The 72089-nt window shown below is 36.3% G+C and overlaps 1 protein-coding gene across 1 annotated transcript; it reads left to right on the top strand.

The window, feature by feature from the left end:
- The first annotated feature begins 26826 nt into the window (after positions 1-26826).
- On the top strand, positions 26827-63346 carry CRISPLD1 (cysteine rich secretory protein LCCL domain containing 1). Its single transcript, XM_026037405.1, has 15 exons — positions 26827-26845; positions 27795-28108; positions 44691-44809; positions 44938-45070; positions 45972-46087; positions 46671-46771; positions 47926-48105; positions 48202-48262; positions 48397-48463; positions 49174-49304; positions 51928-51971; positions 52057-52129; positions 54268-54343; positions 61619-61749; positions 63295-63346. Exons 2-15 carry the CDS (start codon positions 27851-27853, stop codon positions 63344-63346), a joined length of 1542 nt encoding a protein of 513 aa, XP_025893190.1. The 5' UTR covers positions 26827-26845; positions 27795-27850.
- Positions 63347-72089: the final 8743 nt, after the last annotated feature.

Here is a 72089-nt window from a genome sequence, read left to right as displayed (position 1 = left end):
TCATATTCTTTATCTCTGTTATACTACAGAAAAATTACAGAGAATATATATCAGTTTTCAGCAAGGCATTCTGAAACTCTGCATATTCTGGTTGTTCCAAGAAGCACTTCTCAGATATTTTAGAGTTAGATGCTGGACATCATTTAGGAATACCTTATACTGACTTCTCATGCAAATGTGTGATGTGCAATAATTTCTTCTCTAGAGACTCTTAAGTATTCTCTGTTCTACCCTTTTCTCTTCAGAGTTCTTTCTTGTTAACCTGTTAGGTGTAGCTTTCTCTTGCCATCTTTCCCTCCTCCTTTAATTCATTCTATCTTGAGAAAAATACGCAGGTTTTCACTTATCTTTGAATCCTTTAGTCTGACCACCTTCTGACCGCATACAACAAAACTGACCGAAGTACCTGGTCTGTAATAAAGAGTGACTTGTTTGTTTAAGATCATGTGGAAAAACTCCTCCTCTAATGTTAGCTGTTGCATGTTGCAGCTGTTAACTGTTGCACCTTCATAGCTTGTTCTCTTAGCTCAATTGGGTTGCAAACTTTTAAAGATTTTTTCCTGTTGTATGCAGGAGAGAGACTTTCCTAAGTCCAGATGCTGGTATATAGATAGGAAATCCATATTCTTATCTGAATCTAAATTTTATTCTTATCTGAATCTGAATTTCCAAGTCTTATTCACAATAGATGCTACATCCCCAAGAATTTTTGGTTGCTTTCTTTTCCTTGTTATTCCTTTTCACACTCTGTCTCTTGGTTTCTCCTTTCTAAATCTAACTTGTAGCCCTAAGGGATGTATAGCTGTGTACTAGAAATGGCTGAATTTAACTATATAATTGGATTGAGGGAGGAGACTGGCAACGTGTCAGATCTAGTTTTCTCGACTCAAGCTTTCCTTCTGTCTTGGACCCTCTGAGACTTCCTCACTTCCAATCTCTGAAGAAAAGGAGASTTTCTATTTTTATACAGCATTACTAACAGTTATGAAAATATTTGTAGGAATCTTTTCCATTATTAAAACAAAATGCCTATTGATTGGAGTCTGTTTAAGGTTGAAGGCTTTGCTGGGGAGCATCCAATCTGGTGGTAGTGAGTCATGCAATTATTGTAGGAAATGCTGTCATATTTTCTAACAAACCATGAAGCATTTCCTCCATGATAACAACAGTAACACTATTAGCACAGATATTGCCCATCTCTTGTGGAAAAGGAGTCAAAGTCCTGGGGGTTGGGGAGGACTCTAACCAGACAGAGGTGGCCTAAGTTTCAGCCATTCTCTTTTACTTAGAAGAATTAAGCTGTCACATGAGCTGGAATTACCAGCATTGAATTAAAGGCAGGAACTGTCTCTTCAGGATCTATTTACTTGTTAAGATAAATAAACTAAGTCTCTCTCTCTCTCTCTCTCTCTCTTTTTTTTTTTTTCCCTGCAAGTAATTTCTGCCATTAAAATTAACAGAAATTTCCCTGTGCCCTTTGTTCATTAGTGATTTTATGATAATACTTTCTGTCTGGACATGTTCATCTCAAGCTACGGAGGGCAGGGCTGGAGAGCCAGTCAAGCTTGAATACCTATGTGATGTGCCGAGGCACTGTGCAAAGGTAAGGGCTCAGCCCTGGAAAACAGCAGAGCCTCTTTGCTGTGGTGAGCTCCGTCACAGCTGCAGRAGTTTGGGATCATCACTGGGATGATCCAGGTCTCCATTATCATATTTTGAAAWTGGAAGATGCATTTTGAGATGTTTCTGTCTGTCTCTGTCCCCTTCCTGTATGGTCACTGGACTCTTCTCACAGTGACAGGGATCAGGCTTGACAATGAAGGTCTGTAACCCGTTCCTGAATTCACTGTTCTCAAAATAGCCTCTCTGAAGCACACTCTCTAGCTAAGCAGAAGGTGAGCAGTGCTTTTTCTTTCTGTGTTGACATCTGTATCTTTGAGTGGCAGACATGTTCTGTGTTTAGCTAACTCTAAAAAAATGGTTTTATTGACCCACTCATAACACTCATTTTCCAATCTTTGTCCTAATCTTGAAACTTTATGAATTACAATAAGATCTTTTTATCTGCAAAGAACAGAACATCTCTAGCTCACATAGTTCTAAAGAGGCAAACTGAAATCATGACTCTGACATAATTTATTGTCATTTCTTGGTTGACATTATTAAATATTCACAGCTGGCCCAAAAATAGCTACTGCAATAGCTTCGAGCAATAGTCACACCCAGGTTTTGGACAAACAAACAAAATAAATCCTGTGCAAATGAACCCTTCAAAAATAGATATTAACTTAAAAATTAATCAAACTTTTGGAATTTTTGTTTTGCAGCTTTTGAGCTCTTAGAGTCTTTATTTCTGATATTTATTCCAGAAACTACTAAAATATCTCAAAATGAAGATTTAGGTTCTTAAGGAACCTAACACTTGCTTCCATAAGCTTTGATTTTAGGAAATACATAACAAAACAAAGCAAAACAAAACAAGCAATAAATTCTTCGATCTTTGTAATAAACTTTTTCAGCTCTGACAACATTGCTAACTGTCTGTATCCATTTTGTGACTGATGTGCTGGCATTACTGACAAGGAGACTCACAAAAGTACAGATTTTGACTACTTTTTAGTCATAGTTAAGGCTGAGACAAGCCTCAAACTCAGCTGGGCACAGGACACAGAAAACTTTCAGGCCCAAAGATGTCCTTGGCTTACCTGAGACTATAAAATAGAATACATCATAGAAAAAAATAGAGTCCTGCAGAAAAGATGCTGCAATATATGCAGACTCGGGATAAGCTCCATATCTTCCTTTCTGTGCAGTTATGGTAATGTTTTTATATAGCTGCTTCACAACCTTCTTAACAAAGAATGGAAGGTTCAGAAGGAGCCAAATCTTGAAAAAAACACAGTTATTTCACTAGATCTATTTCTTATGAGTGTGTAGAGATGTTCATTTTATATGGAGATGTTTTCATTTTATTACAGCCTGTATAGTRCATTCCTACAAAATATACTCCTTTCTGAAATATTTATGGTCATTTTTTAATAAAAAGTGATCTAATAAATAATAGTTGATAGTTCAAGGCATTATTAATACACYTCAATTTTGTTAAATTAAAAAATAGTCTTGCAACATTCAGATTTGCCATAAGAGGGAGCAATCTACCTACAGACTCGCATTGTTTCAGCCGTTTAAGCAGTTTAAGCAGTTCAGTCTTGCTTACATTTGAGGAAAAAATCCAAATTCAAACAACTGTGGAAAGAAGGGAGAATTCTGCTTTTCCTGTTAGAAACCTACATTTGTCACAATTTCTAAATTGTGACAAATTTCTTTATTTCTAAAAACAGCAAAATAGAGTGGAGAGCAAGGTGGAATGTTTAAGTGAATAAGGAGTTCCTAAAGTAACCTTTAATTTTAAATATATTCTGAAAAAAATCTTTCAATATCTCAAGTCTTGGAAGATGGGATACCTGTAAATGAAAGTTGAAATTAGTGGAAGCAGAGTCTCATGTTTCCTTTTAGGGAATCTCTAGCATCTTATATTCCAGATTATAAAGCTATTMTGAATTTACCAAAAGAGTAACTTTTGATGATGTGTTTCTTGCCTTTATCATTAAGTTATTATCCATGTGAGTAGAAAAAAAAAAATGGCTTCATGTGAATGCAGGCAGTACGATGTTAAAAATTAATAGCATGAAGCATGGACTTTTTTTTTTTTTTGCATTTGGGTGTGTTTAACACATCTGGATATTAAAGAAAAAGCATTTTAAATGTCTGTACTGTGTCATACTGACTGTGTTCTCCTAAAATCAATGTCACTCTTCAGTCAAAAAAGAACATGCTTAAAAATAATAATGTAAAAATAATTCATTAGTTTTCTTGGGGATTTATTTTTTCTTTAATTGCAGTTCCTCATATTGTATATATTTGTATTTTATTTTAGCATTTATATATATATAAATATATATATATATATAAGCATTTCTCCTTTATATAAAGAGTGTCTCAAAATGCACGCATGTTGCCTTGACTGACCCCTCCCCCCATCAGGCTAATATGCACAACTTTTCCACTTGTTTCAAGTAAAATTATTCCAACACTAGTCTGAAGGGTTTCATTAAGCACATTTATTGGCAGCTTAAATAATTAGTAGCCTTTAAAAACACTTCTGCTTTACAGCATTAAGAATATGTCTATGTATTTATATTTTCCTTTTTTTTTATTATTATTGATGGCTTTCCTAATGATGAACGGACTGCGATTCTTCTTGTRTGATTTGCAATCTGGAAAGTTTGCTGTAAAATGGCATAATTCATAGAAGTAAATGCTGCCTTTTAGAACCCTAAATGCTTTACTAATGTTCCAGTCTTGGCAAACTTTACCCAGGAAAATAGTCATTACTTAGCAGAGGGAGTATTTTGAAAAGTAAGAGTGTTTAGATTTTATCCTCAATGGATCTTAATTAATCTTAGTCAGTGCTCAGGTGACAGCTGATACTTTCATAAAATAAGACCTCTGAGGCGTTGAGCAATGCTCTCYCATCACCGGAAGCTGAAGGAGCTCAGAACTGCTCATTATTAGTGTCCAGTTTGGAAGCAGTTAGTTAAATGTGACAGAGTCCTCCTGAGGACTGAAAGCAGACTGTCTTGCTGCCCTAGAGAACCATCTCCATACAGAGAACAGACTATGACTATGATAGCAATAACCCTTCAGTCTGCTTATCTCCTGATGTGGCTGTTACCACCACAGCTAATGGATTTATGTCCTGCCAGAGGGGTGGGCTGGTGCTGAGTGCCTAGTGGGTGCTGATGCCTCCTGCAGCCAGAGAGGAGCTTCCTGGCTGGCAGGGAAACCACTATCTGACAACAGCAACAGATGGATATAGGAGAGGAAAAGTTAGGAACTGGAAAGTGGAGAGTAAAGATACCACTGGTGACGGGTGACTCAAAAAGGAAAAAAAAACCCTAAGTCTTGAATGGGAGACTACACTTGCATAATAGGTGTGGTGTTTGTAAAACACARAAGTTGTAGAATACAAAGGCTGTACAAAATAAAGGACAAAATACAAAATCAACAGTTATTTAATCAACTGGAGAGTGTTACACATGTTGCAGGAGAAAGCATCTGGAAAACAAAGGTACTACAAAAGGATAAGTAATATTTTTCCTTACAGAGATATGTGTTCAAAGAGGATTATCTTTGCYTCCAGTTCGTCTCCTCCCAGGTATCTGACAGCATCTAGAAAAACATACTTTGCATTGACCCTTCTTTTTTAATGTATTTGTTTTAAATACCTAATTGTGGAAGTTTTAACTGGAATAGCTTATTGCTATCTGCAGCCCATTATTTGGGTGCCAGATATTCCCGAATATCAGCTATCCTTTTAAAAGCAGTGTTTCTGGCTGGGCTAGACACTCCTGCTTAGGATGTATCTCTGCCAGCTACTTACAATAAAGATCATAAAAAACTTGTCATAGGCTTGGGGACCAAAAAGAAATAAAGCAAATCAAAGGAATTAACAATGCCAGAAGATAAAGAACCTGCAAGGTCCTTTGATCTTGTATAGGGCAAGTTTGGGCAGACACGAGTTGAACAGCCCTCCTTGGCAAGAATTACTTGCACAGACACTTTGGCTCTGATTCAGGTAGATACCTGCCCATGGGTTGGACTCAAGAAGCTCCACTGAAGTCACTTGAGCCACTTGTGTAGAATCAGAAGATGCTTAAATACTTTGACAAGTCAGCACTTTTGAGAATGTAAGGAATTACAGTAAAAGTCTGGATGTTATTCTGCGYAACCAAGCCAAATACAACAACATTCAGATATGAGAGCAGAAGCCAAGTTAAAATGAAGCTGTAACTGTATTCATCTGTAGGTAAGGTGCCTTATTTATCAGAGTAACCCGAGTGGAAAAAAAAAAAAAAAAAAGAATTCACCAAGGCAGTGAACTGGCACTTGTATTTTTACAATATAAAAGACAAAATAGAGATTTTCTAGTTCCAATTAAAAAAAAAAACAGAGATTTTGAAATCACACATAATAGTGATATACTAAAAGTACTTAAATAAATGTATCTGAATTGGTTTTCTGGTAAGAGAAGAAAAATAAACACATTGGTTACATGTGTTTTCCTATCTTTAGTCTTTTGAATAATATAATGCTGGTGCATCAGCAGAACATGGCTTCGATGTCTGGGATCAAAGGCAGAGTTCGTATTTAAACTGTTCAGACTGCTCAAGCTGGGGAGAGGTGGACTGTTTGGGGTGCATGGGAATAAATGTGTGTATGCATGCATGTGACTGTGCAAAAGTCTATCAACTATTATCTGTCCATGGTTTGGAAGTGCAATTTTATTAGGATGTGCCCTTTAGTGTTTACTATGGCTCTGGGCACTGGCAAATAGAAGGCCAAAATATTTTGTTAGATAAACAGACACATGGGTGAAGCAAACCCTCACTCTAATTTTGGGTAAAAACAAACAAACAAATAAAAACAAACATCACTCTCTCCCCTATCCTTTGCTGGAACTGAGAACTCTGTACCACAACTTGCTAAATGAACTATTTCAATTGCTAATGCATATCCCTTAGGGGAACTAGTCCAACGCCCCAACACTATACTATTTTGTTCTAAAAAGAGTAAAGAAGCTCAGAAGGCAATGTGTACTTTGAGAAACTTACCATAATTAATCCTTATTTTGATGTCAATGCTATTATCTTCAGCCTCACACTAATTGGTCAAGAAAAAATAATCAAAAGTTGTGGAATATATATAGACATATATATTTCTGTTTACACAGAACTTCTCTGATGACAGGGATTAGCTGTTAGCTTTCACAGAAGGTAACATGGGTTGGTGATATTCTTGTCCTTTGAGGAGATAGTGGGTATTTTATCTAAAAAAGGTTGAAAGGGATCTTCAGGCTGACATATTCCAAATCCCCAGAATAATATGAAATCATATAATCCMTTTTATAAACTGTTGAAACTTTTTCTTAAAATACTTAGACTTCTTTTTCCCTCCAGGTCTTTTACCAAAAATCCACTTGACAGTCTCATTTTTGTGGTTAAAAGCCTTCTGATCAACAACCACAACAAAGATAATTTATGGCTTTGTCTTTGTTCACTATTGTCTTTTAGCTTAAATAGCTCTGTTATCTTTTTGATATTGAAAGGAAAAACAGCCTCAATACATTTTTACAGAGAATATCTCAACTTTTGATTTATCAAAAAAACACAATCTAGTTACTGTTACTTTTCACATAAAAGGCATGCACTTCTGTGATGGTCCTAGCAGACCTGCTTTGTCTTTGCCTGCTTCTGCATCCATTTTCCCTGRGCATGAGCAACTATTATACTACGGATTTTGTCTATGATTCATACAATGGCACTATTATTTCATTCTCTCCTAGTGGATATATCCTTGCCTTTTTCACTGACACATCACATAGCTTTCATGTGATTGATCAGCACATCCAAGTTTTTTCCACCTCTGTCATTTTCAACAGATGAGCTCCCAAGTTTATAGCACAGATACTTGTTATTAGTCCCTTATGCTTTGCACTCTTGAATTTCATTCCATTTCTATTACTTAGGTGCTCAAGGTCATTCAACTTTTGTACTAATCTCCTCTTTATCCCGCTCAAATACTAATTTCCCACATGGCACTTAATTAAATTCTTTAGTTGATGTTCAGCTAGAAGAAATGTACTATTTTTTCCTTTATCTACATCATTATCTTATCAAAAAAAAAAAAAAAAAAAAAAAGGGGGGGTCTGAATTGAGTTAGTCTAGCATTATTAAACTTTGGTAAATACATGCTTTATCCCACTTTCTGTTTTTTTTCACAATATATTCTTAAGGTTCAGACTTTACTGAAGTATAATAAATGGACCTTTGTTGATTCTGACACTTAAGAATAAGTACTAGATGCCTCAATGTCCAGTTCTTTGGCTCACCATTCAATGGTATGTATTTTAAAAAACTTTTTATATCAGACCTGATTTTTCATATGTGGATTATTATGGAGTATTTTACAGTTATGATTATCCTTACACTCACATCTGGCTGGAACACAGTGAACTGGTCCCAAATATGATCATATATTGAAGTCTTATTCTTCTCCATGATCTTATTTACTGCTAGCCATCCTGTCAGTATAAGCACTCTTACTAAGAAGTAAGGTCTGAGCCTATATTTTGATCTTCAAATTCCACTCAATCATTGCTGCATGGCATATTTATTCTGTGATCTCTTTTCCCATACAGATTTGTATATGACAAATCTTTTTCTATTGCTTTTAACATTTTTTTTTAAATATASAGTTTAGTTTGGCTTTTGGAACTTCTCAGTTTGTCTAAGTATATCTTGACCTTTTAGACAGAGCTTGGAGACCCATCCTCAACTTTCTGCTTACCTACAAGCTCCAGAGAGCTTTTATAATGTCAAGCACAAGACTTTGAGAGCTTTTCATAATCTATTTCCTTTCAGTTCTTAGTTTAGCAGACTGTCACACCCTGACTACTACTTTTACAGTGGTCTTATTCCTAGTAATGACAGTCCAGGATGTTAAGACGTGCTTATATGCATGAAGATACCTTTGTGGGGTCTCAAGATGTCCTACATCAACTCTAACAGTAAATTTTATATTTTAGGAACATGTAGAACAGAAGAAGGGAGAGACAGAGAAAAGGAAATAAGCAAAGGAAGGCTCTCCTAGTGGCTTACTGTGAAAAGAAGCAATAAGATGTCCCAGTTAAAAGACCTCTCATGCAGTGCAGGTGGTACTCAATCACACTTTTGTCATGATAACTATATAGTAGTCATCACAACCTGTTCAAACTTTTGTCATAACTATATAGTAGTCATCATGACCTGTTCAAACTTTCCCTTCCTCCCTCTTTGTGCAGGCATTACTGAGCTATACTACTTATTGTGTATTTAACTGACTTACCTGCTTTGGTATGGACTATCTATTGTTTTCCCCTAGTGTAAACTAAAAGACACCAAAAAAGACACCAAACGTAAACTAAAAGTGACACCAAAGTGGTAGAAAAGGGACAGGAGGGAAGAAGGAGTGATTATCACTTTTATTACTCAGTCTCTTTCAGTGTAATCCTGCCACAGCAACACTTCTGGGGATTGCAGATATAAGCCTGCAAGATGAACAGCACAAGGGAAAGGGAATAAAACTGCCATAGAAGCTCTGAAAAACATTGCTTGAGTGAAAGGTTGCAGAGCTGCAAGTATGAGGCAAGCTGCAGAACTGCAGAAGGAAAGCCCTTAGCATTACAAAGGATAAGACAATGAAGGCAGCAAGGAAGGCAGATGTTTGCTACTGGTATTGTATCCCCTTTCATATCCTGTATGAGTACTTCACCAGTACTCATTTCATAGTCTAGGCTGCTGCATTTCTTTGCATTTCTGCATTAAAAAAAAAAAAAAAAAGGTGTTTTTTTTTTCCTTACCTCATTTATATCCAGCTAGGTAGGACACAACTTTGTATATGAATTGCTCCAATTCTCATCGATATTAGGATATTCTTCTATCCTGCTGTCTGTTCTCTTAGTATTTATTATTCCTTTATCTATTGCTACATCTATCTTCCTCTAGCTGTCTGTTAAATCTACTTGTGAATTTATATGATTTTCTTACAAGTGTATGCTACTCCCTTTTAAAACTCTCCTTTCTATCAACAGTTCTATTCTTGTTACTAGGAGGCCCATTCTCCTGATCCTTGCTCTATGAATACATCCCATTTGTTCAACATTCCAACAACTTGCTTGATTACYAGCTAAAATATAAAATTTTCATTTTTTCCTATAAATTATTTTCAAAATATTTTCAGAATTTTATATGCCTTTGTTCCTCTCACTTTTATTCTGTATTGCTTTTATAATATTCAATTATATATTGAACATGCATTTTATTCTATATTGGAAATCGTAAAATAATATTTATATTTTTCAATAATATATACAAAAATATTCAATTTCAAAATAAAAAGTTTTATTTTTTATTGTTTTCCACTATATCTATGTCTACTAACTATATTCCTCTACATTTTCTTTTTTCAGTAAATTTTCACTTTTACTTCCTTCCCTCTTGCTGATATTTAACGATCATATTAAATTCAAAATTTTGAAAGTTCAGTAGCTGTGCACTCATTCCCACACTTTTYAAAATGATCATTTAAACTTATCAGAATGGCTAAATTCCCAGGGTCATCCAATTTTCTCTTCAGCAGCTTCAATAGCTAACTGATTACCAGGTATTAGATCTATGGTACCTCATGAAAGACTCCATGAAGGAAAAAATATGGAACAGTACTATCTTTGTTTTCTGAATATTTTCCTTGTCTCCTATTGTTTTCCAGGTGATTTARTCATTTTAATCCCCTATGATACATGCTTGTCCTCATTTTATGACGCTTTTTCCAACTCTGCATGTGCCCTCATTTACCTTAACCACAGTAGTTATGCCTGGGGCAGCCAAAACACTAGCATTTCTTTCATCTGAGAAAACACCAACCAAGGAAAATATGAATTGCCACAGTATATCAAATCAACAGTCTTTTTTTCCCCCAAATCTTGAGACATGTCACTGTGTTGTTCTTGTTGTTGTTGTCGATTTTTGTTCTTTTGCTTTTTTTTTTTTCTATTTCAGGAAATTAGTGATTAAAATCATCTTAAAAGAAGGAAGCATATGTCTTTTGAGTACATACGATTCATACTTTATTGTACTGAATTCCAGACCTTCTTATCAGTTGTAAAAATGTTAAATCCTTTTTAAAACTCTGCTCTACTTTGTAGCATCTTACATCAGTGCATTCCACATTTAAGCATTTACTATGTAAACTAGTCTTTCCCAAACAGTCACCCATAGACCACACTGCAGTCATATCAGTGATCTATGAAAGGTGATTATATAATGGAAGGGTTATCTGTAAAAAATTCCTAAAGACTTAACTTCATTTAATGGTCCCACATTATGTAAACACATTCTTCTCTTTGTTATTTTTATATGTAATGTCTRAAAAATGTTTTGGATGGTTCTTTGCCCTTTCACTGTGAAAAAAAAGAATAACAGACTTGAACAATTTCTTTCTATAAGAATAATTTTGTAAATGCTCCTCTTGTTATGTCTTACTTTTTCATAAAAATATCTTTTCTAGTTYATAATCTTTGTAATTGCCTTCTGCTATCTATCTTCTTAAGATACATGATCAAGAAATAACAYAGTATTATAAGTAAACATTAAACATAACATTTAACTGCAGCATTAGCTGCTTCATCTCTGCAACGAATTGTATTTCTTAACACCACTGCAGAATGATCATATATTTACAGTGCTTGTCCAAAAGACTCATAGTGCTTTACTTGAGTGGCTATATTTAATATAGAAGCCATCAACCACTCTGATTAATTAAAATCATCTCTTCCAGTACTACTTAACCCCAACTTTCCATTCATAAACTAACATATTGCCTGATTATCCGCATGTTACTTGCTGAAAAACTGCTCACATTAATCTATGAAATCTGTCATTCACACTTCTGCTGCCTTAATATCTTCAGTGAACTTCAGAAATTCTGGTCAGCTCCAATTAATTAAAAGATATTAATTTAATAAGAAATTATGAGCTTTAAAGCAGACAAATTTTCTGTGATTCTATGATTCTATGAAAATAAAACCCCAAAGCTGATGCCTAAATTATGTACCTTGTTTTCTCTGCCACAAGCTCATGAGTCACACTAAAAAACTCAGTGACTCAGTCTTGCATCTCATAATGCAATCTCAAAATTTAAAAGAGATAGATTGACTATTTCCACATGGGTAAGAATCCTTTAGGGTTTTTTTTTAGATACCAAATTGATGCTTTAGAAGTTAAAGTGGAAAGATTGTCTAGGAAACTAGAATCCAGGAAAACAGCGAGAGTAACTCAAGTCTATGCCTATGCCTTCTTCTAAAGATGATCAGATAGTTCCAGAACAGGATCTAGAAAGAGTTCAGGAAGGTATACCCTAGCAATGAAAAGTATGTATCTATATTCTTCAAACTGAGTATTTTACTTTATCTGTGAGGTATAATTAGTTACTGTTGATAAGTGTTTAGGCTGCAATCCAATATTTGTTAAACTGTCCATAAATTGCAAATGTTCACAGTGGAAGTGCATTATTATTGCTTTGTATTCATGTTGAGCATCTGCTTAAAATGTTTTTTTATTCATCTGATAACAAACCTCTCTCCTGAGCTGTGATTTACTCACTGGCCAAATGCCAAATCACTATCAAGAGTCAAGAGTAAACAATCTAAAAGATTAGGTTTTACATTTTCAGGGAATGGATTTGATATCAAACAGCAAGTACCATATGCCTAATTATCTCAATGTATAATTCCTGGAGTGTTTTCCAGAAATTAATATTATGTTATATTTTTATGATACAATTACTTTTCTAAAAAATACTAATTGTTATTATTTTCATCTCATATTTGGTGTATCTAAACGGTAGTGTATTATATAGGACATAAAGAACAGAGATATATATCCAGTTCATTACTGAAGTTTTGTAAATAGACAGCATGGGCGCTTTAGGAAGAGCAGAAGAAAACAACAACTACATTGTGATACTTCCAGTAATAATCTGCTATCTGTTAGCAATCTGTGGCTCATGGAATTCTTCAAGCATTGAAAATATATTTGTGTTTGATATTTTTTGTTATTTTTTTCTGCTATGAATTTGTCAGTACACTTTTTGAACATGCATCCTCTCTTGTCATATAAGCAGTCCCATTATGATGATTTCCATAGTTTAAATATGCTCAGTGCGCTGCTTGCTAAAAAGAACCTCTATTTGTTTGTTTGGTTGTTTTTTAGCTTGTCATTTGATAAGTTCAAACATTATAAGATGCTGATGTGTGTTTTCATAGGTTCATTTACTTCTTTTGTGGCAGTGAAAGTGTGCTCTTGCACTTTCTTGAAGGTCTAAGAATGCATTAAAAACAGTAGGGAAAAAACCTTGGATCTTAGTGGATGCTTAAATTTCTGCGCTCTGAAAAAGTAAATCTTGTTTTTCTTAGATATTGTGACTAGATTAAATGTGTTCTCTTGATATTCACTTTCTGATATGAGCTTTTGAGCTAACACAATAAGCTAAAACAGTTGTCAAATAATGCAACATTAGAACAGCATTTTAGCCATTGAGATATCATTGGTACCTTTCATGGAAACCTGCTGAAAATATGCTCATCCTTATAATTAACACCTTCAGCATCTGGGAAGTCTATTTTTTCAATGTAGAAAGCTTTTTGTATGTAGGTCCTTATTTTATGAATGCTAGTTTTGTGGTTGTACCACTGCGGGACTGTGGCTGCAGTGGTGGTTACTATTTGTCTTCACTGCCCAGCCTGTCTTTTTTACCACTTATACAAGCAGCCTGATGTTGTGGTGGGTCTAACAGTCAAAGGCTAACCTTTAAATTCCAATATACAGAAGGCAATTTTCTGCAACTGCTTCTGAACATATTAACCTATAATTAGGCAAGAACCAACAAGCTAAGGAAGAGGAGCAGCYTGAAACACAGCATTGAGTCAGATGGATAGTTCACAGTTTCAATAACCTTTCTGAAAAAGTTCACCTTTTCCTTCATTCAGGTTCTGAAAACTTCTATTTTGTAAATAATTTCTTCCTTCCTGTGCCCATCCGCAGGGCAACAATATCTTCAATTACATTTAGCAACTTTCTACTAGCATGAGCTATGTTTAGCCACAGTGACACTGTGGCACTGGAGGCACTGGAGGCACTGGAGTCAGTAGATTATCAATAGCTATGCAACAGATGTTCTACTATTAAAATCTCTTATACCATTTTATCTTACCAAGAAAAAAGTAACAAAYCCTTGCCAGTACACATTTGTAAAACAACTTTACAAAGATGTTCCTTCAATTGCTGAAGAGAGTTGTCAGAATTGAAGAGCACTGACATGACATGAGGAAGTGATTACTGTTGAGAGATATGGCATTATCTGTCCGAATATTTGTATCCTCTTGCTATGCTATAAAACTTTTACTTCTGTTCTATTAATTACTTTTTATAAGTGGTATTTAATTGTTATCATATTGGAGAATATTTTGAAGTGTGAAATAGGCATCCAAGTTAGAAAATACTAACCCTTGTGATTTAAAATCTAATAATACCCAACAGGACGCAACCCTGTTCCCCCATATTCTAGATGTCCCTGCTGGAGCAAGGGGGTTGGACTAGATGATCTCTAGAGGTCCCTTCCAACYTCAATCATTCTGTGATTCCGTGATTCTGTGATTCTATTGTTAAAACAAAAACAAAAAACAACTATGTAACAAGACTTTGCTATATTCTGCTCTTKATATATATATGTTTTTTTATAGCCAAAGAGGACAATTTTTCCTCAGTCTAGCGCAGTAGTATTAGCCTTAAGTACCATGTCAGGCTGGTAGCAGAAGGGAGAGGCACTGGAAGAAGACAATGAAGGTAAGTTGGTGAGGTATTGAAGAAAGTGAGATACTGAAGCAAATATCAAGAATGAAAGGAAAAGGATAATGTGTGTAAAAAGACAACAGGAAAGAAGGATTCAGGATCAAAAGAGGAAGGAAAAGCTATGAAATGGAAAAGAAATGTCAAAGAATCATTCCGACGGGCAATGAACAGAGGGAACAAACTTGTGGTGAACAAATCATGGAAAATGCTTTTGAATGCTTTTGAGGTAGGAAAAAAATCCATTCATTTGATAAATGATAGTTGTTATCATGTTAGTGAATAAAATATAGGGAATTGTATTAATTCATATGCCGAAGCAAAGCAAAACAAACAAACAAACAAACAAACAAACAAACACAATACATTTTGGTTAAACTTAGTGGATTCCTCATATTCAGTAGCTGGTATGCAGATGTTCATGGATAGTTAAACAAGACTTCTAGAACTGCTTTAAAACATAGCAGTCTTGCTTAGGAATTTTTGTAGGCTCTGTCAAGAACAGATGGCTGTTTACCAAATCTGAAATGCCAGAAGGCTTTTTTCAGACTTCCTCTGAACAAGATACGCTGAATTTTGACAGGTTTGTGTTACCAAAAGTACCATTAGATTGTGGAAAAGCTGAATTTGTGTTACCAAAAGTACCATTAGATTGTGGAAAAGCTGAACTGCCGTAGCGGCATTGAAGTTGGCTAATCAGTTGGTTACAGGAATGAAACAGATCAGAAATATTTTCACTTGGATGTTCTAGACAACTCTAGACATGACAGCAATGATAAGAACTAACAGAGAACAGAAACATGACAGTAGTTTGAGTTGCTAATTGCAGAGGACATAAAAATTTCTGTAATAAATGAGAGACAGTATTGAATCAATAAGATTTGCAGAGAGGAAACTCAAATATTCTTCTAGCTGTGAACTGGGATATAGGACAGTTATATCTTCACACTCTCTTTTGTACCCTCTTTGGCGTGTTCAAAACAAACAAACAAACAAACAAAAACARAGAAAAAAATCCCACACACATAAGGAAGAAACCTTCTAGTTGCTTGCCCTCTCCTGCTCCCCTAAGAGATTCAAATTTAATTCCACCAGCTCTGCTGTGTTTTGGACATTTCACAGCTTCTCTGTAGTCAGTGAATGGTATGACCCATTTAAAATGAATTCACATCAACTTCCCTTTCCAAAGAAAGCAGACTTTGAGTAAACTGTGCTGCCTTCACTTTCTTCACTACATTTCATAGTGTCCTCAGGAGGACTAAATTACAGAGATATGTAGCTCACTAAATTTGCCCTCATATCAGTCACGTGGAAAGATACCAGCATCCCAACAATCTCTTCCTCGCCAGCAAATACTTCTCTTTTTTTTTTTCCTTTTTTTTTTTTAAGAAGAAAAGAAGAAACTGTAAAAATATTGTGATCCACACTTCTGAAAGTCTCTTATTTGCATATTTAAATATTGCTTCTTTAGGGAAAAACAGACACTGGCACCAGTGTAAGAATGTATGTTTTAATACCTGTACCCATACAGATATCAATCTGTTTAAGGCAAGATGGCTGTGGGACGCACACACACAATTGGCACAAAAGGAAAGCTGACCTTTCAGTATTTACCCTGGTGGTGTTTTCCATGGCACTCGCCCGGCTGACATTGGCGACACTGCTTCAGAAATTGCCAGTAGACCTTGCACATCTGAAAGCTTTTTCACAAAATGTTTACTAGACTGCTTGCTTGAACTTCCTTTTTCTGGGCCCCCACATTCTGCAAGTAATTAATTACGCTTTATAACATCAGCATTCAGAGGACAGATCAGGATTTTGATGGGTATAAATCCTTGAAACACGTTACTTCTCCAAAGCAGCAGCTCAACTCCTCATGTCCCCTACTTCTGCTGCTCTAGCTGCAGTWGCTGCAGTTATGCATGCAGCATATTTCCCAACTCGTGGCAAAATTTCTCTGCTTTAGTGGGGATTAGAAGAAAGAGAGAGGTGCAGAACKTTAGGTTATGGAAGACTGACAAAATGGGAGAGTCCTTGTAAAAGCAACCACCCTCTTGTATTTTCTAGCCACCAGGATACCTATACTGATGGTATATCAAAACCAAATATAGGATTTTTTCAAGCATAACCTGTGCAACACAGGTAGCAAGAAGGCATATAAGCCATATATCTRTTTGGAAATATCAGTATAGTCATTCTATGAGGTGATGTAGGAAGCTAGAAAACTGTAAAGTGGATCCTCCTGAGGAGGAGTTGAGTATGAGGTCCCATTGCGAGGTAGGTGAGCGCATGCAATGACAAAGTTTAAGATGCTTAAGATAAAAGGCTGGGTCTTGCTGTGAGAGAGTGGTATATAAGTTCCCATTGYTTGTCTGTGGAAAGTCACAGAGGAAGTGTGGAAGAAGACCAGGACTGAGACAGGACAAGTGAGGAGGAGAAATTGGTGCTCTGCCAACCTCATTCAATCAACAGTTGACAGCCTTAAGCTTAAAGAAGAAATGAAGGGGAAAGAACTCTTCTCACATTGCACACAACTAACAGAGCAGGAAGCTGTGGATGCTATCAGTGGATACCATCCTGGTATCGCTGCTGAAATCAACTGTTTCATAATCATATATCCTTCTCTCCTCGATATAGTCAAAGAAAAGGTTCACAAAGCTTTTGTTGTCTCAGAAAAGGAGCTGTGTCAGAGACTCATATTTGATACTGWAAGACAATTTACCCACTGTGGGGAATGCATATTTAGAGGTGCTAACAGTCAAGGCTGAATTGTAAATGACTGGCAAATAAACTATTAATTAAAATAGAAATTGATTCCATCTTGTGGGATTTAAAGAGAAATAAGATTCTCACAGAGCTCTTCTGAGCACTCTTTTAGTACAGCTAAAGGCAGTATTTTAATTTTCAAATAATCCAACCCTATAATTAAAGTTACATTTTTTGCCACAAATTTTAAAATATTAATGAAACTTGAATAAGTCTGGCCAAAGTGCTGCTGGGCAAAATATAGAAATATGCTAATGACTACCTTCTTCAAAGACCTACTTATGAAAAGGCTGTATTCTGAGAGACAAAGTTCGTAGGTTTAGTTGTCCTTTGTAATTCCAATTAAATCTTCTCTTAYGAATTAATTTTTAAACCCTTTATTCCTTTCATGAGGTTGTTGAATCATACATTTAATTAAATTTATCTGTGAATTCACACAAAATATAATAATAATAATAATAAAKTAATAATCTTAGCATCTTTGTTTTAAACATTGTGTTGATATTTGCTATCTAGAATGAGTTACTACTGAAAACAGAGGTGTTAGGATGGAAGAAATTAATTCCTAATAAAATGATCACAACTGTCCACGATGTTATAATTTGTAATRATTCTGTTGTTCTATAACAAGATGTGAGTAATTTCTACAGAAGAATAAAAAAAATGCTAACAACCTAGGATTTTAAAGCTGTCACAGAATATAATCAACACAAAAATAGCATCAAGTATTCTTATTGAATTTTGAATAGTAGTGTTCTGTGTATTCCAGTTACACTATCAGTACATCAAGAAGGATAATAAAATCTGASCTGACACCAGTAACAGTGATGGGGTTCAGTTAAAGTAAGGCCCAAGACATTTAAGTACTTTGTGATGTAGATCATTCACTGTGGATTATAGTATCTAGCATCAGCTCTTGGGCAGAAAGCGATGATGTCTAGGGAAAAGCTTGCTGCAAAAGAGCTATTCACAAGMAGCAGCATGTGATATGCTGCAGATACTGATGAGGATGGTTGAGGCACCTAATTCAATTTTGCAGATCATAGAATCATAGAATGCTTAAGGTTAGAAGGGACCTCAGAGGTCATCAAGTCCAACCCCCCTGCATATGCAGGATTATCTAGAGCACATGGCACAGGGCTGCGTCCAAGCGGGTTTTGAACATCTCCAGAGAAGGAGACTCCACAGCCTCTCCAGAGAAGGAGACTCCACAGCCTCTCTAGGCAGCCTGTTCCAGGGCTCTGTCACCCTCATTGAAAAGAAATTTTCCCTAAGTTCCTGTGGAACTTCCGATGCTTCAATTTGTGGCCATTTCCTCTAGTTCTATCAGTGGCCACCACTGAAAAGAGGCCAGCCCCATCCTCCTCACTTCCTCCCTTGAGGTATTTGTATACACTGATCATATCCTTCTCTTCAGCCTTTTCTTCTCCAGGCTGAACATGCCCAGCTCTCTCAGGCTTTCCACACAGGGCAGATGTTCTAGGGCCCTGATCATCCTTGTAGCCCTGCACTAGATTCTCTCCAGCAGCTCCCCATCGCTCTTGTACTGGGAAGCCCAGAACTGGACACAGTACTCCAGACGTGGTCTCACCTGGGCTGAGTAGAGGGGGACAATCACCTCTCTCAAGCTGCTGGAGACGCTCTTCTTAATGCACCCCAGGATYCCATTGGCCTTCTTGGCCACCAGGGCACACTGCTGCCTCATGGTCAACTTGTTGTCTACCATGATGGCCAGGTTCCTCTTGACAGAGCTGTTCTCCAGAAGGTCAGTCCCCAGCCTGTACTGCTGTCTGGGGTAATTCCTCCCCAAGTGCAGGACCTTGCACTTGCCCTTGTTGAACTTCATGAGGCTTCTCTCCGCCCAGCTGTCCAGTCTGTCCAGGTCACTCTGGATGGCAGTGAAGCCCTCAGGGCTATCAGCTACTCCTCCCAGTTTAGTATCATCAGCAGAACATGCTGAGGGGGCRCTCCGCTCCCTCATCTAGGTCACTGATGAATAARTTGAATAGGACTGGACCGARGACTGACCCCTGGGGGACACTGCTAACTACAGGCCTCCAACTGGACTCCACGCCACTGAATACCACTCTTTGAGCTCTGCCATACAGCCAGTTCTCAATCCACCTTAGCAACCACTCATTTAACCCACACCTCTGGAGCTTGCCCAGGAGGATGCTGTGAGGGATGGTGTTAAAAGCCTTGCTGAAGTCCAGATAGATGATGTCCACTGGTCTCCCCTCATCTATCCAGCTAGTCATTCCATCATAGAAGGCTATCAGGTTAGTCAAGCATGATTTCCCCTTGGTGAATCCAGGCTGACTATTCCTGAACACCTTCTTACCCTCTACACACTTGCAGACAACAGCCAGGATGAGCTGTTCTATYGTGTTTCCAGGATAGAGGAGAGACTGACTGGCCTGTAGTCACCTGGGTTTTCCTTCTTGCCATTTCTGAAGGCTGATGTGACATTGGCTTTCTTCCAGTCCTCAGGCACCTCCTCTGTTCTCCAGGACCTTTTGAAGATGAAGGAGAGCGGCTTAGCTATAACGTCTGCCAGCTCACACAGCACTCTGGGGTGCATCCCATTAGGGCCCATGGATTTGTGGGTACCAAGTAGCCCTCAGTGCTCTCTGACTCAGTCTTCCTCTACTCAGGGCAAATCTTCCTCTCTCCAGGCTTCTTCTCTTGTCCCTAGGGCCTGGGATTCCTAAGGGCTGCCCTTGGCAAACACTGAAGCAAAGAAGGCATTCAGCAACTCTCAAGATGCTCTTTCAGTGTCATTGTCAGGTTGGTTTTAAGGAAAAATTTCTTAACAGTGAGTGACAGAGCCCTGTAACAGGCTGCCCAGAGAGGTTGTGGAGTCTCCTTCCTTGCAGATCTTCAAAACCTGCTTGGATGCAGCCCTGTGACACGTGCTCTAAGTGACCCTGTGTGTGCAGGGAGGTTGGACTTGATGACCTCTGGAAGTCCCTTCCAACCTTAAGCATTCTATGATTCTTTGATTCTATGATTGGTTTGTTATTCTCTTCCCCTCATGAGAARCCTGATGTGCATGAGGAAGTAGATCTTCCCTGTATACTCCTAATCCTCAGCATGGCATACACAGTTTTTATGACCCAGGATGATGTGAGCCAACAAGAAGCTGGGTCCAAGACCAGTTAGTTAGGCCAGAGGATGTTGCACTCTGAAACCAGGAGTCCTAGATCAAGATTACTCTGAAGCCAGGCAAGATGTCTGAAGTTCTCTAAAGGGAACTGAGTAAAGAAAAGGAACAGCCTATATAAAAGAAGATCTCTAAGTTCYGTTTGTTATGTATTTTAACACATGCATTCATAAAGGAGACACAATCTGGCCCAACCTTTCTGCCAGTAAGATGGTGAAACAATTTGGCTTTGCACTTGCTCCTTGCTAGCTTTTAAGCTACGGTAGTGGTACTTCCTATGATTCCCCTTTCTTTGATCAGTCATACTTTTCTCCCCAGCTCACTTAATAACTAGGAGGATTTGGAGTCCTGAGTTAGGAGGATATTCAACACTGACCTGACACCAGTTTTATATAATTTACAGTACTGATCATGCCACTTCTGTGCGACTCATACCAATTCCTCTGTCAGGGGAAGGTATGACCTTCCAGTTTCAAGGGGTGGTGGTGTTGCTATCTTGAGGACTTCACTCAAAATCTCACTTTGCCAATTGTCTTATTGTAGCTTCACTCCATAGATGACTTCCATTGAAAACTACTTTGGACTTGGTCTAGGGACATTCTTCTTCATAGATTTCCATTTCAATCATCTTTTCCCCTTTTTCTACTGCTTGTGAGGTAGAAGTATCACAGATGATACTTTTTAACATTGACCCACCTCACTTCAGAAAAGTGATATGCCTAAATCAAGACATTTATTTTCCAGAGAGTAAATGAAGCATTAATGACCCTCACAACATCAAACTGAACAGCACAGAACAGCACAATTATGCTTTTAAGGCCCTACAAAGTTAAATGCTTTATTCTAACTGGCAGGAAAGGATTTACACTTTGATTTCTCCCCTGAAACCTGTAGTTCTTATGATTCATACATATAAATTTTTAATTAAGTTGTCAGCAACCTTTTTATATTAAAAATATAGAAAACTACATGCAATTTATTGTGAACTTTTGTTCAAAATTTACCATAACAATAACTAATTATCTTGGACAAAAAGCAGGTTTGGGGAAAATGCTGCAGTCCTGTCTCTGAAATACTCCATGACCACAAGAGCAGCATTTAATGCATCTAAATTATTTTGTGGTGCAGATAGCTGGAGACAATAAAAACCATGAGCTCTGCTCTCAGTCTTAATCCAAATCAATCAGCAACAAAGGGACTTGGAACAAAGTGTTTCTAAGACAGGACTGCAGACACTGTGCTTAAGGCTTTAATTGGTTGGAGCTATTTGGTTGTGTATGTTGAGGCAGAAAGAGAAAAAAAGAAAAAAAGAAAAAAGATCTCATAACAAAGACCAGAGAAAAAATGAGAGAAGCAGATGGTTGCAAGCTTGGGAGTGAGCAAAGACAGAGAGCTAAATCCACAAGATTAAAGTCTACACATACTTGCCCCAATTAGTACTTTATTTCAAATACATTAAATGTAAATATGAGTTCCCAGTGTGGCTTCATTTTTCCAGATGTGTCCTCAGTATTGGGTTCAGAAGCATTTCTATACATCTTCCTGCTTGAAAGAATGCTTAATTGTCTTTTGGAAGAGAAGTGACAGAGAGAACGTCAGTAACACMCAGCTCAGAGGAGTCAGTCAGGCATACTCAGGCTCAAATCCTTTTAGAGAGAGAGTTGTAATCAACTATTTCATGTTTTTGACTCATTATATCCTGTGATACTGARTAAAAGGAGAAGAATGTTTTCGTCTTTAGCTATATTCTTAACCACCATATTGATATGGTGAGTACTACATAGCCAGAGAATATTTCTGCAAGAGTCCTGTTCTTGTTCATTTCAGCAGCTTTTCTGCTTGGCAAACAAAAAAATTTTCCATCTTTATACACTTAAGAGGTAAGAGTAGCAAATTAAACAGTTTTGTACTAAAGTTTTTCTATTCAGAGATCAGAAGAATTCTCTCTTTCTTCTAATATGTATCTTTAATGTAATTTAAGTCATGACTTAAAATGACTTTAAGTCGTTTTTCTTCTTAATGGTAACTTGCCCTCTGCATTCTCCAACTCCCCAGAGGACTTAGCTCTGACATTTCTGCACTGGTTACAGTCTTTCTCTGATTTCATAATAGTTGCAGAATGTTAATTGTCGATAACTCTTGTTCTTTGTTGATCTTGGCCAAAATTAAACTAAAAGCAAGCTGTTCTTAATAAGCTAAGTAGAAACTTCTCTAAGAAGAAATAATTGGTTACAATCACTGTTAGTAGGCAAGAGTGATTCTTTCACAGGAATACAATGATAATAAAATTATAATTCTGTCTTCATGMAATCATTGCATTCAGTTCCAAAATGTACCAGTTTGAATTTGACTAAGACTTTTGTGAGTACTTTTTCAGGCACTCGTGTGAAATAGTCGATGAAGTTGATGCAGATCAATGCTTCTGCCAATACTTCTTCCCATCACAGCCATGTGCAAATATACGATAATGGAAAGTGGTTCCTTTTACCAAAGGCCAGTAACTGTGAAGTGATCTCAGTATTTTTGTTTAGAGCTGTCTTTAAAAGATATTTTCAAGATTCTCTGAGAGACAATGAGAAATTACAATCTTTGTGTGCACTGCTAATGAAATACCAAAATCAATGATTATAACAATTATCCTTAAGATACTAAATTGTCTGAAGAAATCCAACTTTCGGATGAACAGCAGGTTGTACAATCTATACTAGATTGTACATGGTGAGTTTCTTTGATGAAGTAAAATACTTTGAAATGCTACCTGTCAGAGACATGCGAAGTGCCCAGCTACTTGTGTGATTTCTGACAAATATGTGGAAATTTTAGATGCCTTTACGAAAACATATCTCATTAAATWTTTGTTCAGTTCTGTCTCTGAATCACCAATACAGCTGTGATCTTTCCGAACAAAACAGCTCCTAAAGTCCTGAGCAATGGACATGGCCAAAACATTTTCAGCTGAAGAAGCTCAACAATCACAATATCTTGCAACACTCAGTAATTTTGTTTTGGACAAGTTTCCCAACATACCCAGAAGAACACCAGAAGATTCTTCTTTCATTGCTCTTGCCCTTTATGACAGTTTTTAAAAGGGGACCAGGCAGAAAATCCAGAATTTGCAGTAGAAGTTTGGGCATAAGCTTAAATAAAGATTTGAGCACAGTTCCTCCATATTAACCACCAGCCTATAGACAAAGAGATTTTCTTTCTCTAGGCCAATGCATATTTAACTGCAAAATGGAGGGGATTTCTAGCATTCATATTGCAAGAACAAATCACTCCACAGCATGGTGAGAAATGTATTCTGCTACACCCTAGCAAAGCAGCATTGAGAAGTCTGCTACACATTAGGCAAATATGGAAATTTAAAAACTGATCTCCTGCTGTGCAGATATATCTCCTGCAGATGTTTGACCATTTTTTCGAGGTCTGATACAGTAAGCTGTGTTGTAGGGACAGTCAGAGAAGGGATGCCTGGTCTGAAAAAGTCATAGGAGTTTCTATGCCCAGCAACATGTTGGTGCATTGATGTGAGTCCAACTGGTGCTTTTGGTGCTTGCCAGGTTTGGAGCTGAAAAAAATGTTCCTATGAATCTTAGCTCCTTACCATGCAAAGTACAGTGTCTTTGTGGATCTTGGTKTATGAATTTTGGAAAAAGGGTTGTTTAGACACCCAAATCCATTCATGAAACAGATTTTTTTTTTATAATGGTTATTTTATATGAATGAAGTGCTGTAATACTGCAATGGCAAGTCCCAAACCAGTAGACATAGTAACTAGGCATGCTTATAATAAGCAGAAAGATGTCTTGGATCTTGCTTCTTCTACCTGTTCTGAATTAAAGCCTCAGCTTTTGTAACTTACCAGGTTTGCTACATATGTATGTAAATGTATATGTGTATATATATATATATATTTTAGAGACTTGATCTTTATCTTTCCTAGTTAATGGTATCACTGTTTCTTAACTCAGTTCTCCACTCTTTGGGGCCCGATGTATTATTTCTAGTAGGAAAACAAATGGATGATGAAGTAAAATATCTTTCATTCAGTTCTCTGTTTATTTACAACAACTGCTGGAATCCTCTCTCCTCAAATCGAGGCAGGCTTAAACTGAAGAAGATTTGATTTCCTAAACCTACGTTTTAGCTAAATTTTAGCTAAAAATCATCCCTTCTGGGATTTTCTCCAGGCCTTATTGGCAGTGCTTATCTAACAGGTACATGGTGCTTCATTACTGATTTCTTTCAGACAGCTAATGAATCTGTCTGTCTGCATGTGCCTTGCATGTCCCTTTGAGAAAGAGGGATACTTAGCTTTTGTTTCAGTAGATGTGCTTAGCTATCTAAGCTAGCTAGATGGTGCTTAGCTATCTAATATAACAATTTTAAATTAAAGATGGCAGTTGCAAACTCAGTACAATAGGTTTACACCAAGCCAGAACGACACAAAACAAGGATATGGTCTTCCCCTTCCTTACAAGTTGAATGAGACAACAGATTCAGGCAATTATATTTATGCACAAAATTAGTGGAGAAGTCAAAAGCTCATTTGTCAAAGTCACAGCACTTACGTGGTCACAAATCATAGAGCCATAAATGAAATACAAAGGGCATGATCATAAAGAGGAAGGAGTTTATTCACTTGTTGATGAATTAACCGACAAAAAAAATCAGTTGGCATGAGGTCCATTTCTGTTTGTCTTAGTACTAAATCTACAATCTAAATAATGCTACAAGGTCCAATTTGCCAAAGCCCAGATATGACCAAAAGATTTCTATAAAGTATGATGATAATCAGAAGGAAAGACACAAACTGATGTTTGTTATATACTCGATTTCAAACTCAGTGTCTGCTCATTCCTGACATAAGAAGGGTAGCTAAAGTGCTTTGCAATGACTGATAGGAATCCCATAAACATCCTCAAACTTTCATACTTTTTTTGTTGGTTTAGTTTTAATTTGTCGTGATTATATGCAACCATAAACTACTATGAAAGTAATTCCCCTTTTTTGACAGTTTCTAATGAAATAACACTTGGGGAGATCCAAAGAATATATGGCCTGGTGTGACCTATACTCCTCATTAAGCGGTGATAATGAAGCTGTGCTCTGTGTGCACAGAGGGTACATCATGACCTTCAGAAGACTAATGAAGGTATAACTGTATCTAGCAAGATAAATGGGATGTGGGTATTATAAAAATCCAGATCTTGCTTGCAGAGTCTATCAAGTTCCTCTAATTTTGATTTCCTTCCTCTTCCCTCAAATTCTTTGAGTGAATATATTATGAGTACAGGCCATCATTCTGTATCAAAATGGCAGACGTTAGGGCATACTGGTGCCTAACACTCCCTCCCTCCAAGAACTTAATTGTATCAAGATGCATGATGGCATTTTGACTTAGGACTTCAGATGTCACAGTATTACTAGAAAAAAAAAATCAGCTGCTGACTGCAGGCACCTGAATTATGATGAATTTTAAGCTCAGCATCTCTTGTTTCTGAAAATGAAAAGATAGCAAGAATTTGCAAGCTGGTGGAGCTGTCCTGGAAAGACTGGAATCTGCTGGATGGTACAATTTGTCCATTGTACCAGATTATGCTAAATAAATGAAACACGGTCACTATCAACTTGTATAAAAAGATTTAAACTATGTGAAGTTACAAATAAAAGACAAAATTACATATCTCACTCTCAGTCTTGGGAGAAACAGAAATGAGCCGTTAAAAGTTTGTGAATTCTACCTCATGAAGAGAAGTTTCACTTAGCTGGTCTGAATCCACAATAAAATTCCTCCCCTGGTACCTCTTGCCATATCCATGTGTCCTCAGCTTTTTCTGAGTTCATGGTGGAGCTGCTCAASTGGCTTCTCCACTTTGCAGTGCGGCAGCTCCATCTTTACATCCCCAACCAACTACTGCCCGGACGGCGGTGGCAGGCGCTGGCCCCCGTCTGCTCCAATTTTGGGCTCTACTTCGGATAGGATGGAGGCCAGGACCCGGAGGGATGCACAGGTCSCGCCCGAGCTTCGCCGCCCCCGCGGATGCTCCGCGGTCCGCAGCGGGACTCGGCGGCGCCCGCCCCCTCCCCGGCGAAACCCGCARCGGGGGCGACCGCCCCGCTCGCCCAGGTGAGCACCGAGGGCGGCGCGGAGCGGCGCGGAGCGGCGCGGCCCGCCCCGCGCGGAGCCGGGGAGGTGTGTCCGCGCACGTCACGGCTGCCCGCGATAAATGCGCGACGGGGAGGGCCGCGGGAGCGGAGTGCACGGAGCGGTTCAGCGCGGCCTGGCGCCGAGCGGAGAGGCGCGTACAGCGGCACAGCGGCACCTCGGCCCGGCGCTCCCGCACGGCCGCGGCCGAGCAGGGAGCGCGGCGGGCGGGCCCCGCGGCAGGACGGCGCCGTCGGAGCGAGGGTAAGCGCGGGTAAGCGAGGGTAAGCTCGGCCCGGGAGGGYGGTCGTTCCCGCGGTGCGCGGGCCGGAGGGTGCCGCGCCGGGCGCCCCTCGTTGCAGGTTCCTCTGCCCCGCGCCCGTGTTTTTGTTGTCCTCCTCCGGACGGATGTGGTGGGGTTGGTGCGACCGGAGTAAAGCGTTTTCATCTGGAGGGAGTGAGGCCACCGTGGGGATTGCTCACCGATAAGCACCCAGACATGAAGAAGGAGCAGGGCTTGAGATCTGCTCTTGCTAGTGCTACTTTTGCAAAGAGTTAGCTGTGCTTTTCTTTGTTCAGTGAACAGAATAGTCTCCTATCTCCCCCCATTTGTTTGGCAGAGCTGAATACTTCTTGTGTTACAAGGGGCTTGTAAATCAGGAAACAAACTCCTTGATCAAGAACATATTTTCAAATGCACTGGGAGTGTATATATTTCATATTAACTTGAGTTCTTCATATGTAGGCATTTGAATTCAAGCCTTTTAGCTTGAAATGTGGTTTTGTTTGTTTTTTTTTTTGGTGGTGGTGGTGTGTGGTTTTTTATTTTTTTGGTGTTGCAGAGGGCAGGGGTGGTAATACATTCCAGTCCTGGAAGACCTTATCTGAAGTCTAATCTTCATTAATGCCTGTCTCCTTTTAAGTACATATGAAAAGCATGCTTTCTTGCAGGCAGCCCCTGAAGAGGCCGTGCCTGTATACTTTATAAATCCACTTAAATGATCCTCAGTTCGTAAGGCTGAAGATAAGTTATCCTTCAAAAACCGCAGCATRCATTTATTGGTGCAAACTACATGTAGCATCCTGTCTGCCTCCCTAAAATGATGCTGACAAACTCTCTGCCCACTACAGTTTGACTTCTGTTGTTCAGCAAATTGGCACATGCCAGTACTTCAATCTCAAAAATATTTTGCTGTCTCTTATGCCTTTGCAGACCTGGAAGAAAGACTTTGTCTTGGAGCTAACTCGAGCATTTTGAGATCATTCATCATGAAGTATGTAGTACAGGAATGGCTCAGAGTAACTACCTTGCTATTCATAGCTCAAGCAGTTTCTGCAATGGTCCTCTCCAATGCAACGGTCTTAGAGGAACTTTTGGAAAAATACATGGATGAAGATGGTGAGTGGTGGATCGCCAAGCAGAGAGGGAAAAGGGCTATCACAGACAGTGATATGCAGAGTATCTTGGATCTTCATAATAAATTACGGGGTCAGGTGTATCCACCAGCTTCCAATATGGAATATATGGTAAGGAAAAACTGATAGTGACATCCAGAAAGAAATGTTAATAGAGTAGTTATTGTAACTTTATTGGCATACTTACAATTTTAGCTTGCTTGTTTTGCTTGTTTTCTTATTTAAAGCGCTTGTAACTTGCTTGCCTCTCTCCCTCTTTTTATTTTTTTCTCCTCCTTTTAACAGTACAGGATAAACTGCGGTAAAGAAAAATCCTGTTTGTGGATCAAATATATTCTATTGATATTAATAAGTTTATCTCTGATAGCTATCCTGAATGGATGAGTTATTCCTCAGTGTAATGGGCCAAGAGTGGATTATTTATAATAATTGATTATGTCAATAATTTACCATTTGAGAAGTTTCAATATAACATAGATTATCTCCCAAGCTTTTAGGCAGCACAGAATTTCTCAGCAAAAAAGAGGTTCCTGTAACATGAAAGTATTCTGTTTAAGTTGGCTTGTTCTAGTCGACTGGAGTCCTTTATGTTTCTACTGATGTTATACATAATTTGTATTTGTATTTTTCCTTGAAGAAATCTCTGTTCATATAGCCCTTGCTCAAGACTAACATATAGCGCTCTCTACCAATTTGATAAAGTATGCTAAAATATTGCCATTTGAGTTGTTAAAGTTTTATAAGAACAGATATCTCTTCTTTACTCATGTTTCAGCATAAAAGCTTAAATCTAGTTCCTGTGCTGATACTATGTATTATTATTATTTTTTTTTGTTTCTGCAAGTATGTTATGGAATGAGTGTGTGTCAGGGGGTGAGTGACACAATGCACTTCACTCATGTGAAAGAAATAGTAATAGGTTTTATTGATGTGGACCATGGTTTCATGAGATTCTGTGGCAAGGCCACTTATGACATGAGATATAAGATACACACACAGAATTACCAAGGAGACCCTCCTGTTGAGTCACAGGGTTCAGATCGGATGCCCTTGCTTTCCAACTTCATTCTGAGAGAAGCCTGGGTGCAGCTGGATCCAATCCTAGTCCCAGACCTGGTCAACACTTTATGACTACAGAATTTTATGCACAGTTACATCAGTAAAATTTACAAGTTCAGAGAGTGAACTTGTAAATAGTCACTTACCACAGATCTGTTGCAGCAAGGATCTCTTTAACTCCCAGGAGTATCCTTGAGAGGTGTCCCTGCTTGGGGGAAGATCCTGGTGTGCAACGTCCTGCCATGCAAAAGAGAGCTCAGTGGGCTCTCGAGCCATCCCCATGCTTAAGGGATAAGCTGATTGACTTATAGTTACTCTTTCATTTCAGAGGACTTCTGGCTGGTGTATGCTCAATTAACCCTTATCTCCTCATCAGAATTCAGCTATGGTTATTGTCTGAATGGAGGAAGATGTCAAGGAGGCAATCACCAGGATCAAATAATATCACTGGTGGTTAACACACGAATAGGACTACCTGTGAAAATTCAGGTTTGGCTGGGGAAGGAGCACATCCATCATGAAGTATAAGAGAAAATATCACCACTATAGGAAGGACAGGTTTCCTGATACCTTCCATTGGAAGGTGGTGACAGGATCCTACTAACACATTTGAAGATGTACAAGCTGTCACAGCTTGGAGGTACCTTTCTCTCAGTGTGGAGGTGTGATTGAACAGGGCATGTGTGTGTCCTGGAGACATGCTTAAATCAAGGACAATTTAACCCACGTTAAACAGCATGAGTGTTATAATACTAGGATAAGCACAGAGAACTAGTTATCTCCTCTCATCTCCAAACAAAGAGACAATAATATCTTGAACCCATTTTACTGTTTAAATTATGGCCACTGCCTAAACTGTATTTTCTGCACTGTGCCCACTTTTGCATAGACTATAGTAGGTTTGTATCTGCAGAAAGGATTTTGTCTTTATTTTTTTTTCTCCTATCTGCTCCCAAATGGTCCCTGCTGCAGAGCCCAAGTGTTACTGAAATGAGATATCTTTAGAGGTGGGGACTGGGAAAACAGAAATAGACTAGGACAGACAGCTTTGAGGAGAGAGTGTTGGCATTCATATCCAAGGAAATCAGGGGCTGCCATGGGCAGGAGGTTGGGATTCTTAATGCTTAGTGGGTCTGTCCAAAGAGATGGACAGTGGTGTGCAGGGCATCTGGGAGACAGTGGAGGGAGGCTGAGGCCTCAGCGATGTGGAAGGAAAGAACATTGGGACAGATATGGTTGGGGGAAGAATATGGACTCTCTGCCCAAAGAAAGATTGGGAGTAGGGAATTATGGAAGGAGGTTAAGAGCATGGGAATTTGCTAAGAGGCTATTTTAAGACTAAGTTATGGAATGAGTAGGAAGGGAGATTGTAACAAGTAGGAGAAACGAATGCATGCAGTGATTGGGAACTGAGAGAGCGTGGTTGAGGAGACAGTGGGCACTCTGCACTGCTTTAAAAAGAAAAAAAGCTCTTAGATCTTGTTTTACATGTTTGTGAGCTTTGAGTGGGGGGAAAAAAAAAGAATAGGGGTGATGAAATTGAAATTTCATCAAATAGACCCATACAACTAAAATATATCTTACATTTTTTTTGACTAGGATGCATATGGTTTTGCAGTTAAGCAGAATAAAGGAACAATCCTCCTGAATGTTTGCTTGTGAAAACTGATCTAGCAAAATTGATAAGTGAAGATGCAAAACTTTGATGTGCTTTAATAGTACAGAAATACTGGCAAAAAGGACCCGTTATGGCCACGGTCTTCCCAGGATAAGTTGTCCTTTGTACTAGTAAAACCATTCCTTAGAAATATGTCCATTTGTGAAGTTAACTTTTTTTGAGTGATAATGAATTTAATTGTTCGAAGTTCAGACACCAAAATACTTATCCCTGTAGAAGTCTGTCATATAGGTTAAGAAAAAGTTTAAAATCCCCAAGTATACTTGGAAGTGGGAGAAAACTTTCTCCCACTTCTGAAAGGTCTCCCACGTCTGAAAGATTAACTTTCAGACAATTTAGGTTCTAGAATGGACTTTAGGCATAGCTGAGTCTGAAGAGGGTGGCAATACATAGCTAAGGAGTGAGTACAGGAAGTATAACAACATTTTGGAAAGAAGTTATTTATTATATTGCCTTACATTTTTTATATTACCGTACTTGTAATGTCCAACCTTACCTTTTAGGAGCCTACATGGCTATGGCTGCCTTCTGAATTTAAGTTGTGAAGGGGAAGAATACTTCCTACCTGCTTTTTACTAACATACTTCTATACTTTCTAAATATATTGGTTTTCAGAAGAAAAAAAAAACTGCAAGGATACTGAAAAGAATAAACCATAGCATGATATTCTATGTCATGGCATGGTTTAAATTTTGATTTAGCTTCAGTCATAGGAGATAAAAAGGTACAAAATAATACCTATGTGTGATACTCTAATGCAGTTACTTTGTGGTTCCTTGGCTTGCCAATGGCTTTTTCCTGAAGTTCGCCTACAGCACTGAAAATCTCTATTCCATTAAAAAATGCTGGTTTTTCTGTACTGCTTAAATTCTGGCAAGAAAAAGAAGATAGCAACATGAAGTTACTAACTGCATTAAGTTTCGCTTTAGAGATGTCCAACCAGCAGAATCCTCTCATGGTTAGCTGGCTGAATTTATAGCATCAAAAGTTCATCTTCTCAAATATTCTGTCCCTTGAAGATGTACTATGCATCTTCTATGAGCTTAGATTCTTTGCATATATGGCATTAAGTTGCTGTGCTTTATAATAATGCACTGTACTTATAATTATGCAGTTCTTTTTCATTTAAACATGTTATTTTATTTGATGCTCAGTTTTCTTTGTTGTAAGAATAATGCAAAATTCTCACATACTTGTAGTTTGTATTTTTCACAGTTTTATAACTTTTATAGTTATCTCAGCCCTTTCTCCTTCAGCTGAAGAGTCTTATGCTTCTAACTTGAAATCTATTTCCTCTGAAAAGCTATTCCATTTTGCAGTGCTAGTGCTTCCCTATCAGCTGTGGTCCTACTGCATTCCTCTAGTTCAAAGGGAACACAACGTAATACACTGACAGTTTGTGTGCTGTGGATTTATATTGTTGGATTTTGTGTGTGTGTGTGTGTGTTCTTTTTTCTCTTCCTAATAATTCTCAGTAGTCTTTTGCTTTTTGATCTTGAATAAACTAAACTCAACATTTTCAAAGAACTCTTGACAGTGTAGTGCTGATGGGTCATTTCCAGTTCCCTGTTGTGTATGTGTAGTTGGCTGCAATCTCCTGTACCCTTTATTTTGCATATATTAACACAGAATATTATTTGCCATTGCCTGCCACTCAGTATTACAGTATCTTCATTTTCTACTCTCCCTTTTTTTTTAAACTACCTTAACTTAATGCTAGCAATAAACAAAAGTCACTCAAATTGCATTTCCCTGTATTGGGATGTTATGAAGAAGTTACAGTACTGTTATTTACAACACAAGACCAAGGATTTTTTTTAATGTGATAAATATTTCTTTATTCTTAAATTCTATTTTGTCTTTTTATCATCTTTTTGTCTTTTTCATCTCAGCATAGCTTTATTAATTTATTTTCTCCCTGGCAATGCCAATCACAGAAAGGCAAAGACCTGTCCAAAGACAAAGACCTTGATTTGCCATAAATTTGTCCACCTATTTATAGTCTTGGAATATGTAGGAGAATGTATTATTTCTGTGGTTAAAATATTCATCAAATCACCATTTTTGGACACTTAATTTTAGATGTAGTTCTGTCATCAATGTTACCCTTAAGTAAAGTATGAAGTGTTTTACAGAAAAAAAACTTTTACCTCAAATAGAGTGGTAACATGATGAATCGGGAAATAAGTACACTGGTTTGTTGTTCAGACTAGAATGATATCAAAGGCCTTCATCTATCTTCTTCTGTTAGAAAGGAATATTTATTGTTGCATTATTATTGAATTATTACCATAAAAAGTAAATACAGTGTTGTAAAGTGTTGAAAAATCTCAAAATACTTGATTTAGGTGCCATAATCTTACAATTTTCTTATATTTTATTTCTTTTTTTGTCAGTATTGTTTGTTTATCATGGACAGACTTTGTACAATCATTGTGTTTTCTGATAATATTAATAGGAACATTTCATTTTAGCAAATCTGTATTCATAGAACTGAGGATTTTTTTTTCTCCTGGTTGTCATGGTTGACACATTAAGAATACTCTTAAGAACAGCAAAACTGGAAGATATCAGTTCTAAGGTATTCTAAACAGCTGTAGTCTGCAAACTACAAAATATCCATCTGGAATATTATCTTCAATTTTGATTAATAAATTTTTCATAAATTCTTCTTTAAACCTTCTCTTAGTATTTTTCCTTAAATACATAAAGTAGATATATATTTTCTAAGCACACAAATAAGTCACATAACTCATGTGAGATCCTCATTCCATGCACGTGCCTTGGCTGTACTGAAAAGTATTTAAGTTCCTAAGTTGATAAATAGCAACCTAGTTCAATCTGGTATTTCTTGGCACCTGGCCACATACTATGTTTTGTGTTTACCATAACTCGAGAACATCAGTGTCCTCTAGAGCAAGTAAATCTTTATTTTTAGTCATGGCCAGATTCTGCCTGTACATCTTAGGGATATTGTCACAAAGCCTATCCTGCACTTTGCTTCTAGAAGGATTTACTTTATAAACTTTATGAAATAAGTAAAATATTTATATTTATTTGATATAACCTCATCATTTCGATGTATTGTTGTATTTCTACACCTTACAGGATAAAAAGTACTTACCTTTTTTCTTACTTTGTGTTGATACATTACCTCTAAAAGCCTTATATTTCTGAAAACTTGATGTGGTAGGTGATGTTTTGGAAAATTAGTAGGTGATGTGTTGGAAAATTAGATACCATACCATTCATTTCAAAACTGTGATTGACTTCTGGCTTGGATGAGGCCTCATGTTTTGGTGCAAGGCCTGCCACTCTCAATACCTTCATGAAGACTTAAGAAGAGAAAAAAAAATTAAGAAGGGCTGTAAGTATTTCAGGGAGTCTGAATAATCTTGTATGTTGCTCCAATTTCTTTCCTAGACTTTTTGGAATTCTTCCCTAGGAAAAAGAATCCTGTATTTGAATACAGATCAGTGGACTTTGGATCGTATGAACTTACTGGCACATACAGCTATTGTATGGATGAGAGTAATCCGTTATTTGTGTTATCATAGCGACTGTATTGGGATTGAAATAAGTTTTCAGCTATCTTGTGCTGCTCTTATATCATGTCTTCTGCATCAGCCTGGATCTAGCTGTGTGTCTACAAGTATCTGTCAGATCCCAGCTGAGATTTGTGCCCAGAGCACACAGAACTGGAGGACTGAAGTCATGACTATTGCCGGTCTCTGTGCTCCACTGTGTAAAGGAGAATTAAAACTACATGAGAAACTGTAAATGCCTGATAGTGGACGTGGGCATTTTGGTGGTGTGCTTTTTAATGCAGAGCAGAAATGCCTGTTTAAACTCTTAGAACTTGGTGACAAAACCCCTGCATGTCTGATTTAGTTGGTCTGATTGTCCGTTTTGCCAGGACTCTGCAGGGACGCTTGGCTAAAAACAATTACCATTCCTTTTGAGCGGAGAACTCTGGTTTGTGAAATCTTTTAAGTGGCTGGAGAGCACTTAGGGTGCCAAAAACAGTGTGGCTCATTCAGAGGGAACCTGTCTGCTTTCCCTCTGGTTTTCCACTTCCCTGCTCCACTTCAAAGAGTGGTGGAAGTGCTTCAGCTTCTTTGCCTGTACTCAAAGGCTACTGACACTGCATCAAAGAGCATGGTGACGTTGACTTATCCTCTTATTCTTTCTGGCACTTTTAGCAAAGGATTGTGCAGTGCAAACGTGGCCAAGAAAGCAAGTGGATAAGTCCACGTTATGACTTTTATTGATGCAGTGCCAAAAACAACTAAGCAACTCCAAGTAAAGAAACTGAAAGTGGAAAGCAGCAGAAAGGCTTACTGTCTCCGAGTTTATGGGAGTGTTCCCAAAATAAAAATAAGTAACTGCATAGGATAGACACTGTTCCTTCATTTTGATGTTGAACTGCTTCATCTCCTATATCAAAAAAGATTATTGAGGAGTAACCAGGAACAGCAGCACCAGAAATAAGTGTAAAATGGAAGCTGAACACAGAAAGAAGCACTGAGACTTATAACAGGAACTCCAAACATCTTCATAACGTTTGAATAAGGATCTTGTTTGAATAAGAATGTGTTTTATAAATTGCAAAATAAAAATTGATATTTGTTTTTTATATAATTTCACTTATATTCAATTTCAGTGAAATTGAATATAAATTATATAAGAACTTGAATTAGACCCCTTGTCAATATATATTGGTTTTCAAGCCTAGCCTTGGCATAGCCACAATTAATATATTAAGAAGTCTATCTATGGTCCTTGTGAAGAAGCATAATTTTTTACTCTATTATAAAGGAAAATAACAGTTACTTAAAATGAGATTATTTCACTAAATCAGTGTTCTGGCTCTGTTTCAAGAAGAAAAGATACCTGAAACATAGCATTATATATTTGTCCAATTGGCTCTCAAAATGACTAGGAACTCTTGCATTAATACATTTTCCAATTGTTTAAGTCCATATTTAAATGTATTTCTAACAGCAGTGCCAAGTCACATATAATCAATATTTTGTAATTTCAGATCTTTTCTATTGTACTGAAAATGGTCTGCTGTCACAGTGGTCCCCTTCTGAAAACAAACCTTCATTTTGCCATGCATTTGAAATTTGGTATCATCTCTAAAACTGCTGTATGAAAGGAAGTAGTTATGGCTAGTTTATAATAGTACTTACCATTGCAATTTGAGGTAAGGACCTCATAGCGAACCTGGTGAACTCATAGTTAGCTATAAATATTTATGAATACCCTTTGTAATGAATGTGTGTAATTCACAGTTTGACAATGGACAAAATGCAGAAATCAGGACCAGCTTCTGCACCACTGCTGCTTCTTTTCCGTTCCCGTCAGCATATACAAATGAACAGATGATTTTAAGTCATGTTGAAATAGAAAGTCTTTATGCAGTTTTTAAAAAGTGGCAAAGTAAACGTACTGTTTCGGAACACCTTGGAAGCCTGAATATTCCAGCAAGGTTTTTTAATGTGCTTAGAGTACACACAAAATTAAATGTGATTAGTCATGTCTGCTTGTTCCTATTCCTGTTTTTCACTTCTTGAACACAAAAACCTCAAACACATGAAACCGTAATAGAGAGATGCTTCAAAAATTGGTTCAATTTATTCAGTGTTTAGGAACAATATTTTTGGCCTTATACTGCTTTCCTGTTTCCAGGCAAAAGCCACAGGTTTTTTTTCTGTTTTTTAATCTTTTCCAAAGGAGTTGCTGAAACCTCAAGGTCTATTCAGGGATTTCTGCCCAGGTTAAAGCTCTATAAACTCCAGTCTACCGCATGGTAGCATATGAGGTCCTAACCATTTATTTCTGGACAAACCATATTCCTTCATCTGAAAATGGATACCTAACTTTCTTGGTAGTTAAAAGCTTAATAATTTTACGTATCCTCTTTCTTCATATGTAAAGGATATATTAGTACTTATTAGCTTTTTAAATATTTTTCAATGAGATTTGGCCAGTATTTCAGGACTCATTAAGTGTTTGTGCTCACTCTGCCTTGTAGTATCTAGGTGACCTTAAGCATTGGGTGCAGTATTTCCAGACTGAGGTGACTGAAGCTAAGCTTCTCAATTATCTATAGGTGACTTTCTTTTCAGTTGTGCTAATAATCGTTAATTCCCACAGACTTCCTTCTGATACCTATGTGTGGATAGAAATGCCTTAGCAAAGCCTAGTTTTCTTAAGAAGTCAACTTGAAAACTGCTGGGAAAACTTCAGATTATGCCAAACCATTCTATTTTTTGGCACAGAAATAAACAAGCGCAGTGTATAACGGTATACTCAGTGGTAAAATGGTAGATCATTGGAAGTGATGATCTGCTGTTCGAGTCTTTCCCTTTTTTCTTTTAGTATTTTGGTATGACTTGAATAACTACACAGCACACTAGAAAACATCAGAATATATTCAATTATAATATAGGTTGTGATGGTTTTAGGGAACACAGTCAAAATGTGCAAAAAAAGTGAAAAAGATGCAGGATTAATACCGAATTACAAATATGAAGCAATGGCATAAGTAAGTTTTAAAGTGTGTTTGACTTGTCTGTATGAAACTGATGAGATCTTGACTGAAAAGTGATGTACAGTTATTGTCATGCTTTAAGAATGGTCTAGCTGCAATAGTGAGAATGAAGATTAGTAGAGTTGATTATAAAATCAGAGTATGTCATTTATGAGTAAGACCGAGATGAACTTGGTTAATATGAGAAATAAAAAAAAAAAAAAGTTATAGTGACTTTTTTTTTGCTTTCTGACAAGCAAGCAAGAGCTAGCATTGCTGAGAAGTCTTAAGTTGCATACCAAGGAAATCCTCTTGTTCTTACAATAATAAATTTTCCCCACATTGTGAAAATCTATTAATTAAAAAATATGGATAATACAGATTTTGTTCTGACTYGGTGAGGAAGCAAGACTATAGTTAAAATCAGTCTCTTGACGTCTTTTTTCAGCAATATCACTTTGATTCTCTGCTGGCACCATGTAACTGATTTCTTTTCCTTGACTGCATTTATGGCTTATTGGATCATGGCATTTCTCAGCCAATGTTTCATCTGTCATTTTTCCTTCTCAGTGTCATTTGCCTTAAAGAATACAGTGTATCTGATTAAAAAGCAAATAAATACCCATACTGTACCGTGGTATTTACTTTACCACTCTATATATTTAGAATGTATACAGCAATGAGGGTATTTATACTATGCCATGGTAAATGTTTATTTTCAATGTTGCCCACTGTAGTTACTTTTCCATCTTTACTGAGCTTAAATTTTAGCTCTTTTTTTTCTTTCTTTCTGTATAGTATCATTCCATATTTTTTTTTCCACTTTCTTATGTGTATACAGATCTTGCCAGTTCAAATGTTATCACTGTACTTGCATCTCACAGGAAAATGCTTTTTGAGCTATTGGGCTTACTAGTTACAGAACCAGTTATTGTAAGTAGGAGACTCTTGCTGGCCTATCTTATCAGAGAATTAACTCTTTAACACTCATGTGACATAGATGATGGGATTCATATCATCAGACTTTTGGTGTCCTACAGTGGAGTAAATGTCTATGTTTGAGCCAATCTCTTCTATAGTCAATTCAAAGAAAGTTTATCCAAGGAACAGTTTTTCTTAGGTAAAATAAATCAGATGAATCTCCCTCTGTAGATGCTTATCTGTTTATGCTAACTACAAAGACAATTTACATAAATAGATCTAGATAATACATCTTTGAATCTGTCTAGATTCAGGAGAGGTTAATTCCCCAAAGTCTAGTTGTTGATGAGTTATAATTTGAACTGCAGTGTCCTCATTGAAACATTAGCTCCTTCATCAGCAGTTCATTGGTTTCAGCTTACACTGTACTTGAACACTGTGTTGACAGAGGTTAAATGTCACAATGTGTAGTCCAGTCTGTAAAGTCCAAGTGTTAGTTGTGGCTTATTTTATGTAATAATCTTTAAACTACACACGTTCAGGAGAAGATTCTGTTTCTTGCCACATGCCTACTGCAAAACTGCTAACTTCTGGGAAAGAAGAAAAGTAGGCAGCTGGAGTCAGTAACTGCTATTATCAATGCTATAGGGTGTAAAAAGTTAATCTAGACCTTTTCTGTCACCCTGAGGATCTAAGAGTAGAAGAGAAGTTGCTGTGCTGGTAACTTCCTTTGAGGGAAAAACAAGTACTCTTGGATGATGGTTTCCAGCATTTAGGATCTCCTGTTTTGAGTGCATGTGTCATTAGAAAAACAAGGAGAAAAAAAAAAAAAAAGAAAAAAGAAAAAACACAAAAAGATTGTTTGTCTTAACAAAAGGTTTTACTTCTGAACTTCAAGTCATGTCTGAATGACTTCAGAGTTTTAGTAAGCGTATATTTCACCAGGTTGAAGGCTAAGAGATAGCATCTTTATTAACTGTTGGATAAGTGTTGATAAAGTCTGCTTTTCAGGACATTGCTCTTGAATATCAGAAAACTCAGCATTATCTATGCCTGTTTTATTGCTTTCCCTCCTGCTAATTCTGAATCTTGAATTTTTTTATGAAAAGCTAAAGCATATATTGCATCTGGAAGAATTATGATTATCATCACTCTCCTGACACGCATAAATATCTGCCAAATATTTCAGTTTTTCAATTTACATTAGAATAAGAGTAACATGATTTACTGCTGGATTCTTAAATCTGTCAATCCCTTGGAGCTAGACCAGTAGGCAGTGATTTCATGGAAACCCATATGGGAGAAGGAAAGAACATTTTCCCTTGCCTTCAAAGAAGCAAGATGTCCTATGTTGCATGCACCTGCAGTCTTCAGGAATGTGTCTGTACTGAACACAGGAACACACTGTGCTCCAGCAGTCAGAGTAGCAGTACCCCAAGCCCTTTGGCTACTAGCTCCATTTAAGGTATCAGATGTCTAAATTAGCTCTGTGAATCAGGAGGAATGCTCATAATCCTTATATGCTTACAGAGGGAAGTATAACACTGTGGTGATACCGTTGCCTCTAACTGAACTAGAATAGTATTTCATACTATAGTACTTCATACTATCCTCAAAAGAAAGAAAATTTTCAGAGAGACAAAATAGCACATATAGTCTGTGATGCAGAAGATTAATATCTTATATATTCTATGTCTTTTGTTAAATAAGCTATATTCCATTTGAGGTCAGGTCCATGAACTTGTAAAACCTCTGATAAGGGCTTATAAGGACTAATAAATCACCGTGTGAGGGACTGCTGTTTTAAATAAGTTAATTTGTTGTTAGATACAAGTAGTTATGTGTGAAAACTCATTTTTTTTGGAGTTTTGGTGGGCAATTATTTGTCTATGCAGAAGATTAGAAAGGATATGAAAAAAAAGGCTATCTTTTAAATAGATGAGAGAAAAAGTACATTATGACACATAGCTGTATTTGTCATGATAAACCTGTGTTCAGCTGTGCTCAACTGTATTGTCTCAGGAACTGTGGCACCAAAGAGATTGTGGAACATGAAATGATACAGTATAAATCTTAGACTTGAGTATAGGTTAAGGTGCAACTCATTCATAAACATGAATAAAATGTGCTTATCTCTTTTTTTTTTTTTTTTTTTTTTTTGCAAATGTATGATCTACTCAGGAAGGAGATAGATATACAAACTTTGGTATCTACAACCACACTGCAACATCATGAATACTGATGCATGAGAGAGCTAAAAAATACTATCTGATAATGAAGAATGTTATGGGTTATGGAAGAAATTTGTACTTTTATACAGTATATTTATACTATTTATACTTTATATATATTACTGCTGATACTATGGTTAAAACATGAGAAATACACACTTTTAGTGTGATGGAAAATAACTTATGTTACTGTAACTCTTTTTATTCCACCATTCTTCTTATGGCGTTTTTCTTTTTAATTCCAAGCTTTTTGTTATCTAAAGATTCAATTATCCAGCATATACTGTTTGTTTGAAGTTTCTTCACTGTATAGCTTGCTCTTAATAGAATTCTTTTGTGTATTTTGAACACCCTTCTGTATATATTTGCTGTCCCCCATTTTTATTTTCTTCTTCATTGTGCTTTAAAGGTGAAGGGAACACTAGAAGAACAAAAGGCTTTAAAAATTAATGAAATGAAACATGAGATGTTTAGCAGTGAGATGGGATTACAATCTGTCAGATTTGTTTTCATAAATTTTTCATTTGTTTTGAGAAATTCAGTACCTTTGCATAATGTTATTAAAACTTGTGTCAATTTTTTGTGTCTCTGGTGTATTCATATATAAATTTAGATAAAGCTTTCCTGTGATTTGCATCAGAAGTCAGGATATCATTTCTTATTTTTTTTTTTTATTTTAAAAATGTCAGAATGATCCTGGAGATTCAGAAAAATTTTGCTTGTGTATAGGAATGTGTCATACTGATTTTGATGTACTGTGTTAGGTGTATATTTCTTCATGGCTTGCTTCTCATTTAAAGAAACAATGAGTCTAGTCAAACACTGACTGGCAGGAGAGCAGGCAGCCTTTTCCCTCTATAATCTATGCTATTTGTATGTACAGTATATCCATGACTGGTAGCTTTTGTATCTGGCTTTAGAAATAAGGAATTTAGGTGCTAAAGGTTTGAGAAACAAATGAATGAGCCCTTTCTTCTAGAACATACACAGAATTTCCTGAACAGCACTTTTCTGAAGTAACTTTATTGAGTAGTACATGCATAGGAGAGATGTGATAATCATTTTCTGCTGAATTCAATCCTCATACAGCAGCAACTATCAACTGACAGATTTCTGATTTTTTTAATAAAACCTTTTATTAATTTCTTTTCATCAAAATTTTAGTAATTCATACTAAATGAAAATTGAATACATGAAATCTGTGTTATAAAATTTCATAGCATATTTTGATAATACCTATAGAGATTACAATATTGCTTAAATTTTGGTTGCTGAGACAATTCCCATGGAATAGAATGTCAGACATTTTACAAAATCATTAAATTATGAATTACTAAAGTTCTAAGGATCATATTCTTTCTACAGTGTTAAAAATTGTCAGAACTGCTTAGGAAAAAAATAGTTGATAACTGAATAAATAATGCAAAGCACAATATTTATATGTAAAAATTTACCATACTAATTAAAACAGAGCATCCCACTGGACTAAATAATGAGTTTCTTAGTACAATTAAAATATTTGTTCTTTTGAAAAATTTCTTCGATATAATAATAAATAAATGGAGATATAATAATAATAAATGGAAATTGCCCAGCCTGTGGTTAGGACTAGTTTGAATATTTTTAATGTATTTTTTTATTGTAGATATGAAATTTGAAATCTTTCAATTAAAACAATTTTTTAAAAAAATCTAGTTATTGTACTTTTGATACAAAGTTCAGGCTCTTGGAAGAAAGCAAGTACTGTCAAAATCAAATCCTTTGTATAGGAGGAATTTCCTATATGTAGGAATTCGTAGGAAGGATTATATTTCTTTGAGCCTCCACTACCCTCCCTAAATTGTGATGAGCTCACTTCCYACTCTTCCCACTTTGATATTTGACCTAAACCAAAGACTCCAGAGTTTCTGGCATTGGACTTGTCATTGTGATTGACGTGGAAGCACCGTGTCTAGGGGAAGCTGATAATACTGGCTTAGATGACTGCAGAGAAGAATCATAAATGAAATAGCTCCAAGGAAAGTGAAGTATGATGAGGTGAACTGCTCTGTTAGCAATAATAAGTGAGAAAGTGAAACCCTGAGAAAAAGAGGAAGCCAAGCATCAAAGTGAAATGACTCTGGAAGTTGCCAGAGTTATCATTTTAAAAATGAATTAGAGATCACAAGTTTTAGGTAAAACTTGTGTTCATGGGGACTTCTTTTTGTCTTCAAATTTAGGTTTCTCATTCTCTTCGTGAGAATAAATATTCTAAGTTGAAAAGTATTATTTAACAGATCTAAAATTTCAGTCTGACTTCTGAGTTTTCTTAGTTCTACAGTTATTTCCATATTAAGGAGTAGATTCATTTTCCTATGACATTTTTTATGAGAGGTAACAGGAACTCATAGACTGTAATGATTATTTCCACCAATGGGACATATTTTTCTCGGACATTTTTGATTCAAGGCAACAGCGACTCATATAAAAATAGGTTCTCGGAATTATTTCCACCAATGGGGCATATTTAATCTCTGAAATATGGTAAAAATAGGGTTATTGCATCGCAATGAGCTTTAAACTATGACCATTTATTCTGCATATTTCCCTTCTGAGACCATCTCCTGCACATGTGTAGATTCTCAAGGAGAGTAGAGTTGCCACCATGGCTCCCGTTACAGATAACATCCTATTTCTGGTTCACTATTGAGTAGGCAAATACTGCCATATAAAACTTCCTGATTTAAGAGTAGAATATTGTCTCATGAAAATTAGGCAAACCTTTTGCTTGTGACATTGAATTATTGGCCGAGTAAAGTGAATAGAAAATTCCTACTATTTCTTAGTTTCCATGGGTTTTGATCTGTATGTAAGTTGATTAAAGGTTTTATGTTGTTGCTGCTGTGTTGTTAGAATAATTCTGTCATATAAACTTTGCAGTTGTGAAGTAAAAATTTACATTTTAAATATCTTACTATCTGTTAATACTGATGATAAGGGCAAAATGGAAGAGTGGAACTGGAAATAGATATCTTGTATTTAAATTGTGCTATTGAAGGCTTTATAGGATTGTGATTTTATATAACCAAGGGCATGTCGGGTTTTTAATGAGTAATCTTATTAAAAAGGTGAAAATAGCATGTCAAAAACTTGATAACACAGTCTTACTGTAAGACCCTTTTAGTCTGAACATATGATGAAATAATTGTGTTTCTATCTAAGAAATGGATTTATCTCCTGGGAATGTTTTAGTTTCTAACCTGAGTATTAGTATAAGCTGTTCAGATATCTGGAAAATATTTCCGCATTTATCATTTAGGAGATTTAAAAAGTCAGTGGTCAGTGTGATGCTTTGACTAAAAAAGGAACACTTTGAATAAATCCTGGCTTAAAACACTAAAAACAATGCATAAAACACTAAAAACACTTTAACAATGCATTATATAATAATTTTAAGGAGTGCTGAAAAAGTATGGATTTGAAAGATGACAGGAACTTGCATTTGCCTTTGACCTGCCTATTGTTCCCCTTTAAGGATGTTGTAGTTGGCAATAATCTGTGTATCTAATTTGTTCTAAGTGTGCCTTTATGGGCAGAAATCTCTTACTGATGTGGTCAGCATTGAGGATTTTTAACAATCTCATCATGAAATCAGTGACAGACAACCTTGCTAGAGTTCTCAAATTTTTTGTTTGCACTGTATATTATTTCAACAAAAGCTGATTACAGACAAGAGAGAGAAAATCACTTTCATTTCAAATGAACTGTTGGTTTAGAGAAAATAAAGCCTTGTATTGAAAGTGTGTTGTATAATATCCTTTTGGCTAAAGGGGCCTATTACTAAAGAAAAATCTCACAAGATGGAAAGCGCACTTGAGTTAGCTTATCAAGTTGAGCTAAGCCTTTCTGTTTCAGATTTGTCTTTTATTTACTTCAGCATGTCTGCATTTCCTGTTTTCCAAAGGGAATGCTGTGAGAGCATTAAACTTAATTTCTCCATGAAAACATTTCTATTTCTTAGGTAAAACAAATGACAAATGGAGCAGACCTTTGTAAAATTTGTAAAAGTTTTTTTTTTTTTTTTTTTTTTTTTTTTTTTKTYTTCCTGTTTAAAAAACTTAAAAAAAAAAAAAGGAGTCTTCTCTGTTGGTGTGTTGATTTTTTTTTTTTAATACGTGAAATAATACCCATCAAATATTTTTAAGATGTACTCCTTTCCCCCCCTTTCCCCCCCTTTCCCCCCCTTTCCCCGCCTTCCCTTGTTTTTTATTTTCTTTTAAACTTCAGGTATGGGATACAGAACTGGAGAGATCTGCAGAATCCTGGGCTGAAACCTGTCTGTGGGAACATGGGCCCGCAAGCCTTCTTCCATCAATTGGACAAAATTTGGGCGCACACTGGGGAAGGTAGCTTAAGATACTATTTTATAATATATATGCTTTTTGAAATTTTACAAAATTTGCTAGTTACTTAAAAGACAAATGATAGAAGGTAGGACTTTTAGTGATCTAATAGACTGTTACTATTTTCATAGGTATAGACCTCCAACATTTCATGTGCAAGCATGGTATGATGAAGTGAGAGATTTCACTTATCCACATCCTCATGAGTGCAACCCATACTGTCCTTACAAATGTTCGGGTCCTGTCTGTACACATTACACACAGGTAGGTGGGTTTTGTGAGCTATGGAAAAGAGGAGTCAAGATCTCCAGTTTGGTCAGTGAATGACACAAAAAATTATTACTATCACTGTACTAATCTTACAGTATATTGTTTCTCAGTGCACAAACAAAGAAGGGCTTTGCAGTTTATTACATTTCATAATTAAAAGCACTGGACTTGAGGGATGGTGAGTAGAGTCATCGTAGAACTAGTCTTTAGATTTCTTCCTCAAAATTATCACTTCCTTAACAATATTTTTACAGTGAGAATTATTTCAGCAGAAAACCATCAACTTCTCAGCATAACTTATCAGCAGATAAGGAATTCAGTCATTTTAGACTGAAATGATACGGAAGCATATTAAATCAAACCTCTGTTACCCATCGTAGACTGGTTTCTTCTTGGTATATGAATTTTCAGTGTTAACCTTTATGTTGCTTTCTTTCACTGCTGTTACCTATATATTCTGTCATTCTAACCAGACTAAATCTCTGCGTGCTCCTACACTGCACTGGGAACTTTAGTGTGCAGGAACCCAACTTAATTGTAAATGAAGATTTTGGAATCATTTTAATTCCAAAAAAAAATGTTCGTTAGCTGATATTTTGTAAATATTTCATGTTTGCTGTATGTTCAAATACATAGTAAAATCAGTTATTGTATGTAGTAGCCATGTCTTTTTTATCAACATAAAGCTTTTATTTCCGGTAAGGATATGACTTAATGACTTCTTGCCAGTTTTAATAATGTTACTTCTACCTCAGTAGTGTTTATAACAGAGGGGAATATAACATCTCTTCTGTGATTTGAGTTTTATGAATTGATTTATTTATTGAATTGAACAGTTTTTTGGTGTATTAATCAGTTTTGGTTTTCACTTATCTTTTTCTTTCCTTTTCCATAGGTTGTTTGGGCTACAAGTAGCAGAATAGGTTGTGCAATTAATTTGTGTCATAACATGAACATCTGGGGACAGATTTGGCCAAAAGCAGTCTATCTTGTGTGCAATTATTCTCCTAAGTAAGTAGGTTGACACTCAAAAATATCTTGAGGGGGCAAAGTACTTTATAATCCAGGAAATAATCCAAAAGGAAAGCAGTCTGAGTTTTCTATTTTTTTGTACTATTAGAAAGTAAAGTATTGTTCCCAGGGCTGATTTGGCTACACAAATACTCTTAGGATTTTCTAGCTTGACTCTGTATTAGCATTCATCATCAGTGATCTTCATTGTAGCATGATATTTATCTGGATAATAAATGAACCTCTCCACTTTAGTAAATTTAAAGAACGTGTAATATGAAGATCAAATTCTATAGTATGTTCCATTAGGAGAGTGAAGCCATACTCTCATACTCCTCAGTTGAGGAATATAAGTGCAATGCTGATCTAAATAGATCTCATATCAGCAGTACTTTAGTTTCGTCTTCAAGAACTTGAACAACTTTGTGTATTTGTGTATTAGTGTAATCAAAACAGTATCATGGTTTATGTGTCCACTGTTTTATACCATTTATTTGTTCACATTTTAAATATTGCTTAATGTTCATATATTTATTTTATTTAATTTATTATTATATATTGTTTGCTAATGGATTTTTTTTAGGGGCAACTGGTGGGGTCATGCTCCTTACAAACCTGGACGTCCCTGTTCGGCTTGTCCCCCTAGTTTTGGAGGAGGTTGCAGAGAAAATCTTTGTTACAGGGGTATGTACTAATTCCACAGTATGGCTATTAGTAGTCAGAGAAATGTAACCTTTTCATTCATTGAAATGTAACCTTCATTCATTGTGCTTTAAAATAATGCATAGAATAGAGAATGATATTATCTATGTGCCTAGAGAACTGCTAAGGACCTACTTAGCATGAGGCATGAGTTTATGTGCTATCATATGTGAGGCCAGGTCTTCTAGTAAGGAAGAACTGTACTGAACTCCTTTTGGTGTCAGAGGGAATGGAGAGCTGTTTATACACAAAGACATGGTCTTTGGCAGTATGCTGTTTATGTCCCTTTCTGCAAGGTATAGTTGAAGTCTATGCACAGATTTGTTTGTAGGAAAACGTGCTGGCTCAGTGATGTAGGCACATGCATTACTATAATCAAAAGACAAGACAAGAAGACATTATTAATTAAACAAAATATCGGCTAGAATGATTATTAAATACCTACAATTTTCATGATTTTATTCTGTCTTACCTTCATGGCATTGAAATGGACTATATTATGAAGATTTTTTCATACAAGTAACTTACAATTTCTATTAGTGGTTTTGAAAAAACAGGATTATTATTTTAATATTTTTTCATGTGTTCATATGGACCATAATAACTCCATCTCTGTACACTTGTAGCTTCTTTAAGGTTCTTATTTAAGTAAGATCTGTAGATTTAATAATGAGTATTTTCAAATCAGTTACATTATGTATGAATAAAATGGCTTCATTTTCTGATGAATGTTTTTAGAAAATTGGCTCTTCAGTTATGAGTTAATTATCAAGTTGGTAGAGCTCTTTCAACTACTAATAGAAATATCATCTTTGATGGTTTTTTTTTGATGATCTTTGATTTTTCTGATGACAGAAAGATGATGTTAAAGTAGAAGTATTAAAAGCATTTTCACACCTCAGTAGTGCTGCCTGTACTAGAAATTTTATCTTTAGTCAGCATTAGAAAGATACATGAGAGGTATTATTAAGCTTGAGTTCTTCTCCTGAAGCAGTTACTTTCGTTCTTGTGCATATTCAACCACACTGAGAACAAAGCCATGATACCAAAACATGGCAAGGGATTTGCATTCCACAAAATCTGCAGCTTTTTATTTTTTCTGAGATTTTTTTTTTTTTTTTTTTTTTTTATAACAGAGGGTACGGAATGGACCTATTCCTCCAGTGAACCAGAAGAGGAAACCAATGAGATTGAGCGGCAGCGATCCAAAGCTCAGGATGCAACAGCACAAAGCCGGCCAAGGACTCACTCACCTTCAGGTTCCACAGGCAGTAATGACAGTGAGAAAAATGAAGTAATAAGTACACAGCAAATGTGTAAGGAACTTACTTGATCTGCAAGTAGTCAACAAATTTGAATTATGCAACATCAAATTCATTACAGTAAAATTGGGTTTTCTTTGTTTATTTTAGCTCAGATTGTTTCATGTGAAGTAAGGCTAAGAGATCAGTGCAAAGGAACAACTTGCAATAGGTATGGTAAATATCAAAGTTGTCATCCTGAGATTATTTTCAAAGGCTGCATTTGTATGTGAGCTGAAATATTTTCCATTTTTGTAATCCAGACCTGTATTTTTATAAGACCAGGTTCTTTTTTTATTGTCTCAGGTATGAATGTCCTGCTGGCTGTTTGGAGAGCAAAGCCAAAGTCATTGGAAGTGTACATTATGAAATGGTAAACATTTTTATTGCTTTTTTTTTTTACCAATATAATGTTTAGTGAGGTGCCCTTTTTTTATTGGAATACTAGCCAAAATAATATTAAGAATGATTTTTAAGAAACTAGCCTTCACCAAAACTAAAATCCTACACTAAATGTTTAAGATTGCATCAGACCATTTAAGTTTGTCTCTGTTCTGCATACACTGTTGGGATGCGCTTCATCTCTCTCCTAGTTAAACAGGAATAGAATTTTTGTTTCCAGAAGTCCCGAGTTCAAGCTTAAGAAAAAATACTGCAATCTGTGGGTATATTTGTATAAATTTCTTTAATAAGACAGGTCTATCAATATAAAATTAATGCCTATCTGAAAATTTACAGTTTATATTTATGTTATGTCACTATGGAGAACTGAAAGAAAATACAGGAAATAACAGCTGCAGTAAATGAGTCTTTTTTGTCTCTGAATAAGGGAAAATGATTTTTTCTTCATTTGAGATAGCCCCTTAAGTTTAGTGTGACCAGAATAGATACTATATATAGGATAAATGACAGAATCTTATGATTTACGATTTTCCAACCTTAACCATTGTGTGACTCTGTGACTGTGACATTTTGTGTGTGTGACTAATATAAAAGAAGGTGGGGTGTTTTTTTCCACATAAAATTACAATTGAAAATAAATCTTGCTTGCTGTTGAATCATTTTTTCCACTTTGTTTTCCAGCAATCCAGTATTTGTAAAGCTGCCATCCATTATGGCATCCTAGACAATGAAGGTGGTTGGGTTGATGTCACTAGGCAGGGAAGGAAAAATTACTTTATCAAATCTTATAGAAATGGCATTCAGTCAATTGGGTAAGTTTCCTTAAAAACACAATGTATGAATTGTTTTGCATCTTTTTCTTTTTTATTTCTCAAAAAAATATATCACAAAAATAATGTTTTGCCATTACTTCTTTTATCACAAAGAATATGAAAATACTATGAAAAGGCAAGTTGGTATAGATATTGGCAATATCTTGAAGGTTTAGCCAGCATTTGAAGAATAGTGACATAATAATCGAGCAAAAGGAGGTAAAATAATTCACTAAGTTCCTTGGGCAGTAAATTAATATTTGTAGTTAAACAATCTCAATATCTGGAGTATCAATTATAAATGCACATATATATATATATGTGTGTGTGCGCATATTGGTTATAAATGCACATATGTATATAAACTACTACTTACTGACATAAAATCAGATTGTTTTATTTTTTGAGGGCAAAACTTAATATTTTTAGTTTCGGCCCATGTACACAGGAATCCATGCCAAAAAAAATGACAAGTCAAAAATCCTGTAAATTTGATTTTAGAACTGCTCTCATACTGATCATACAAGCAATGTGAGCAAAGCATAAAATACATCTTTTCATATAGGTGCTTGAGAATTTCCTTAGAAGACATAATTTACTGTATTTATTTATTAATTTATCGTACATTGCTCATGTACTTTACACGTTTGCCCGTGAATAATATCAAACATTGTGGAAGCTTCATTTGGAAATGTTTTACAGTGTTCAGGGGTTTGTATCACAGTTTTCAGAAGTTTAGTCATAACTATTACATGTAAAAACAGGTGCAAATACTTGTTGACAAGCTGAAAGGAAAATAAGAAAAGCGCTGAGTAAAAGGAGCGAATATCTATTCTGATATTCATAGCTATCCATTGGTATGACAATCAGTCATATTAGTATGTATGACTTATACATACTAATCATCAGTCATATTAGGATTTGTATTTACATCTAGTATAGTTCTAGTATCTACAAACTGTACTTCTCTGTGTATTAATGAATGCTAGAGAATTGTCCACTGATCAGCTCCTACAGCACTTACGATTCCACCTTTTATAGTAACCTTAGAATATGTTATGATCAGACATCACCTTTGTAAATGTATAAATTGTAGTCTTTATGGTAAACAAAGATCTCCAGAAAATTTCTTATCTCTAATAAATATCTGCCCTATTGTACCCTGTGTGGTACACTGTCCTGTAAGGCTGTGTGGTACTGTGTTACTTCATTATTCAGACTTATTTAAGGTACCTTTTCACTACAGAATGCAGATGCTAATTTCCAGGGCTCTCTGGAGTCAATCTGAAAAGATCCTTCTTAATGTAGATGGTTCATTGCAGGTACCTGGTCTCACCAGTGTCTGTAGAGGGGGCTGAAATTCCTATCATAAGCAAGAAGGCTACTTAATGAAATCTCACCTCTCATTAATACTGAAAATCTATTTTGTTCTAGATTTTCTTGAGCACAGGAAATAAGTAAATAGAAAGTCAGGTGAATTTCAGAGCAAGTTATAGCAAATTTTGTGATCTTCAGACTTATGTGCAAGATTGTTAATAGTTTTTTCAAATGTTTCATTATCGTAGCGAAAGGTACCATTTTAAACATTTAAGTGCTTGATATGATATCATTGCATGAGTTAGAATACTATGTTTTGTCACTCCTCTTAACATTATCCTAACTAGCTAAACAACTTTAGAATATGTAAACTATTCTCACATGGCAGGTTTTTTTCATAGTATGGAAATAGGGCAAGGTGGATATGAATTAAGATACTGAAAACAAGTTGGAATGCAACAACGAACAAATGTGAAATTGTTGGGCCATACCATACAACTAAATAAAACAATGCAAACAGTTTCTAAATACAAGTTGCAGTGTTACGGGGAACACAGCAATAATTTGCCCAAAGTATGAATAGGAAATCATATCCTTCATGGTTATTTAATAAAAGTATTTATGGGCATCAAAAAATATCATCACTTTCTCTTGTACTATAAATGAAAATATTAGAATCATGGGCATATCCCCTGAGATAAAAATAGAAATGGACTAGAAGTATTCACCAGTTGTTATAGAATAACTGAATACTTGTAACTGACCTATTAACAAGGAACTGACGCTTTCAGTTATCATACAACCAGACTTTTTGAATTTACCATGATAACAGTGATAATTTAACATAGAAGAGGATATAAAAGYAAAATTGAATCAAATTTTTCTGAAAATATTTGTTAGGAGATTTTTTTTTTTCAGACCTGGAGTTCTTTGAAGGGATGAACACTTAAGGAGGAACTGAATACTTGCTTTTCTGGTAGATGGATACTTCTRATCAATTCTCAAGCACAGAGTTTGCTTGCTACAGTTTTGAGAGAGAAATTGATGCATAATTTATTTCTAGCAGATTTATCCTCCTAGCAATCTAAATTACTTAAAAAGCTCAACATGCATGCCTCATTTTCAAACACAGATTCATTGGGATTATAAAGTAAATTATCATTTGCAATAGATTCACAAAGAGGAGAGTAAACATTGTTTGGAGGCAATGTCCTGAATTTATTTCTAGATTTAATAATAAAAATTCACCTGGCTAGTAARAAATCCTTGAGAGATGTTACTTACTATTTCTGTTATTTCTTCTCAGAAAATACCAGTCTGCTAATTCCTTCACAGTCTCTAAAGTAACAGGTTAGCATTTATTTCTTACAGTCTTATTATTACTTTTTTTTCCTACAAATGGCACACATTTATTGTTTTTTTTTACTCTTTTCAGTTCAAGCTATCACCTGTGAAACAACAGGGGAACAGTTGTGCCCATTTCAAAAACCAGCCTCACACTGTCCAAGGTAAAGTTCTTAAAATATTCTATTCATATGAAGTGCAGACATATTTTCTGCCAGAGTTATTAACTATTGCTGTCACTGACAAAGATGACAAGAGTAGCTGTGCAAAACTTTGAAAGTGAGGACAGAAATATTTTACTAATATTTAAGTCTTTAGTCTAAGCAGAAAACCAGGTAGGTAAAGATGAGCTGTCTATAGAGATCTTTGGTGTATCACAATGAAATAATCATTGGTTATCCTAAAGGAAGATGCATTTTTCTGTTTTGTTGTGCATTAATAAATCTACATACCTGAGGTACAATTCACTCGCCTTGAGTTTCTCCATCTGTAAAAATGGAACTAGTGCAGGTATTTGTCATAAAAGTTACCAGATTATTTTAATGTTTTGGTTTTTCAAAAAAAAGAACAAAATCAACACAGTAGATTAAGAGTATGGTCTGCAAGTTGGTTAATAACTTTCAGTTAAATGTGTGCTGTTTATTTGAAACCTACATTTTTACTCATTGGAAGAAGCCTCAATATTTTGAGGAAGGAAATCAGTAACAGTTCCTAAAGCCATAGATGAGTCTAAGGTAAATACTGTAGCATGATTTACCGCAAGCTAAGCTGGAGATATCCACAGGAGTACTTTAATAGCAATCCTACAGCCAATACAGGAAGCAAGCACAAAGCCAGAACTGCTAGGAAAACATCTCTCCATGTAGCACTTGGGTCCGCGGACTTGTTTGGTGTTTGGCTATGACTCCTGGTTTTCTGGATGTAAGACGTGTAGAAATAAGCAGAAGAGTGGAATTTGGGAGTTGATGGAGAAAATCCCATGCTTCTGCCTCCTTGATCTTCTCTTTCATTATTAAAAATTAAAGCAGCTTCATTAAGAGAAAAGTCATGTGTTTTTAATAGTATTAGAGGAAAGAAATTTTAAAAAGTCTTACTTTATTAATTCTGATGCATCAGTTCAAGGAATTTCACAGCATCAGTGACCCATTCAATACTGTGCATGATGTTAACCTGATTCTAAAATTGTAGTCTTAGGTGTTGCAAGCAGTAATCAGCTATGGCATTGAGTGTACAACCTCATTTTTTTCCTCTCATGTCACAAATCAGCAGCTMTTCAAAGGCCAGTCTCACATCATATTTCCTTTGGACAAAAATCTCCCTCGGCTGCATCAGCCTGTTTGGATTGTCCATCTGATAACAATGTAGTATGCCTGAGGCTATAACATGCTAAATATCTATCCAGAAAGTGTCCTAGGGAGAAGTGCTTGCCTTGGATAGTCCATACAGGATTGGTCCAAAGCCATCAAGACATGACCATGTTTTTAAAATGAAACAACTGGCACTTTAATTGCATTTCCTTGTAGTAGTATACCATAATTACCACAAAAAGATGCTTGTCATATATACTAGTGTATGCTGTTCCAGTGCATTTTCAAGTTGAGGCAAGCATGAATTAGATAGAGAGCTTTTCTCAAAGAAGGTTAACAAAAATAATCTGAGTAAGGGTGATGTCTCTCAGTAGCTCTTTGATCTCCTAAAATCATCAAGGAATCTCATTCCTAAGACTTTCAGTTTAGCCACAAATATCAACTACTCAGAGTAATTATTCCTGAATTGGCTTGCAACAGCATCATGCATCAGCATTGGCTTGGTCATGAGTATCTTAACAGGGACAGGCCTCATCCAGGTATGTGGGGTTTTTTTGTTTGTTTTTCTTTGTTTTTCCCTGGTGGAAATTATTCAACTGTACAGATTTGGATAGAATGTGATACAATAATTTAATAAACAGACAGTGTGATCCATCTCTCTGCCCAATGGCTTTTCTACTGGCCCTCCATTCCTTAAACAAGACAACCTCCTGGTATGCCAAGGAAAAGAAGATAACTATACCACTGAAATGGGTTCTCGGGCACACTTTTTATGAACCTCGAGTTATATCAACAATGTTTTTTGACTTATTTCTAAGATTCAAAAGCTGATTTATACTGACCATCTGTATGCTCCATCATTTTGCTTTATATTTGGTAATGATGATGTTGAGTGTGATGATAGTAATAGTGATAGAATGTGATAATAGATATAGTAATACTATAGTATCTTTTTTTTCCATAAACATGTGTGCTTTCTATTTTCAATATTCCAGGGTCTATTGTCCTCACAACTGTATGCAGGCAAATCCACACTATGCTCGTGTGATAGGATCACGAATTTATTCTGATGTAAGTAGTATGATTTACATTACAGCATATAATGGGTATGAAATCCTGTGAAAAGCTATGAAATATAATAATATATAACATAAATCTCTAGCTTTCCTCCATCCACTAATTTTTTTAACCAAAAAGCAAAGAGAGATGTACGAACAGTCTTTTAAGAGTCTTTATTTTCAGAGGCTCTCATTTAAGTTAGTAGTACTCAGCTGAAGATATCTAAACTTATTTGGAAACATCATCTCTCTATGGATACATATTTTCAATTTTCATTTTGATTGGAAATTGGAAGATAAATGTCCATAGTCTCATTATGYATATTTCTTGTCTATATAAATAGCTATATATTTATAGCAGAATTTCATATCTGACATTAACTTACTATTTTGACAGATTAATACTAATTTCTTCTATCATTGTTTTTTAGTCTTTTTTTTTTTCTGCATTGCCTTCATCATGTTTAGTTCAAAGTGATTTTTTTTTGGTCATCTCTCCGTCTCTCTAAAAACCCTTTTGTTTTGAAGTATTTTTATGTAAATGTATATATGTACATGCATCTGCCTACTTCCATGAGTCTTTGGGGCTTATTCATTCATGTTCCAATCAACAAGAATTTGTTTGCACAAATATTCATAAAAAGTAAGAAAAAAAATTAACAATTTTAAAAATATCACTGATGCAAAAAGGGGTTTTTTTACAATRTTAGGAAGATTTTATTTAAACATTTTATTTCCTAGCTCTTTGTCTATTCAGTCATTTATTTTTTAATTATTTAATATTTTACTGCTTCTTGTCTTTATTACTGGAAAACAATGCCCTTAAGAATTTTTCCTTTTCTTTATGCTGTTTTTTTTTCATTGCCACAAGTATTGCTAACTCAATTGAAAAACTCCATTATTTCATCCTCCATTCTTCAGTCCATTAGCTATTGTCCCKTTGTCTGTGACAGATAAATCAAAGCTGTGGTTCCTATAGCCGGCATCTATGAACAGATGTGTATGCGTAGTCTTCATGTAAGAGTCTTCATCCTCCCCAACTTGGTAGATTCTCTTTTTTGTTGTTGTTGTTGTTGAACTACCTTTGTTTCTTTTGTATTGAGAGAGATTTTAAGCTATTCAAAACAAAAACACTGCTCTGTTCTGTCCTGGAGGTCCTTTCCTGAATAACATTGTTATGATGTAAGTAAGAACTGTAGTAGCGATCTTTCTTGGAGGACAGAAGTACAAGTTCTTCAGTAGTTCAGAAGTACAAGTCATTCTTCTGGTGCAAAGACATTGCCATCTCTGTGCTTTGTGTCCCTGCTGGCTTGGCTGCTAATAGTTTACACATGGCAATGTTTTGTCCTGTTGGGAGACAGGGGGAAAAAAAAAAAAAAAGATTTCCTGCTTTCCTGTGCTGAAGAGTTGGCATCACTTTTTAACTTGGTTAATCCAATTTCTCTAAAATTTTTTGCGTCTTGTTTCTGAAAATTCAGTATTATATTGTGACTGAGTATTTTAACAATATTTGCATTTTTAAAACAATTCAATGTCACCTCATCATGGAAGTAAAGTCAAAATAGTGTCAAGAATCAGATTTGTTATCACTGTCAGAACTCACAAAAATGTTTAAAAAGAATAAAAATTCTTTAACTTGTGGATTTTTCTGGTTAAAAAAATTATTTTAATGGGCACCGCTTAGATGTGCATATCGCACAAGTTCAAAATCATATTCCAGTTATCTTGTAAGAATTTGTAGAGAGTTTAAATTTTATGTTTATCATGTTGCATTCACCATATGTGGCATTTTACCAAAGACAATCTCTTACTAATATTGAATCTAAATTATGGGGATTAACAGAGCAATTCTTTAAAAAATTGAACCTCTCCTTAGGGCTAATTCAGATCAGCCTATGTCTCCTGTCTGTAGAATTAGATGGAGTTCATACTATCTGAGGATTTTGATCATACTATTTTTTTGTTTTAACAAGAACTATATATGGAAGTATTTTCCTAATTYATAAATCTCTGCTGCAGTAAAATGGAAACACTATGAAAGAAGCAAAACTCTCAAGTAGTTCTATAGTCATACTGGGGAAAAGAGAGGCTTGTAAACACATTACAAAAATACCTTTGCAGATATGCTATGCTGGATAGATATTTGGTATTTTGCTGAGTAGCTGAAGAAGAAAAATAATTAAGCAGCTTGGTATTCAGATGCTATGACCTGTTAAATACTAACAATTTCCAGAGGGTTCACAGCACAACAATAAAGCAAGGTCATATAATGCTGTATGAAACGTTCATGTTAACTTAAAAGCTAATGCTTTATGTATCCTTCAGAGTGTGATCATGAAAATTAAAGAAGCAAACACAAATCTCTGACACTTTCAGATACTGTTATAAGACTGCTAATATAAAACTAACTTAACAATTCTATGATCAAATTTAGGATAGAAAAAGGTAGGAAATTCTGGTTCTGCTTAAAATAATGGAAGCTTCATCTTAACATTTTAATTCCAGGGAATGTGACCAGACTATTTTAAAATCCTTAAGAGCAGGAAATTTTAGTGCATTCTGATTTCACTTAAACAAAGAACTCCAATACCAGAGGGGTTTATGAAACTCAAAATAGATAATACCTTCTCCAGAAAACTATATTCATATACCTGTTCATACTGGTAAAACTACGTACATTTATTCATATATATGCATATAAATTATTAAATAATTTTTAATTACTATTTGTGTTCCATGCTTATCCACAAACAGCATCAGAATACCGCTTTATTTTCATCTGAAGACTATTTCTAAGTTTATTTTGTCAGTCCCATTCCTCTATGACCTCTCCTGTTTCAGCCGTATATGGCTCCTGTTTTTAGCATTATGATGTTGCACTTTAGACTTTGGAGGTCTAAGTAATTTAGAAAGTTATCAAAAATAATTTCTAACACAAGACAGGTCATCTGGCTATGATCCTTCTCCTGGGTTGTTACTCTACCTTTTTATAGATATTTATTTATATATTTATCCAAACTTGGTGCAATATTGACACTGTGGTGGGAGTTTACTACAGGCCTCCTGACCAGGATGAGCAAGTGGATGAGACATTTTACAGGCAGCTGAAAGAAGCCTCCCGATCGCARGCCCTGGTCCTCCTGGGAGATTTCCACCRCCCTGATATCTGCTGGGAAAACCACACAGCCAGGAACAGACAGTCTAGGAGGTTCCTGCAGCACATTGCAGATAATTTCTTGATGCAGGTGGTTGATGAGCCAACAAGGGGCGGGGCACTGCTAGACCTGATACTAACAAACAGAGATGGTCTAGTGGGAAATGTTAGGGTTGGGGACAGTCTTGGCTGCAGTGACCATGAGATGTTGGAATTCACAATCCTGCGTGGAGGAAGTTGGGCGAGAAGTAGGATAGCTACCCTGGACTTCAAGAGAGCCAACTTTGACCTCTTCAGGGAGCTCCTTGAAGAAGTCCCAAAGGCTAGGGTCCTAGGAGGAAGGGGGGGTCAAGCACCACTTCCTCCAAGCTCAGGATCAGGGCATTCCCACAAGAAAGAAGTCAAGTAAGCAGGTCAGGAGACCTGTATGGATGGGCAAGGAGCTACTAGGCAAAGTTAATGAAAAAAAAAGACCGTGCAGCATGTGGAAGAAGGGCCAGGCCACGTGGGAAGAATATAGACACATTGCCAAGGAATGCAGATGTGCAACAAGGAAGGCCAAATTCCCATGTGGAATTAGAGTTGTCGAGGGATGTCAGTGACAACAGGAAGGAAGGACATATTTATAAATGTGTTAATGTGTTATAATGTATATAATGTATAATGTGTTAGCTGCAAGAGGAAAACTCRGGAAAATGTTAGTGCGCTGCTGAATGGGGAAGGGGCCTTGGTGACAGAGGATACTGAGAAGGCAGAGTTACTAGATGCCTTCTTTGCCTCTGTCTTTACTGCAAAGGTTGCTCCCCATGAACTGCAGGGCTCAGGTGAAAGAAAGGTAAATGGGCGAGAGGAAGACCTTCTGCTGGTTGAGAAGGATTGGGATAGGGATCGCTTAGACAAACTGGCCACTCAAAAATCTATGGGCCCAGATGAGATGCACCCAAGAGTGCTGAGGGAATTGGCCGAGGTTATTGCTCAGCCTCTCTCCATCATCTTCGAGAGGTCCTGGAGAGCAGGGGAAGTGCCGGAGGACTGGAAGAGAGCCAACATCACTCCAGTCTTCAAAAAGGGCAAGAGGGAGGAGCCAGGCAACTACAGGCCGGTCAGCCTCACCTCCGTCCCTGGAAAGGTGATGGAGCAGCTCGTCCTAGAGAGCATCTCTAGGTATACTAAGGAGAAGGAGGTGATGAGGAGTAGTCAGCATGGATTTACGAAGGGGAAGTCATGTCTGACGAACCTAACAGCCTTCTATGGGATGACTGGCGGCTGGACGAGGGGAGAGCCATAGATGTTGTCTACCTTGACTTCGGCAAGTCTTTTGACACCGTCTCCCATAATATCCTCATATGGAAGCTCTGGAAGAGTGGTCTGGATGAGTGCATAGAGAGGTGGATCGAGAACTTTGCGGATGATACCAAGCTGGGTGGAGTGGCCGACACTCCAGAGGGCTGTGCTGCCATCCAGAGGGATCTGGGCAGGGTGGTGAGTTGGGCAGAGAGGAACCTCATGAGGTTCAATAAGGACAAGTGTAGGGTCCTGCACCTGGGGAGGAATAACCCCAGGCATCAGCACAGATAGGGGTCGACCTGCTGGAAAGCAGCTCCACGGAGAGGGGCCTGGGAGTCCTGGTTGACACCAAGTTAACCATGAGTSAGCAGKGTGCCCTCATGGCCAAGAAGGCCAATGGGATCCCAGCCTGCATCAGGAGGAGTGTTGCCATTAGGTCAAGAGAGGGGATCCTGCCCCTCTCCTCAGCTCTGGTGAGGCTGCACCTGGAGTAGTGTGTGCAGTTCTGGGCTCCCCAGTATAAGAGGGACATGGAGCTTCTAGAGAGGGTCCAGTGGATGGCAACTAAGATGATTAAGGGACTGGAACATCTCTCGTATGAGGAGAGACTGAGTGAKKTGGGCCTGTTTTCTCTGGAGAAGAGAAGGTTGAGAGGGAATCTGATTAACATGTGTAAGTACAGGAAGGGGGAACGTAGGGAGGAAGRGACCAAGCTCTTCTCASTGGTAGCCAGTGACAGGACAAGSATCAATGGATAYAAGCTGAAACATAYGYAGTYCCATCTGTGTGTGAGGAAGAACTTCTTTCCTGTGAGGGTAACAGAGTCCTGGAACAGGCTTCCCAGGGAGGTTGTGGAGTCTCCTTCTGCGGAGGTCTTCCAAACCTGCCTGGATGCCACCCTGTGCCACATGCTCTGGGTGTCCCTGCTTGAGCAGGAGGGTTGGACTAGATGATCTCTAGAGGTCCCCTCCAACCTTAAACATTCTGTGATTCTGTGAATATTGAGTATCTAGTCATAGGAATGAATAGTGGTCTTTTGGTTCTTCACTGTAGTTAATTGCTTGCAAATATATTAATATACACCTCTTTTGTTTCTTTATGCTGTATCATGTATTACAGTCTTTTTTTTCCTTGTGTGTTTGCAATTATGCAGATTCTGGCCTTTYAGTACTCTCGTTGTATGAATACATAAAACTATAAAAATAACCCTTAAAATAAAGGTGACTCCTGGTGTTAAGAATATAGCAGAAGTCTTACAGCCTTGGGAAGACGAAAAGTTTTGAGGACCATAAGCTTCATCCCTTCTGGCATGTTCAAAACTACAGCCAGCAGTACAAAGGGAAGAACTCAAAAGGGCCTTTGCTAAGGAGCCTGTGCATAAACATTTTCAAATCTTTACTCTTAGAAATACTGTAACATTAAAATATAGACTATGTAAAATGAACAGTAAAACTGACAACATTTTTGGTTGCAATAAGAGGAGGAAAATAATTGCTATTTTGAATTCCTGATTTTATATAGCATTGAGATTACAAAATAGCTACAGTTACAGATATAAATTATTCTAATTATAACTGGAAGAAATGCAGCTCCTGTTTAAATAGTGGTCTGTGTGACCATCTATTCATATTTTTACTGGCGAAGTTTTAAGTTTGGTTAGGGAGAGGCCTATTGCAGTGAAGAGTTGTTTTTTTTTTTTTTTCCACTTTGGTTTTAAGTGGAGATTCACTGCAGCTGGAGCTACTTTTGCAGGGTTGTATACTGACACAGAGTAGGACCTACATTCTGTAGTATCTATGAAATTTCATTCTTTCAGCAAGTTTTAACATACCACAAGAGTGGTGGAGGGTCACAGGTTTGAATCAGCTATTTAAATCAGCACTATTGCCAAGCTTGTCATTGAGCTGTTCTTCTGTTCGTATTATTTATGCTGCATAGTTTCAGGAGAAATGAATGGCTGGAAAAGGCAGGTTTTATTCAGATGAAACTCCTGTTGACTCTACAGAGAATTTGGTCCATGTAAAATTTGTGGAATTAGCTCTGAAATGATAAAAGCTCTTTCCAAGCAACTGGAGACTCTTAACCTTCTCTGACTCAATTTCCTCACTCTTGAGTTGAGGAGGTAAAGCTTTYAGTCTGCCATTAATCAGCTGTCTCAGCTAAGGAATGATTTTAGACCCCAGTCTTCTGTTTGATGCTCACATTTATACCTTTAACTTAATTATCTTTTAACACTTGCCTGTGTCTAGCTAGAGGATTGTGATGTTTACTTCAAATATGTATCATTTCACTGCTGTTTGGTCTTTTTTTTGCATGGAGATGGAATGTTTCTCGCATGGAKATGCAGTCTCTCCTGCAGTAAGGTGCCCTTGTAGGATGGGAGAGAGAGCACTTTGGTGAAGGATATCTTTTAGAAAAGTATGATTGCAGTGCAGCTTTGCTGCTCTCCTATTTGGCTCTAAGAATAAACTGTATTTCGTGATTTTCATGGGACTTGAGTTTAGCTTTTACTGCCTCTCTCCCATTGAAGAAGAATAAAGGCTCATAGTGCCTTTCATTTGAAAGGCTCAAAAATTTGAATGTTCTCTTGGTACTTAAAATAACTTGAAATAGATGATTGAAAAGATCTGTAAAGAGGCAGTTGCTGAAATTTGTATACATTATCTTAATTCCTATGAAACCAAATTAAATGCTGCAAAGAATAATATATTTATTGTATGACTAATTTTATGAAGTTTCTAGAAACTGGATTAAACATCTCTGTTCATTTTCTTCTAGCCAGTTTTGAAAATAAATAGATAAATAAAAGGCTGAATGTAAACTAAATCATTCTTCGTTCTTTCTTAGATGTCCAGTATCTGCCGGGCAGCAGTACATGCTGGTGTTGTCCGCAACCAAGGTGGTTATGTTGACGTTATGCCAGTAGACAAACGAAAGGTGTACATTGCTTCCTTTCAAAATGGGATATTTTCAGAAAGGTACAGAGCTCATTTTAAAATATTGCTGTTTACTCTGCCGGGCAATAAGATTTCCATCTTTGCAAGGTCTTGCACGATGTTGGGTTATAGCTGAGCAGTACTAGAAACCAAACAAATAGGGCACATGAGTGATTTGCAGAACTTGTGTAACAGCTGCAGTGACTTGGGAGAAGGGTGGTACCGGAGCAGCCTGTCTCCTCTAAGCTTGTAAATCATTACTCTAAAAAGCTGCTTATGAAATTAAATAACCCCTTTGTTTATTTTGCTGATTCTGGAACTGGTTGCAACTACCAAAATATTTGATAAGAAAATTGCCTTTGCTTTCCTTGGATTTCTTTTTTTCTTTTTCTTTTTTTTTAGATAGTATTAGTGATTTATTTTGTCTGAGTTGAAGGATGTAAAATACTTGTAGCTGGCTCCAGGTACATTAGTTGAGGATGAAAACACAGAGAGATGCTGTGGAAATTCATTGAAACTATACTCAGTCTATTAATAGATACAATGAGGACAGCACATGGCTGCATATTGCGGATTAAATTAAGACCTGAATGAGTGCTTGAGGTCCTCCTAGAAGAAAGAGAAAAAATCATGTGTGGCTAAAGCATTTAATAATTGCAGCCTCTTAAGCTGTAGCCTTCCCAAGAAATTTGTGTAGGGATAAAACCTCCAAAAGTTTATTTAGATAACTTGTTAGTGGGAAAAGGATAAAGGTGTTTTGTTTTGTTTTCATATTTTTCATAACAGGGAGTCTTGCCCTTTTACCTCAGAAAGCTTAGGAGAAAAAAAAAAAAAAAGAAACTTGTAAAATGCAGGTTTCATTTGCTTAGCATTGCTTCATTTTTGCCACGGACATCCAGCAACCTGTGGAAGCATTCTTCTTCCCTGATACTTTTGTTCTCCATCTAAAGATGCTCCCTGAGCAGAGAAGTAGACAGAAAAAGTGTTTCAGATTGACTCAGTATTTGCACTTTACAGTCTTGGTGAGGTTTACAAGTTTAGTGGTTAGGTGACAGGCTAGTTCAGTTTACAAGGCATTTTTTTCATGATGCTTCACTTCACATGCTTTTCCTTTTTGCTTTGTTTTGAAGATAGATATTTATCAGTGTAGCAAGTTATCAGTATTATAAATGCATTCCCTTTGTTCTTGTAAAATATTTTTCTTTTAGACCTGTCTCATTCAGCATATATGTAACAGGTTGCACAGGCAATCTGTTAGGTTTGCAGATTAGATATGGGTGTAGTTATTAAAATGGTCAGTGTAAGGTGCATGTGTTGTATGTTTTTTATTTTTTTTTCTCCTATAATCTTTTTCAGGGTTTGTATGTTTTTTGCTCCAATAGAGCTTTATTATTTCAAATAGAGTCATCACAGATAAAAATCTAATTTCTGTTTGTTAAAGAATTTTAAACTTTCTTAGGTAAAGTTATGAGTAATCTCAAGGGAAGTGTCACAGGACTCTAGAATTATATTCACAATTCAGAAAAAAAATAGTATTTGAGTGTTGCAGTCTTAAAAATAACACCATGAATGTTTTTTGCCCTTCAGTTTACAGAATCCTCCAGGAAGCAAGGCTTTCAGAGTATTTGCTGTTGTGTGAGTCTCATGAGTAGTGTTGAACAGGCGAGCAAAACCGGAGCGCAAGGAAAAGAACAAAAAAGGTCATTCCTTTAATTCCTAAAATATGTATAAAAGTGTAACATTATGTACAGAAGATGCCAACTGCTTTCCACCAAAAAGCTTAAATTACATATATATCTTAATAAAAGAAATCTGTAAAAGTAAACATGGGAGAAAAAATACTTTTAAAATCTATAAGGATATATAACAATATTTTGAATCCTGTGTTAAATATTGCTATATTTTCTTAGCAGTTACTCTTATATAATTAATTAAAAGTTCATAAATGTTCTTTATTTTCTTCATCTGAACATATTATTGTATGGTGCTTTATATATGCCACTAACAATAACCTTAAAACTATACCATGGGAAGGCCTTATTTTTTTTTCCAATGTACATAAATGAAGCCATCCCAATAATTCAATATAATAAATCATGCCTTAAATTTAAAAGAAAATATATATATATATATATATAAACTTTTTGATGATTTATGGTAGCAGTAGCCATGCAAACATAAATGAAGAGCTAGACTGTTTTCAATTTCATACTAATCATAACAAGTAGAAATATCTATTTTTAAGTAAAAGGAAAATACAGAGAATCCTGGGTCATATTCACATGTTTTCTACAGAAATATTTCTCAGAAAATGGATCATTCTTTTTTTTTTTTTTTTAATTTCTTAAATATATTAGTAATAAAATTTTATTGGGTGCTGCTAAGCTTTTTATTTCAAATAACCAGTAAGGCCCAGTTTTTTACATATTCACCTACCAGGGAAACAGAGCAAAATCTTTGAAAATCTGAGCTTAAAAGGTAATTTCTTCATATTGAGAAGTGGAACATACTGAAATTAAGGACTGAGACATCAATTCTACAATCTTTGCTTTACTTTGATAATTCACTCTGCTTAAATGGTCTTCAGCAAAAGCATAGCATTGTACACATACGTGAAAGTTTGCAAGTTGGAGGCCTTGAAGTGTACACGATGTCTGTGGGCTATACATAAGTATGAGGCAAATGTTAAAGAAAAACTTAAAGAAAATGGTAACAAAGGCTAGCCTTGCTCCTCAGAACCTGGCAAATACTCCTGCAGGCCAGGAAGTATAGTGGTACGGAGCCCAGCGATGATTAAGTTGTTTGTTGCTTCACCTTTTTTTAAAAAAAAATCATGTGTGGTGAACAGCCTTACGCATTAATTTTACCATATTATGGTATATGAAGAACATGTAATGCTGATACAATGTTTCTTTCTATGAAAAGTATATTGTGCTTTAAGACTGAAAAGCTGTTAAACTTTATTTTTGGTATTTTTGTTTCTGTTGTTGAATTTAATTTCTTTCCAACATGTAAACTTATTGATATTCTTCATATTTCAGAGTACTATATTCTGCCTTCTGTTTTGCTACATGTACTACCTCATGTAGTTAGGCAAGCTTTGTTAGTTTTTTTAATCTCTTTTGAATAAAATTAATTTACATAGAGCACATTCGACAGCCTTTATCTTTGGATTTTGTGTCTTATCTCTTGAATTAAAAGAGCAGCCATACAATGTTTACTGTTTTTGCTGTCCTAAACACTGCAAATGTCCTGTAGGACCTAGCATGAGGCTACGCTGAGGCTTTAAAAGCTGAAAAGGCAATTTAGGCACACAGCTTCCATTAATTACATAGGGAGTTTTATGAATAAATTTTTAGCTGTTTTTTCAAGTTCTTAACAGGATATTTGGAAACAGATTGGTTTCTCATTCTAATCCAGAACTCACTGTCAAAAGGTGCCTGTAAAAAAGCCACTATTTTATTCATTCCATCTCTTGCTTGTATGGGTTTTTACTGAGAAATAGTCCTAGTTGCATTTGCTGGGAACAAACTGTTCCTACTTACATTTGTTGTGGTGTGGTTTTTTGTTTACTTCTTTGCTTTTTAATATTATTGATTCTTTCTCATCTCATACCATCCTTCCTTCAAGGGAACAAACACATGGCTCTCCCCAAATTTCTGCCTATTTATTCTCTTCATTGCTTTTCTGTCTTTTGTTCTCGATGTCTTTTTTTCTTGGCTTTGCTTGGCTTTGCTTTCTGTCCTCCCTCTCAGCTGTGAAGTGCACCTTGTTTGCCAGGAGTTTGTGTACAAGAGGCCAAGGGTGGTCCAGCAGTTCCATGCCATCCTTGTTAAGGTTTGGTGGGAAAAGAGGTGGACGCTTAGATTCTGCCTAAGTAAAGATTTGCTTTGAGCAACCCCATTATTAATGTTAAAGGAATAAGAAAGGGAGGTGAGTCTTACTTTCCTCATATCTGCTGCTGCAAAAGTTTGTAATCCTACTGCTTCGATGCATGCAAAGATTCACCCTTCTATAACCTGAATACTCAGCTAACTTCAGCTAACTCAGCCTGCTGAGAAATTCTCTATGTGAACTATATGTAATGAGAGGTAACGAGTACATATTTTTAATTATTTACAGAGTGAGGGCTACACACCACCAGAAGCAGCTATACGCTGGGTGGTAATTCACAGCATTAGAGCACATGCTATGGCACAGTGAAAAAATACATACCAAAGTCAGCTTTTAAATAATGAAAAATTGTTTAATTGATAAAACAATTACAAAATCTTTGAATTTAAAACAGCAATAGTTAATCAATAAAGTAAAGCTTCATACTAGTCATAATATTGGTTTGTTCCCCAGAAAGGATCAGCAAGTGGCCAACACGAAACATCACAATGGATCAATAGTAATCCTCTGCCAAAAAAAAAATAGATATGTGCATATATATATACATATATATGTTTGTTTCAGTAGTTGGAGATTGACCAGTAATAATTTTAAAATGGCCTGAAAATCAAGGAGCATAAACCCACTAGATGTAGTAGGACCTTAAAGCATGTGTGAAACGGGGAAGAATACATCTGAAGTTTCCCTTTGGTATTTCCCATGACATGCTCGATCTATGAGGAATCTTTCCAAAGAAGAGCAAAGGAAACATTTAAAAAGACGGGAGACATYTGTCAAATATAGTTTGTTCCTCTAATGAACTTCTTTATAATCCTTAATTGAGGCATTTCTCTGCTATCATCAGCATGATTCCCCCTGAAGGAGCTAATTTTGTAAATACAGTCAACATGAAAGCTGTGGGTGCACACAGCTAAATCTTAAACAGTCTTCTAACTATTTTGATATCTACATGATTCTTTACTTTTAGGAAACTTAAGACCCACACTCATGCTGACAATAGCTTATAGCACTAGCTTGATATCAACTAAGGAAATTAAGAAAAAAAATCCTAAACTTTGTAGATTATGGGCAATTTTAAAGCATCTGCAGACTTCTGTCTGCCTGATTTCTGTATAGGGGAATCTCTGAAGTTACAAGGAGGAATCTAGAAGTTATAAGTAAAGCATTGTTTAGAATAAGCCCAAAACACATGGTAGGATAACTTGTTTGTAAGTTTGTGTAAGCAAGTCTGTAAGACACACTCATTTTCAAGTTTTATGTTAATGTCAGACTTCAGCTATGTATGGAATATCAGATGATCTAAAAGCACAAAAATAACAATTTTTTTTTCTTGGATCGATATATCCTTACAGAAAAATATATGGCACTTTAACTCATATGGCTGAGATGTAACCATGTTTCATAAACAGTATATTCTATGTGACAATTGCTTTTGAAGTATGTTTTAAATTTGGCTTAAGATGCAGACAGCTTCCTGCAAATGCACAAGGGAAAGTTTACTTCTTGCAATTTCTGTAGTCATACAAAGGGTCAGATTTTGAAGCAACCACTGTAAATATTTGTAAGTTGCAAAAAAGTATTCATGCACTGGAATATTCTAGCTGGAAATTTATATAACTTTTATATGTGGAAAATTATATGTGAAATGCTGTATTGTCATTAGCCTGTATTTTATGTCTTAATGCCTTTTATAGCATCTGCAGAATTCTAAGGAGCCGTACAGGGAATGGAGAGTATGAACAGTTTTGTTTCATGCACCTTTAAGAGCTTTAGGCATCAGAAGTATAGATGTTAGGAAACTTTATTATTCAGAAAATTGTGTATGGTTATGTGAAGATATAGAGTGTGCATAGGGGAAGAGAAGTCATGCTGTCAGCCTTAGCTTTAGCCTGGCTTTGCTGCTGTGAACAGATTATTAAATTTTTTTAAATATTGTAATTGTTGATTATTTTTATTACTAAATGGGAAGCCCTTGTCATGTACCAGACGCCGTACAAAAGAAAAAACATGATTCCTGCTCCAAATTAACACAAGGTGATAATATGACACCTGAAATTTGCYATCACTTGTTCAGCGATCTGTCTTAAATGTCTTGTTCCTCTCAGCATTGTTGCTAGGACACAGATACCTACATGAAAAAATTTGCCCTAGCACTTATAAAGTACTTTCTCTAGAAGTACCCAAAAGCCTCCAATCAGACCAACCTAACATCATAATGCACACAAAATCATAAGGAAAGTAAAGAACAGGCAAACAAAATGTTCAGTAATGATATTCTTATATTTTCCCATTCACATTGGTTCCTGTAATAATTACCACAGTTTCTGAAGGCTGACAGTGAAGTTGTTGATTAAGAAYTGTGATAATCTGGCCAAATGCTTATTCATATAATGGATAAACATTAAAATAGACTATCAATGTCAGCACATGCTGACTGTTTAGTAATAAGTTCAGTTGTTTAACTGAATTCAATTCCCATTGAATTGAACTGTTCAATTCTCACTTATTTCAGTGGAATAGAAATCCTGTAACTAACACTAGAAGTATCAGCACTGAAATCTTTGAATCTCACTTTTGAAATCTTTATTTACCGTGGCTGCTACAGCCAATTACTACTTCTATATTGTTTTTTATATAGTACTTAGCAGACTATTTGGTGAGTTTGCAGTTATATTTGAATTAATGTTGTTTATGTAAAAGGAATCCTTATTAGGAACATCATCTGAGAATAAATAAATGCAAGAAAAAGATTTAAAATCTTTTGTAAATTTTGTAAATGCAAGAAAAAGATTGAATCTTTATTAATACTAATCATATTCAGTGCAGTGCTTTGTAAACATGTTCAAGAAACAAAAARTGCTATGAGATACTAGACCATCCAAATTTAACCTATATTTTGCAAAACAAGTACTTCAGTTGTTTAATTATTCACTTAGGCTTGTTTAAAGCTGATGTAAATAGCAAGTTGTCTCTCTGGAGTCATGAACTGCTTCTACTGCGCATCTGAAACATAAATTGGAAACACCTCCTAAATAAATCTTCTTGTAGTCAGTTCAATCTTCATTCCATATGTATCTGTTAAAAGTCCATCTGTTTCTTGTTTGTCGTTTTTTTTTGTTGTTGTTGTTGTTTGTTTTACTTTGCTTTGCTTTTTGTTTTGTTTTCTAGTGAAAGATCATGTCTTCTGAATAAGCCTTTCTTTCATTGTGTCAGAATGACTCCAAGACCTTCTGGGCTGCAGGCTGTGCTAAGCACAGAAACAGAGCAATCACTTTATGCAAAAGGACTTAGACTCATGGTTTGGATTTAGCCCAGTTCTTCACACAAAGAGCTACATTGTGTGAGCTGATTTAGTGCTTGCTACTGTAGAGGTGATAGTCCTGTCCTGGCACAGCTATAACTGATTCAACTGATTCAGATCATTTGATTTTGTGAAATGCTCTGAAATCTTCTCACTTACCTAGTAAAAGTTAAAAGATAATTTAGATCACTTTGCCTGTTTTTTTTTTTTTTTTTTTTTGATAAAAAAAATCACTAAATAGGAAGGTTTGGTGGCTTGCTGTTAAAAACTTGCCATTTTGCCATAGGTCAGATCTCTGGCATGTTATATCAAACACATGCAGTGATTTCCTGATTGCAGTTCAGTTATTTTTTTTCCTTGCTACTACTTTCTACTAATATTAAATCAGTCTATATTTTGATGCCTCACTTTCAGCAGCTTCAAAGGTCCCATCATTTTAAGGCAGTTTTCCATAAATTACATGACAATTATTTACAAAGAATATGTAAAGATTTGTACTAGGAATAAGAAATTGACATCTAGAATGAGATACGCTGTTGCCTTCTACTACAGAGCAAAAAATMTTTGATTTAGGACTTACTTTCTGTCAATGCTACAATTCAATTTATAGTTTTACAATATGAAACTGAGAGAAGCACAGTCCAGTGAAAATAACTAAAATATATTGTTGCTATCAAGAGAGTGAAAATGGCATTCCAACATAGTCTCTTGGAAGTCATCAAGCTGTTGAGTTATTTCATTATCAGTACAGCACAAAAACAACAAACCAAACCAACCAACCAAACAAAAATCCCTTAGAACCAATCCATCCAATTCTCATCTGTGACTCCCAAGACACTCTAGTTTCACATTTATCACTAGTCAAAAGGATGGGCAAAATACTTAACATCTCTACTGAAATACTGAGTATATGAGTAATGCCATAGCCTGTCAAAGAATTTGTACACGACTGTAMAAATTCTGTACACGACTGTACACGACTAAAGGCTGAGGACTATGAGAACATTAGAAATGCCTCTTACCTACTGAAAAGCAGGGCACTGTGATTTATTAGAAGACAAACTTATGTGTCTATATCTAACACATGATCCATGGCTAGAACTGATAGGTGCTGCTAAACTGCAAAGAATAAATCTTAATGAAGACTCTCCCGAATCTACTAACCTTCAAGTAACACTTGAAAGCTCTTTTTTATTTATCTTTTTTTTTACCTGAGGGACTGTAAATAGAGAAATATTGAGGACGATGATCTTAAAATGATCTTAAAAGAGAATTTATCTATAGTTTGCCAAGTAGGTGGATAAAACTCACTGAGTTATACTATTGCACAAATGTACAGCATTATGCCATGGATCTACCTGTCATACAGAGTTGCACCTCTCAGTACCCTCTAAAGAAAATAAAACTACTATGGCACTGGCACCTTTTAGAGCCGCTTTGAGCCCAAGGGACTAAGAGTTGCTGAAGTGTAGCTAGATCTAAAGGTGATGGATCAAATAGCCAAATTCTTCAGCATATGGGACAAAGTTTGCAATAAGTAGAAGACAGAAGGAAGAATGAACTGCTTTGTAGTTTTTCTGACAGGACAATGGCTAATGAGTATAAAACCTGGAAGATTCATTGACATATATGGAAGAATATCTTTATTGTGAGGGTAACAGAGAGCTAGAAGAGRCTGCCTAGAGAGACTGTGGAGTCTCCCTCTTTGGAGATCTTCAAAACATACCCTTTGCCACATGCTCTTGGTGTCCCTGCCTAAACAGGAGGGTTAGAGGTCCCTTCCAATCTTCCAACCATTTTGTGATTCTGTGAATTTTGTCACGTATGTTTGTCAAAATCACTTTGATTAGTAAACAAGTATGTCTTATGAGATCTTCCAAACTGAATAACCACCAAGTTTTTCTTAACTTCCAGAACTAAGTAGTTTATTATTTAAGTTTGAAGATATAAAGGTGGCTAATTATCACTTTAATTAATTATCATTACTAAAAAAGAATTCAAATTCCTGTAGTCCACTTTAACTCAAAAAACCCCTTCTCTTTGCTTGTTCCCTGTAGTCTGTAGTTCACTGTGTATTTCTCCCAGTTCATTGGTCAGTAAAATCTCATTATATTCTCCAGACACACAAATTCCCAGACACCAATGTGTTAGGAGTGAAAATACAGAGATTTTGAATTGGCAACAAGAGTTACGAAAGATGTTATAAAATATGGGGTGGCATTTCAGAGCAAAGAAGTCTGTTCATGAAAAATCCAGGTTGTGTCCCCAGAAAGACTGTGGAAAGGAAGGAGTTTCTTTCAAATAAATATCTAGGTAGTATTTTAGCTGAAAACCCTCTGTCACAGTACTTCTGAATTTGACCCTGAAGCTGCTAAAACTGTCTGCGCAGTTGAAGCCACTACCCAAGTCTCACTCTCCTAACTCACATCTAGTGACAGATGTGACTGTGAAACAGAGGATGTGTCTCTCCTCCCACCTAACCCAGCTGCTTTGAGCCTCAGCAAGAGCACAACTGCCTCTTTTCCTTCCTCGTCAAAGGTGGGAGTTACAAAGAAAGAGAAAAATCTTGAGAGGACGTCTGTGGTGATACTGCACTGCACAGCAGGGCTGGAGAAATGGTAGGCACCTTGCCGGGCTCTGTTACAGGAAATGTGCACGTGAAAGCACAGAGAGGAGAGGGAGCGAGTCCTGCTGAGCCATAAGCAGGCGTGGGAAGGTACAAGAGCAACATCATCCTCAGCACAGTAACAGTGCTGACAACTGACAGGTTTTATACATTTTTTGCGATTTAGCAAACTCTGTTATGCAGCAGCCACACTGTTTCCTGCTACATAAAATACTGAAAATTTGATAAGCAAAACACCAGGTTAAAATGGTGCAAATCACCAGAAAAGTCCCACCACTGTATGTGATACTCCTCTGAATAACTGGGGCGAGAATAGCTTTGCTTTTTCTACTTACGATAATACTTCTGAAAGAAGCCCATAGTTCATTAAATTAAACATTAAAGTAGCATAATATTTTAGCTATGGCAGTGATATAAAGGTATCTAGTGAGAGAAGTTGTCATTGCTTATTCTAAATAATATCTTATCTTAGTGCTAAGTGCACTAGCAAGGAGAGAAAAAGATAACTAATGCATTTCTGTAGGACATTCAAGTCTAGGAAAGTCTATAGATGGAAAGTGT

This window comes from Nothoprocta perdicaria, unplaced genomic scaffold (assembly GCF_003342845.1).
Source record: "Nothoprocta perdicaria isolate Ctin4 unplaced genomic scaffold, notPer1 scaffold_198, whole genome shotgun sequence".
Taxonomy (NCBI): Eukaryota; Metazoa; Chordata; class Aves; order Tinamiformes; family Tinamidae; genus Nothoprocta; species Nothoprocta perdicaria.
Note: the sequence above shows the minus strand (reverse complement) of the source record. Positions and strands in the feature narration are given on the sequence as shown.

Bases quoted from the DNA above. Each gene is read 5' to 3' on its own strand.
- CRISPLD1 (XM_026037405.1), top strand. From the start codon at position 27,851: ATGAAGTATGTAGTACAGGAATGGCTCAGAGTAACTACCTTGCTATTC. The intron at 48,106-48,201 runs GTAAGGAACTTA...TGTTTATTTTAG, and splicing joins AATAAGTACACAGCAAATGT to CTCAGATTGTTTCATGTGAA. The intron at 52,130-54,267 runs GTAAAGTTCTTA...TCAATATTCCAG, and splicing joins CCAGCCTCACACTGTCCAAG to GGTCTATTGTCCTCACAACT.